The sequence below is a fragment of the Simochromis diagramma genome, unplaced genomic scaffold (genome assembly GCF_900408965.1).
Source record: "Simochromis diagramma unplaced genomic scaffold, fSimDia1.1 OVJJ01000557.1, whole genome shotgun sequence".
In the NCBI taxonomy this organism is placed as follows: Eukaryota; Metazoa; Chordata; class Actinopteri; order Cichliformes; family Cichlidae; genus Simochromis; species Simochromis diagramma.
Genome location: NW_024387156.1, coordinates 635,274 through 693,202, shown reverse-complemented (window position 1 = coordinate 693,202; position 57,929 = coordinate 635,274). Strand labels below are relative to the sequence as shown.

The 57,929-nt window shown below is 40.7% G+C and overlaps 1 protein-coding gene and 1 non-coding gene across 3 annotated transcripts; both read left to right on the top strand.

Annotated features, from left to right (window-relative positions):
- Positions 1–37,180: 37,180 nt before the first annotated feature.
- On the top strand, positions 37,181–55,036 carry pthlha (parathyroid hormone-like hormone a). 2 transcript variants are annotated; one of them, XM_040048295.1, is made up of 4 exons: positions 37,181–37,511; positions 49,533–49,644; positions 53,614–54,150; positions 54,384–55,036. In XM_040048295.1, exons 2-3 carry the CDS (start codon positions 49,538–49,540, stop codon positions 54,125–54,127), a joined length of 621 nt encoding a protein of 206 aa, XP_039904229.1. In that variant the 5' UTR covers positions 37,181–37,511; positions 49,533–49,537; the 3' UTR covers positions 54,128–54,150; positions 54,384–55,036. The 2 variants fall into 2 exon arrangements, with proteins under 2 accessions (XP_039904229.1, XP_039904228.1); XM_040048294.1 differs by lacking the exon at positions 37,181–37,511 and adding an exon at positions 48,879–49,439.
- trnat-ugu lies at positions 47,217–47,289 on the top strand. Its single transcript has one exon. It is a non-coding gene; the product is annotated as a tRNA-Thr (tRNA).
- Positions 55,037–57,929: the final 2,893 nt, after the last annotated feature.

The window sequence follows — 57,929 nt, the reverse complement described above, 5'->3', positions numbered from 1 at the left end:
CTAGGGGCAGAGCTTTTGTTACCTAGTGGCTACACAAACCAGGAAGTACCAATGACTGGATTTGGTGTGTGGTAGTAACAGGTAAATGAACTTTTTTTTTTTTAATTATTTGAATATATATGAGTGCTTGTGTATAAATACACAAACAATACACAAATGCTTTCAATTGTGTAATTTAAGTGATCTGGGTAGCTCTGTTTTGGAAGTTCAGTTAATGCTAGAAATGTGTTTTGGAGTTTGTACGTGCTTTGTCTCTAGGGGCCACCGCATATATTTATACATAAACAACTTTTTTTTACATTAGTAATTCCTTTTGTGCATAATTTTATATTATTGTTAATAATAAATTAATTAAAGCAACAAAACAACCTGAAGAGGCGGTTTGGAGCCGAAAGAGCCGGTTCTCTAAAAAGAGCCGAAAATCCCATCACTACTGCTATGTGGGACTTAGTGCCACTGAATCTTTGATTTTATTTATTTTCTGCTGTGTTTTACTTGCATCGATTTGAAAGAGTAAACACAAAAAATATTTTATTTTATATGCTGGGATATGCAGAAAATAGGTTTAAATGTTAAACAAATCTCTTCCAGTCAGAGAATGTTGCATATAATTAAATTTTTGCTTGATGCAATGTGCATAAAGTTAAAAGATTAAAACTAATAAAACAAGTTTTAAAAAGAGGCTTTTTCATTTGATTACATTTTATGTGACGGATTATGCAGAAAAAGTAGAATTGGACTGAAAGATCTATTGCTTTATTACCTATTCAGTTTGTGTATTGTGTTTTTAAAAAGCAACCTAGTAACTAATTACTTTTGAAAATAAGTAATTAGTAAAGTAAGATTATTACTTTTTTGGAGAAGTAATCAGTAATTAGTTACTGATTTCTTTTTTTTCAAGCAACTTGACCAACACTGCTCATGACTTGAATTTGAGATGGACAGCTGGATTTCCAGAGTTGGGATGTCATTCCTTTAACTTTGCTGCATTTGTATAACTTCAAAAAGTTTAAATTATAGAACCAGTGTTAAATACCTGAAGAGAAAAAGGTAGCATGTGCACAAAACTCCAGGAAGAAGTTGACAAATCTCAATTTAACCATTAAATTCGGGCATGCTGCCATCATAGTACTCCAGATAAATAAAGGTGCATCCTCTTCATCAAGACAAAATAACATCTGCCCTGGCACGTTAACTACTAGCTACTGCATTATGGGCAAGCTAAATACAAGCCCATTACATTTTGCTTCATTATTATCTTTATGTCGTCAATATATTGTGGAATTATATAGACTACACAAGGCATGCAGTATAGGCTGTAAGGTTCAGTGCTCCATACAGAGCATACAGGTTACAAAATAACATGCGTTGTATTTTATTTCCTGATTGGTTAAAAAATTTTTGGCAGCTGTTTGTAGAATGTAATGACCTCAACTGACTTGTTATCAGGTAACTTTTCTGGCTGATTTAGGTCACTCTGCATGGACATCTAACTTCCATGTTTTTGATTTTGACTGCAACTCCATCCACTCGTGTGCGTCATGGGTCTGGTCCAGGATCTCTTCCCAGTTGGTCGTGCTTATAAGACGTCCCAGAGAAGGGGTCCTGGTCAGAGGTTGAACCACCTCAGCTGGCTCATTTTGGTGTCGAGAAGCAGCAGATCTACTCTGAGCTCAAACCTTAACCTCTAAATTTACATCTCCACAGGATTGACTATTTCTCCATTCATTCATACTGATACGAACATTAAAGTGATATATTTCAATAACCATTAAAGAGAGTCTCAGTGTGGATGTAAGTGCATTCACAGTTATTAAAGTGTGCATCAGGGATTTAGCTGCTCAGTACGGTGACGATTTCTTCCCCAGCAGAAGTTTTATTGGTAGTTGGAGAACCTGTCTGCACCATAATCAGAAATACTGCATGTCAAGTGTTGTTTTTAATCACATTTATGTGCTCTCATGTCGAGGGGACTCATATTGGCAGGCTGCGCGTGAGTCATGTTGCTGTTGTGGTGTTGTGGTTACAGGCGCAGGGCGAAGCTGTCGCCTCCATGGGCGTGTTTGGTCGCGCTCAGGAAACTGGCCAGGCTCAGAGTCGTTTAAAGGAGTGTGTAAAACACTAAATGAGCTCTGCTTCGACAAACCGCTGCAAGCTGCTGATGGCTACTGGGAGGAAGAGGAGGAAAAAGGGTGCTGAGCACTCCCGAACTCACTCACCCTTTCATCACTGGTTAGTTACCAGCTTGAGACCAAAACACCCCCAGCACCTCCATAGACTCCATGGACTATCACATAGAGCAGTAACGCACGATCTGATATCGTCGTGTTGGTGTTGTTCCCAGATCATCATACTAAATGTTGTTCCAGGTTCAACATTGCAAGTGACCAATCAGAATGTTGTGACGTCATACTTTTGCGAAAAGAATAACGTCACAACAATGTGATTGGTCACTTGCAATGTTGAACCTGGAACAACATTTTCATGATGATCTGGGAACAACACCAACACGACGATATCAAATCATCCGAGCAGTAACACTGTTTTCCTAGTGGCTTATCGTGGTACTGCAACAAATGCATATCATCAATCCAGTTCTGCTGCAGTCAAGATGAAGCATGAATCCTGCCTTTAGTATTGCTAGCATCTGCATGCCATTCAGATAGCTGGCACTCAGCTAACATTTAGCACCAAAGCATGTTATGATGGTAAAGTGAAGCTTCGTTTCGTACTATTTCCCCCTTAGTGATTGTCTCCACCTGTGCCTTGTTTTAAAATCTGGCCTCTTAGCATCTACATTCACGTCTTACCTTTGTCGGATCATTTTCTTACTATTGTCTGCCTTCCTGTATGTCATGTCCGCTGCCCTCTTCAATTTCGCAGAACCAGCTTTAATAGAGCTTTGGTGTTTGCATTTTTACCTCCCTGTTCGGGTCTTCCGGTCTGCTTACACCATTGTCTGACTTAGTCCTGTGTGAAAGTGCTGGTCTCTGAATCTTTGAGTCAGAAATCAGAGTTTTCAGCAGTTGAACTTGAGGTTTCCAAGCGGCTTTACATGATGGTTGTTGGTTGCTAACGGACACGCTCAGCTGCCAGAGGTGCACTTCCTTCTTTAATGAGGGTTTTAAGGAAATTATTCTTATGGGAACCTAAAATGATATCTGATGATTTTAAAGCTCTCTAAATCTCTTTCAGATTGAAAGTCCCAGCAGGCTTTAATTTATTTTAATCCTAAAAAACGTTCCTAACAAAAACTACCAAAATCAAGCAATGTATTTTATTTTTGGCTTTTCATCATTTATCATTAGATGGGTAAGTGAAGAGGAGACAAGGACACAGAGGGACGACAGCAAAAGGCCCGGCATTTCTATGAACAATCATTTGTTCCCGAGCAATTTCACTTTGACTCCGTCGAATCTTCGTGGAAACGGCTTCAACACACAGTCAGCAGGTGTAGGAAGTTGTCTTTGTCCTGTGTGTTTGCACTGCGTCTGGGAAACACAGCATCTTTGCTGGAATCAGCTGCTCCCACTGATGAATGTAAGGTGATTTCAGCAGGCTGTGGGTGTTTTGTCTCAATATTACTCCTACTTTTGACCTGAGACGACTGATATGTTCTGCTTTAGTGAAGCTGTTAGCTCACAAACTTTGGTTGTTGTTGTGTTTGAGTCCTTACTGCCTGAACATTTATTAGACTTATTTTGTGTATTTGTGCGTGTGTGTGGTAGTCTCTGACCGAGACTGAGGAGACATTCAGAGGGAGGTAAACACTGCTAAGAGTGTATATAATCTAAGCACACACACACTTTTTTTACATCACAGAAAAGTGAATTTTAGTGTGTAACGTTTGATTTTGGTTTTCTTCTATAGCTATCACAGGTAGGATGGCCAGTCCTCCTCTTTCCCCTCCAACAGCTTCTTTAAAATGAACCTGAAAAAATAAGCCTCCAAAAGATCCACCAGAACATGATCTATGGGAGTAAATGTTCCTTCAGCTCGTAATGCTCGTCTCCATCACACACAGTGAAAGTACATAGAACCGTTCTTTACTTCACATCACACGAACCACAGCGAGGGTCTGTAACCCCGAATGAAAGCAGCACTGGACTCTATCAGAACCGGGAGCCAAAGCTAACAGCGGAGGTTTGGCTGGGATCCAGGTTTGTTGGGACTCTTCACCGACTCATTAGCCTGTCAGGTCTGATGACTGAGAGCGCCTTCAGAGCCACTGGTTGACCTGCTCGAGGCCGCAGAGCAAACCGATGGTGGTCCGAGCTGAGAGACCCCCCAAACCACAGCAGCTTCCACCCCCCCCTGACTGGAATCCACAGCACCTGCCGCGGTCAGATAAATATGCAGCAGCATGCAGGCAAAGAGGAGGGAACCTCAGCAGCATTTGGATATAACACGTGGACTTCAGTGGAGACAGTGTGAGTCTGACAGAGAATCTTTTCATATCAGCCACTAACAGGGTCGTTACCTTATAGACCGGCCAAATCCGACCCCCTCATAGACAGCTTCAGAACCACAACCACTCTAATGATGCCATGCAGTTTGTTTCTTTTCTTTTTTTCTTTTTTTTTTGATGGAAAAATGAGAAATCATCCAGTTTGGACCCAGTCCTGTGAGGACTGAAACAAACTGCATGCAAAAAACCCCCACATTTCTCATTTTTCCATCATTTTTGATCCTTCATAATTTCACAATTACCACAGATGCTCACATCAAACTCTCAGGGCTGAAAAACACATTTTAGTTCTGCTAAAAACTGCAACCAAGTCTTTTACACCCACTCCAAGAGTCCCGATCTAGAGACTAAATTTGCCTGTTGTTCTCTAACCAAAAGTGCAGCAGTTTGGTGTTTGTGACACAGAGCAGCATAGTGGCAGTACTCCGGCGTTTGATCTGAGATGAATGTGGTATCAGTGTTTGAAGGATCTCTGATTTGATACCAGGATCATCATCTGCTGGTCGGATTAAACCGACGATGATGCTGAAATGAAACGAGAAGCTTTTACTTTAAAACTCTTTATTACATTTAGAGTCTCAGGGCAACCAGGGATTGTGGAATTTCATAGTAAACAACCATTAGCATCACAAGGTGGGCAGGTCTCCAGGAGTGACTGAAGAAGGTGACAATGGAAGCAAAGGATATCATTGACAAATGACTGGACGTCAAACATGAGCTTGGCCAGAACTAGGCCAGCAAAGATTCCAATCCAGCCCGCTGGACAACTTTGGAAAATGTGAAGGAAGGGCTCAATTTTAGACTTTAACTGTATTTTCATAGAAGGAAAAGTTTTCAGCTTTTCAATGAGTGTTTATATTACACCAAAGTAAGGTTATACTTTCTTTACTGTCTACTATAGAATTTTTTATTTTTTTTCCGTTTTCGTTACAGTGGGTCCACAGATAAAAGTGCCGTTTCGCTGCTCTGGCCCTGTTTCAGCTGTTTGTGGCCCGCAAGGTAAAACGACTTTGACCTTTCTGTTTTGGAGAATTACTTCAGGCAACTGTCAAATAAATGGCTTTATATGCGGACAGGGTTTCAATTACAGTCCAGACAGAACAATGAAGCCTGATGCTTGACTGGTTGGGGGATACAGAACTACTAAACTGGTAGCTGAGCTGAAGCTAGAGAATCTGATCTTATTAAAGAGTTTGTTTGAAGAACTGAGAGACTACCGGCTCATAATAACCCATAATCCTCGGCGGGCCTGCTGGTGTGGACTTTCAGCCTTGAAACTCAGAATGGGTGGATTGCTTGAAGGGTGGAGTCTGCTGCCCGCTGCAAGGTGAGGAAATGGGTTAACAGGATTCAATCACACACTGCAGCCAATCCAATTATGTAGTTAGCTGAAGCTCAGGTGCAGCAGGCCGAGTGGGAAGCGTGGAGAGTTTGGTCTACATGTGTGGAGCTCAAAGAGAGCCAGACTGACCCGGAGTCATGTTCCTTCAACAAACTGCTCACTTCCCGGAGCGCTCTGGTTCACCAAGCCCGTAAAACAAACCGTCCTGCACAGGCGGACGCTCCTGAGAGGGATGACCTCACTCCTACTTTTGCTCCGCAGCTTTCACATGATGCATATGTATGTGTGCAGCTGATTTACCTCACAAGTTACTTTCCGCATTACTCTCCACAGATTACTAATGTGTTCTATGGTCTATGATCTGTTTTTATTAATCATTCAGCCTTTACATGAATTATTAATTTGGTTACAATTGATGTGCTTAAGCACCTCCTCATTTCATCAATCCGTTCCCATCATTGGGTTAATAAATCGTGTGTTCTTCTGCCGCTGGCCTCTCTCTGAATGGTTTCAATGTGGGGGTCACAGAAGCGTCTTTTTACTGTGAGGTCAGTGATTCTATTATAAAGTCAGTTAAAGTCACTCAGGATAATATTTAGTTCCACATTTTCACTGTTGCTGACATAAATCTTGCAATCCAGAGCCAACCGTTGTTCCTGTCACAGAAATGTGCAGCATGAGATAACGGCGAGTTGTTTTTGTCCCACAGTGTGCCTCTCAAAGTCTGGGCCTGCCGCTGGAATGATTTGGTAAATCTTTATCTAAACCTCACAAAGCAGTCAAAAGAAAAGTGCGGAGTTTCATCATCCTGTCAGGAAACCTGCAGCTTTATCTCGAAGTGTTTCACAACCTGTTGCAATCTGAGGAATTTAGGCCGCAAGATGTCAGCCCTTGGTGCACATGAAAGGGTAATTCAACGCTACTACATCAAACATAAAATATTAAACAATGTATCCTTTAATCTTTTAATTGAAACATATTGCAGTATTCCTTAACTCATCTTTAAAAACCTCATCTTTCATTAAAATCACTCTTAATGGTGGATGTCTTCACTTATGGTCTTTTTTCTTGGCATTCTTCCACAGATGCTGAAGATCCAGGATTTTGTTTTGTTTTTAATTCTAGTCGGTTTCTTATTTCAAGTGAACAAATCAGCTTCTCTTTTTTCTCTTCTTTCTTGTTAGTCTTTTTTCACATCAACTTTGATGTCCAACTGTCGTCACTCAGGTGGAAGCACTTTAAAATCGTTCTGCCATTTCTGGCTTCTCCTCGGTCACACTGGTTTTAGTTTCTTCAGTCAAACTTTCTCCTGGTTTCTTGCCTTAGGTGTGCACACTTCTGTCTTATAATGTCTGCTTCACCTGGAGATGAGCATGTTTCCTTGTACAGAAATGGGGGCAGATGTTATGCAAATTGCACACATCTGTTGGTTCAGAGTCTGATTCACTAACGTTTCACACACACGTTAGTACATGAGGGTTGCAGTTTTATAAAGCTCTCTTACTAAATTATCAAAACCAGATCATACAGGATATCAAAGCTATGATTTGACCATGTGAGTGATGGCTGCTGAAACAAATTTGTTTTCATAGCATGTTCTGGACTTTTGGACTCGAAGCCTTTGTTCAGAAGGAAGAAACTGAAACTCGCTGCACAAACTATGCGAGAAAGTCTTACTTATTTTAGCAAAATGATGCCAAACCGCATTTTGCTCATTTTCGGAAGCATGGTTCTCCAGTGGAAGGGTCCAGCTGCTAAAAGGACCTACCTTTGAGCTGCAGACCATATGTGAGGAAAATATTTGAAACTTCACAAAACTAAAAATACGACAAACAAATGAGGCACCAAGCGCTGAGCAGGTGGAATTCTGTTATCAATCAGAAACATTTGGCTTTAATGGTTTAACCCGCTGAAAACCCCACTAGGAGTAACTCTAGAAGTTTTTTTCTTAACTGAGTGCATTCATATTTATATTTCAGGTCTGCTTATAGAGGAAAAACTCTGCCTGTGCAGCAACCTTTGGAAAAACCCAGAAGCTGTTCTAATGGTCAATTGTATTGATACACTCAGAGGTCTCAAAACTTATCATTGAGGGTATAGGGAGGTCTCATATACTGTCTTTAAGGGGAAATATTTAAAGCTACAGTAGCTGGTCTCCTTACGTCCCAAACACTTACAGTGTGCTGTAAAAAAAAATCAAAACCAAAAAAAATATTATTGATATGATATGCTGTCTTTGTATGATTCTCGAGTAAAATCCTTCTCCTCAGCATCCTAGCTTTTTAATGATGGAGCTGTAGATTCCTCAGTGTTTCTGACTTTTTGAAACTCTGATGTCAAACTAAAACCAGCTCACAGACTCTTTTGAGGGCTGGAAGCAGAATAACAAACTGCACAATGATGAATATAATAATAAAGACCTGCTCAGTGTGTGCAGAAACGTCTGAGAGCCGGACAGAAAGCAGGCCGACTGGCTGCACATCAACAGTAACATCATTCAGGGATGAAGTGAAGTGTTGAAAGCAGGAAAAGCTGCGGTTTGTGGCTCTCTTTTAAAGATAAGCAATTTAAACATTAGACAGAGTGGCTGCAGTGTGTGTTAGCCTCATTTTCAGGAATGTGTGCAGTGAAACAGCTGCCAGGACCGAGCGGCGGCCCGGAGACGCTTCCACAGCTCTGGAATGCATTATTGTGCAGTGTGAGATCAAGGCACTTTTAATACGCTGTGACGTCCTACCAAAGTGTTCGTTAACCAGAGAGAAGAATGAAAAAGCTCTGAACAACAGCTTGTTAGAAGCAGATTTTGACCGTTTCTGCTTTTTAATAACCCTTTAAAATCTAAATGTTTTTCATTAAACTGATTAAATCTTGTAAAGTAGTCAATGTTCAATATAAAGTATGAATAACAACACATAAAACCAACGGTCTGTTACAGTGGCTTTGATTCTTCTGTGGTGTAAACTGATGAAGAACAAAGTTGAACCTTGTATTAAAGTTTCATTATTCTACAGGACCATCCTTTAAAAAACGTGCTTACGGTCACATCCCACTGGCTGAAAATAAGTGACTAAAAACTAAACATGAAAGAGTGATATACTGTGATGTCCCATCATTTTTTTAAGCAAACACACCATAAAACAACTTTAAAGTTTCCTCCTAATCAGACTCTGCAGACAGTCTAACCACTAAATCCCCACAGTTTGATGCCCTTTCTGCTTTGGTTATCAAGCTGCATCTGTAGACTGTATGGGAACTAAAATTCTTAATTTTCATGCTGTGCAAAAAATTGGAGCTATGTAAATACAACTGTCTCCATCCACCTGTCAGCCCAATAAACAGGTGAGTTATGAAAAGATTCTCACTCACATACAGCTGTTTCTGTATCTGGCTGTAAACATATTTATTTCTGCTGTAAATTTTTAACCTTGGAGTCTATGGGGACTGTGTTTTAATTCAAGTAGAATTAATTCAATAGTCAAAAAACATATTTGCTTTTCTTGTGCTGCTTGTTACTTTTTAGCTGAACCGATGCCCCTCCCTAAAAGCCCACTTTCCTCTGATTGGCTACTCAGTCTATAAGGGCAATAATACCGCAGATATTCAGCGTATAACATAAGCCTGTTTGATATTATTCTTGATTTGATCCTTGTTCTTGTTCCTCCCGTGCTTTATTTACTTATTTTTCTTTGGGACTCTAAGGGGACAATAACTTCCACTCGTCACTTTAGAAATGTTTCATTTTGTTTTACTGTTAGATTTTTTTCAGCATTTTATCATTATTATCGCCACCTGATGTCTTATTGGTGGTGCTCACAGGGATCATTTTGTGCAGGCGACACATTAACAATCCTTTTCTATGTGAGTGCGCTCAGACTCTGAAGCATAGCCTAGCTTAACAGCAACCACCAGCTGATAACCACCATAGGGATACCCGTGACTCTTACTGGGGTTTTAGGTTTTATTGAACCAGCTAACACAAATAAAGGCTCACCCCTCAGGTAAGCGTGGACTCATCTTCTCACAGACTTCTATACAATCAGAGTCGCCCCCATCTGGATATTGGACACAATGCATTTTTTTGGCCATTAAAAAAAAATGCATTCTGTCCAATATCCAGATGTTAAATAAAAACATCTGACAGTGAACCAGAAAAAGCAGACTTTGAACAACTCTTTAGGTAAAAAAATGTTTGCTAGTCTGTGAGCATAAATAATAAAAAATATATTTCTATGTTTTAAAATAGTTCTTCCAGTTAAAGGTAAATCAAGGTCCTGGATGGTTGTCAGACAGTTGGGAGCATTTTGGCTTTGACTTCCTGCAGACTAAAACTACAACCTGCAAACAATTTTTAAACATGTTAGTGTTCCCCTTACAGACCTTTGGGTTTTCTTCTCTTCTCTTCTCTCTCTTTTTTTTTGGACCCACACCCATCTGAAAGCGCCATGAAAGCCAAACCTAACAGCTCTCCACTCAGCAGATGAGAGTTCAAATCAATCATGGTAAAGTCTGCAGAGAACAGAGACAAGAAGCTGTCAAATGTAACAGTTTGAAATGCGAGGGAATCTCATTGTCTATTATTGGCAGGCGCTGGCACTGTTAACAGGGTGAAACTGGATTTCCAAACATTAAAGGGGGACACATTAAAAAGATGAGCTTTCTGTAACGGCTGTAGTCTATTTTATAAGAAGTTTGAAAAGTTTCTAAGGACTTTTGGGGTATTTGGTTTCAGTGGTTCTCTGAGATGATGGGGTAGAGGTGCTTGATTCATTTCAAGGGTTTAAGAAGGTTTTTTGGGGTTCTGATGACTGTTTTCTTAACAAATCAGCTTCCAAAGCAACGACAAGAGATTGTTGGGACCTTCGGCCTGTCTTTGCTATAGATATCATCCAACATCATCCACACCATTAATTGCCATCCACTATAAATATACTACCTCCAGCTGTACTGCTGAGGCCTGCATTCAGTCCAGATGTTTAGTGAGTGATCTGTCCATGCTGTACAGTTTTTATCATTTTGAATATGAATATTTAAAGTTGTTTATAATACAACTCCCTATTACTTTGCTTGACGGATGATAAGTCGGATTTCTAAACTGTAAAGGAGATGATGATCTGGTGCCCTTGCAGGACTTAGCAAGATGCTTTTCAATTTATCGGCAGCGACTCAGCCTTCAACGAGACGCATCATGGAACCACCATGTCAAACATAACGTCATCCCACTGAGGCGTCTCCACGCGGGTGGAGACCCTCTGCTGTCTCCCCTTGCTGCCCCCCTTTTCACCATCTCAAACCCCTCCACCACCATGACCATCACTACATAACAAACCACCAGCTGGGATCATCACCCAGAGTGACGGGGTGTCTGAAAGGCAGCTCTCATGTAAACAGTCACAAACACAACTTGAAGATGGAGTGAAGTCACTGCTGATACTGATCACATACTCCTCCCTGTGTTCAAAGCACATACACATTCATACAGAGGAGGAGGAGGAGGTCTCTTCTTTCAAAACAGACAGCTGGGCTTCCTCCCAAATCTGACGACCGCATTTAATTTTGTTTTTATGTCACAGAAATACATGAAGGGCGGATTCTCCATTTTTGTCCATGAGTGTTGTAAATATATTTTCACAGTGGGTTTGAGAAGACCTCTTCACTTTCTGCACATTTTCTTGATTTGTAGATTTCCAGACTGTGTTTTCAGGTCTTGGTGGAGTTGCAGAGTTTATTTAGTCTGAATTATATATGTTGAAGTCTTTAAGGAGATATAAAGGTCTCAGATAGGTTGAAGATGTCTTTGGGAAGCTTTAGGTGTCCTTGTTAAAGTCTTTAAAACCTGTATGGCTTTAAAAAAAAGTTGTGCATGTCTTTATGGATATTCTTATATGGCATTTTTATCTGAATCTGTGACCTTTGCTTTTCTATGTGAAACTGATAACATCTACAGTATCTTGCTTCATGCAGAGTTTGTATTTGCAGTCTGTACGGCTGGTTTTGGAAGAATTAGGACTTCATTTTAGCGCATTATACTTAGTGACACTTAGTGACCTCTACACAGGTCACTAAGTCTGAACAAAGTCTGTAAATCAGACATCTTTAGGGAAGTTTAGGAGGCCTTGCTGAGGTTGTAGAGGTCTTGAAGAAGTCTCGGAGATACAATCCCAATCAAAAGTTTAAGACCACTTGAAAAAATGGCAAAAAATCCTATTTCACATGGTTGGATCTTAATACGGTTCCAAGTACAGCTTCAACATGGAACAAGAATAACATTTATTAAAACATTTTTTGAGCATGCAATTTATTGAAAACAACGCTCAAACTGAAACAAGCTGTTTTACAGCAAATCAAAAGTTAAGAACCACGCCTCCAAAAAAACCCTGTAAACCCTCCAAAACAGAAATCAAAGTTCCAAACATGAACTCAGTAATGAGTAGCTCCACTGTTATTGCTGATCACTTCCAAAATTAGTTGCAGCATGCTTGATGCAAGTGATTCCATGAAGTGAATGCGAACACTCCTCCAAGTGGTGAAGATGGCCACACAAGGGGCATCTACTGTCTGGAACCGTTGTCCATTTTTGTAAACTTCCCTTGCCATCCATCCCAAAATGTTCTCATTTGGATTTAGATCAGGCGAAAATGTAGGATGGTCCAAAAGAGTGATGGTAGAGCAGATCAGCTACTGATTGGAAGGTTGGTGGTTCGATTCCTGGCTCCCCAAGTCTGCATGCCAAATATCCTTGGGCAAGATATTAACCCCAAATTGCCCTCCGATGCGTTCATTGGAGTGTGAATATGTATGAGTGTTTATTAGTTGCACTTGAGTTTAGAAGTGCTTGTATAAGTGGGTGTGAATGGGTGAGTGAGGCATGTTGTATACAGCGCTTTGAGTACTCCGGGAGAGTAGAAAAGCGCTATATAAGAATCAGTCCATTTACCATTTCCCTTGTCCTGCGGGCATGTTGTCCTGTTGAAAAACCCAGTCGTTACCACACAGACGAGGGCCCTCAGTGATGAGGGATGCTCTCTGCAACATCTGGACATAGCCAGCACCCATTTAACGCCCCTGCACCTCCTGAAGCTCCATTGTTCCACTGAAGGAAAAGCACCCCAGATCATTATGGCGCTCCCTTTCACTGTGGCACAAAGAAAACATCTCAGGTGGGATCTGGTTGTCATGTCAGTAATGTTGGAAACCATCATGGTTACATTTTTTCTCATCAGAGAATAAAACTTTCTTCCACCTTTCAATGTCCCATGTTTGGTGCTATCTTACAAAGTCCAAATGGTCAGTTCTGTGGCGTTCATTGAGACGAAGCCTTTAAAGACATTTTTTTTATTTTTGAATCCCTTCAGTCTCAGATGCCAGCTGATGGTTATGGAGCTGCAGTTGGAACCAGTAACAGCCTTAATTTGGGTCAAGGATCGTCCAGTGTCTTGACAGCCAATTGGATCCTCCGGCTCAGTGTTGGTGAAATTTTTTTGGGTCGTCCAGTTGACTTTTTTGTTCCATAACGCTCAGGATCATATTTGGCCTTTTAAAAGCATGTGGTCCTAAACTTTTGATCAGCTGTAAAACAGCCTGTTTCAGTTATGCTCAGCATTGTTTTCAATAAATTGCATGCTCAAAAAATGTTTTGTCTCACTCCTATTTCTTCTAGTTGCGTGTTGAAGCTCTACTTGGAACCTTGTTAAGATCCAAACATGCAAAATATAATTTATTGCCAAGTGTTGTCTTAAACTTTTGAGGCAGATTATGGAGATTATCTTTGGATCCCAGGTGAAATGAGTTTATTTATAAACACTCATTATAAAATATGAATATGAAAGATAGAAAATGTAAACTTTCTTCAGAGAGCCAAGGTTTAAGTATCCATACTGAAGGTGTCTTTCAGAGGATTATGAGGAGGCTCTAGAGCTACTAGAAGTCTTGAAAAGTTGTCAGTGGTACTTTAGGGCCATTTAAAGGTTATCTGCATTTTAAGGATTCTTTTATGCAGTCCTTCATAGCAGCTTTTTCATTGTTTACAAAATGTGCTTATTGTGTACCACAAGGCTCCTTCCTGGGCTCTGTTCTGGCCTGTATTTATGTGTTTTTGTCGGCTTCAGCTTCCGTTCTGTTTGTTTCAGTTTTACCAAATCAGCACCCAGCTGTGTGATAATGGTCATTACCTGCCATTTTTCCTGTGGCACTTGTGATGTAGCCCAAGGCTCAATTCTGGTTCTGGTTCCATTTTTATTGAAATGCTTTCTTTGACAGTGTCTTCATTTTTTTAATAGCTGGTGCTGATGGCAAAATCAAGGTATGTGATTCTCTTTGATTTTGATTCACACACCAAGCTTTGCCAGTTGTTCATGAGTATTATTTTGGAACTGTTTTAAAATATAAACGATGCCAGCCAAGTAGAAGGTATTATTTTGTGTTACGAAAGCAGATTTTTGTATGTCACCAAGCAGTTAACCAAGTAACAGGCATTTGTTGCTTTTCTGATCTAGCAAACCCACACTTGTTGCTTGATCGAGGGGAACTTTCCATCCTCCACTTCCATTCTTTCCCTTTGCTGGGTTATTGAAGGACTGGACAAGTCTGGCTGGACATGAGCAAACATAAGAGCAGGAAAAATGGTACAGTGTGAAAGGCTATATTTATATAAAGAACAAGTCAAACTTAGTCAGACGGATCGGAACAAGACAGGATAAAAATGAGACAGGTCATAACAAGTCAGAACACAAAAGGACAGAGGTGCCACTGGACGGGTCAGACTGAGACAGAGGTTTTTCCAGTCTGTCAGAGCTGCTCGCTGCCTCCTCTGCTGTCTCTCAGACCTCCTGAGAAGCTGCTGCTGCCTCCAGCTGGCAGACTTCCCAGCAGTCCCCCCTTCAGCTGATGTCTGGGGGGTCCAGATGCTGCTGAAACACTCGCAGGCAGTTTGACAAACTAATACATGAGGAATTTAAACTGAGGCTTCATGTTAAAGCTCTGACTGCTAAATCATTATGATAAACCTCACACTCGACTTTTAAAAGGGCATCAAGTACAATCTGTCTTTTACAACCAGATCTACAACAAATTAACTTCATATGTGACTCTTCTGCTTTAGCAGTCACATTTTATAAGGTTCACTGGTGCTAGAAATTTGTGGATGTATAGGGTTTTATCTCAGAATCTAACAGATCAGTGATTTTATCTCTGCTGTAATTTGACTTTAAAAATAAAGAGTGTATAAAAAGTTATATGACATTCTGAGACAAACATAATTTTATTGATTTCTGAAATAATAGACAAAAAATTAGTTCTTCTTTTAGTTATTTATTTATTTATTTATTTATTTATATAGTTGTGGAGGTTTGATTATATTGTCACTTGTTAGCAGCTGATTGTGTGAAATAGATTTGCTGCCTAAACTTATGTTTAAATAAAGTTTGTATATGTCACAAAATCCATGTAAAATAGTGAAAATTCTGAACTTGGAGGTGTTGGTTTCCCATTTTAAAAATGATGCTTACCAAAGTTTGTCATCTAACAGGAACATTGTTTCTTTAAATTTTTACTGTTTGGCAAAATTTCTGCAGATTGGATCCAAGCAGGCTGAGAACCTGCAGTTCCTCTAACAGTTATGTTATTAAAGCAAAAAAAAAACAACCAACCAAACAACCCCCCCCCCCCCCCCAAAAAAACAAACAAACAAACAAACAAACAAACAAACACACAAACAAAAAAACAAGAACCTGAACCAGAAACTTACTTGGTCTTTAGATAATGTCTCCCTTCATAACTAGTTTTATGATTCACCACTTTAAATTGTGCATTATTAGGGGCGTGGCCTCTTTGACTGAAAGGGGGATGCTAGCTGTCTGCTAGGCTTCACCTGAGCTGCACCTTTGAACCATGTCTGTGCTGTTGGTGCATTTTTAATGAGATCATCTAAAAGTAAGCCATCAATAATATGGTTGCTGTGAGGTTACTGGACTAACAGGCTGTCCAATAAGTCTCCACTTTAAATCAGAGAACTTTTTCACCTTCTTGTCTAATGATGGTCACTTCTGGCTCCACAAAAACCAACATGGTGGCGGCCAGAAAGCTAAATTGAAACCTTGACCTTGTAGAGCTGCAGGTGGCTGTGTCTGTGTTTGAGATTCAGGTATGGTCCAGGTTTGAGGACTCTTCGCTGTTTATCCACTTTTCAGAGTGTTTGAAGATGTTATAGCTGTTGGTGTCCAATATCTGGACTCCCTCTGGGTTTCTTCTTTTAACCTCTGGGCTCATGCTTTTGTTTCACCCGACATGTCAGCACCACTTCATGCTTCTAACACTGAGAACCTCGGACTCTTTCTGCTGACGTCTGCATTAAAAGGAAGCAGCTGATCGTGTTGGAGGACCTTCTCTATTGCTTTTCTTTTATTGTGACGTCTGCTGCAGAGGTGCTGTTGACTGTGTGCTGATGTGAAGTGTGTCTGAGCGCTGGCTGGTGTTGGATCAGACTGAGTGTTTACAGTGAGACCACAGAGCCGAGCTGGCAGACGCTCAGGCAGGCTGGGTAAGCCCCGGCTCACTCTGAGGCCGCTGACGTGAGCCAGAACTGTATTCCTTTCTACTTTGGTATCATAACAAGTGAAGCTCTCTGGGTTTAGAGCGACACCATAGACTTTATCCACAACACAACGCCCACTGCTGCTTTTAATAGCCTGCCTGTCGCATGTGGACACTGCTGGAAGACAGGCAGTATTAATGCGATGGAGCCTGAGAATAATTCAGATAAATGAGGAGCACGGTTTGAGAAAATAAGTCAAATGCTGCAGAAGAAAAGGAGACTGAGGCCTGCTGCGATGTAAAAGCTTTCAGTCCTCGTGTGATGACACGGTGGTCTCCATCAGCCAGCCCACGCTGTCAGCAGCCAATGAGAGCGTCCGAGCCCACGGTGTGACAACACGATGACATCACTGCTGCCTCACAAATAGAAAAGGCTGATTTATTTAGCGGCGTGTGGAATCCCGCCTTCGTCGCATTACAGCCGGGCATGTTTAAAGCGAGCGGAGGCCAAACGAGTCAGACTCACAGCTCTGTGTTTGTTGGCAGCCGCCGCCGCCATTTGTGGCTGTGCCTGAGGTTTAGGGAGCAGAAACACTGAGAGTCTGGACTGTGTGGGCCTCCAGCTGCAGGGGAAAGGAGGGCCTCCGGAGGGGGGCCACACACCAGCTACCGTGAGGAGGGTCGCTGTGGGTCATGTGACCATAGCTAGCCTGAGACCAGGTCAAACAGCCTGAGGAGCAGAAGTGAAGCTCAGAGCAACACAACGTCCAACCAAGCCTCAAAAACATAAAAAGTATTTACAGCAAAATGAAGTACAATTACAGTTAAATACTTACTCTCAACATTTAACATGAACACATTTTCCTTTATCTCACACCAAGCTCACACGCTAGACACTCTGCGTCTGATCAACACGTTAAAGTTGACCTGTTCTAAGCAGTTCACATTTTTCTACTAGAGGAGCTTTGCATAATTCACAATTCAAACCAATCCTTCTTTATCTGACCTCTGAGCTCTGTCAAGCCCCTCATGTCATCCTTTAGCTCCTCTCCTGAAGCCAGGTCTCTTAATGTGCTCATTGCAGTTTATTTTATTTTAGTGAGCTGCCCGTGAACAGGTTTACATGCTTTGCTGTTCACGGGCAGCTCAGAGGTTTCTGGGATTACTTCACCCTCTTCTTAGGTGTACAGAGGAGAGGGAAAAGCATGCAGAGGTCAAAACTACAGCAACAGTCTTTATTGTTAAGTTGACAGGTTTCAGTTGTACACTTGTTGCCTCGGTGTGACTACACAGAAAACTTTAAGGCTGAGGGACTAAAGGTTGAGCGTTAATATTACATTTTGATGGGAAAAACTGAAAAATGGGTCACTGGTCTTGTTGGAGGTTGTCATCTCCGAGTTCCCTTCTTATTTTTTCTACATGTGCATCATAAGGCGTAGGTATGGATTTTATGAAGAAGGCATCACCTGATCAGTATGAAGAACACAGTGTTTCCTCACCATAATAACATGAATGAAGCAGAGGAGTTATTTAGGAAAACCTGCCATATAATGACCCAGAGGCAACACTGCATTTGACACAGGTGGGTCTTTATTACCGCTAAACTTCAAAAAATGTTTAATTGTTTTGAGGTTAGCATAACTACCTGCTTACTTATCAACTGTGTTTCCTGTGCTGGATGAGCCTCTCTTCTTTTTATAACAGTCATGAGTTCCTAGACACTCCTTGCTGGTCGTTTCCAGCCTCTTTTTTTCATCTCTGTTCATGTGCAGCACGTCTTGATGCTCAGCTTGTAAAAACTCAGCCCTCACACTCAGGTGTCTCTAATATCACAGCAGCAGAGCACCGACTGACCTCAAGCTGTGGAATGATCATCTTGGACCTTCTCTGAGCTAAAGTCTGGTCCATTTCCAACATCTTGCCATGTGACGGTGTTTGTTTCTGCACATCAAGACTTCCTGTGCTAATGTTTTCAGTCACACTTCAAACGCCGTTTAGTTTTCTGTCTTTGTTTATGCCCTTTACGTTTTAGCTAAAAACCTCAGTCAGATCATGGGATGTCATCTTTAACAAACTTAAGATAAGATAAGATAAGACTTTATTGATCCCACAACGGGGAAATTTTTGCGTCACCTCAGCTCAGGTACAGATATCAGAAGGAAATAAGTACAATCAATGAAAAAAAGTAAGATACACTATATACAATGGTAGCATACACAGTATGTGATTATGGATATAGTTGGAAATATTTAAGACATAAACTATATAGCTTGATATAGCTATTGTACCACTACTATTCCTATTTATAGACATGTACACAAAAAGTCCCAAAAAGAGTAGAAGACATACTACTACTCTCACGAAAATTTGTGGGTCCATGTCCCGTTGCACAACAAATAAAACACGACCAAGAGTGTCAGGTAAAAAAAGCTTAAAGCAAACTTTATTGTGACAGCTAGAACAGCCATGCTGATCATTTTGTTAGAGCTGACAGGATTTTTTAATCATTGTGAGATCAAAGTTATAGATGGAGGTCTGGTGAGTTAAGAAATGGTTTTTGGATGAACTAAGTCATGATCACAACTTAGGTTCAAATCAGCCTGACTACAGGCTGTGAAAGTCAGCAGCGTCCTGTTATCAGCTGTAACCTGGTGCTCACCTGCTGAGCCCAGAGGACTACTTGTGGTTAACAGACCATATTTGACACTGTTGGGATTGAAAGCAGGCTGACAGCAGACGTGTTAGTTTGAAAACAAACAGCTGTAATAAACCCGTACAGCTGTTCTGTCATGTGAACCAAAGTGCTCGACTCAGACCTGCAGAGCTTCCTTCGCTGGAAAAATGCTGCTGCAGAAAACAATCCAGCCAGCAATTATGTTCCCCTTAATTTGTGGTCCCAATTATTCGGATGCAAGCAGGATTTCAGGGCTGCTGAGCACAAGTTTAGCTGCTGTGTTTGTTCAGAGTTGATGTTCTGTAAAATGTTCAATTAAAAAAGTCCAGCAGAAACACATTTGTAGGATTTATGAGCAGATTTGGACCCGGGGGCGGCTCGGTGGACTCCCAGATTACCAAGAAATGAAACACTCTCATGATCGTTTTACTGTCAGCAGAGAGGCGTTTATTATTTATTGACCGTTGGGTTTTTTATTTTCCATTTCATTTTGGATCCTACGGACCGAGCCAGTTTGAGGTTTTCAGCTTTTTAATACAGAAATAATTAAAAACATTAAAAAAGAGCTTTTCTGGGCTGGACTGTTAATGAGTGTAAATCAGCCCGACGCCCTCCGGTCTGTTTGGCATGACGGCGTGTGAACTGTAAAACAGGACAGTAAACATGTCACACTCACAGATCTGCATCCAGTCTGAACAACAGGGAACAAAATGGAAAAGTTATGAGTGCGAGGACAGCAGCACGACCTGGTAGTGGGCTGACATGAGTGTGCAGACACAGATTCAAGTATTATTTATGTTAACAAGAGAAAAAATACAACTTAATTTACCTATTTATTGTAATCCGGTCGTTAAGTGATGACGTGACGATTCCTACTTCCGGGCCTAAAGTAGTCTGCGTTTAATATGGCTTTTGTGTTGTTAACATGTTTAATGTTTTGTATTTTCTTCTATTTAATCTCAAAAAGCTCCTAAAACAGTCAGTGATCACTGTTGACCTCCCTCGGCTTTTATTACCGCTAATCATTTATTTAAGCTCAGTTTTTAAAACCTTAGGATGTAACTACAGCCCAGCCCATGCAGCAGTATATGAATGACTAGTGATGGGATTTCCGGCTCTTTTTAGAGAACCGGCTCTTTCGGTTTGGCTCACTAAAAAGAGCCGGCTCTTTCGGCTCCGAACCGGCTCTTCAGGTTGTTTTGTTGCTTTAATTAATTTATTATTAACAATAATATAAAATTATGCACAAAAGGAATTACTAATGTAAAAAAAGTGGTTTTATTTATATATGTTTATATATAAATATATGCAGTGGCCCCTAGAGACAAAACATGTACAAACTCCAAAACACATTTCTAGCATGAACTGAACTTCCAACACAGAACTACCTAGATCACTTAAATTACACAATTGAAAGCATGAAAGCATATGTGTATTGTTTGTGTATTTATACACAAGCATTCATATATAGTCAAATAATTTAAAAAAAAAAATAAAAATGTTCATTTACCTGTTACTACCACACACCAAATCCGGTTGTTGGTACTTGCTGGCTTGTGTAGCCACTAGGTAACAAAAGCTCAACACTGCCCCTAGCATCCTGGAGCACTTCTGGGTTTTTTTTGTGTGTTTTGGAGTTTTTATGTGCTTCTGAGTTTTTACGTGTTTTGGAGTTTGTACGTGCTTCAGAGTTCGTACGTGATTTGAAGTTTGTATGTGCTTTGTCTGTAGGGGCCACCGTAAATATACTTTTATTTATTCACTCCACATAAAATGTAATAAATAAATCATATAATACAAAAACCAACTATTCACATTTCAACTTTTAACTATTTAAATTTTCAGCTTTTTCCTTTTACAAATTTAAAGTGAAACAGCACAAAACACTGCAAACCACAACACAATTAAATATAAATTATAATATGAAAACAAAAAGAACATGCATATTCTCTGTCATATGGACCTGCATGAATAAACTTTCAAGGTTCAAGGTTCAAGGTTCTTTATTTGTCACATGCATAGTTATACAAGTATAACACACAGTGAAATGTAGGCTGACACGCTCCTCGACATGTGCAAAAATTGGGGGGGGGGTGTAGAGGAAGAACATTATATATATAAATATATATATATATACAGACATATAGTATATACACTGGGTGAATGTGCAGTAGTAGCAGCAAGCAGGTGAATTCTGTACATTAATATGAATAGACATCTGACTATTTTACAGGAGACAATATAAACATATTTAAAATTAAAGGAATTTGAAATGTACATTGTGCCTTGGTTTAGTGTCTGGAAGAGTCCTGTCTCAGTCAATTATAGATGATGTGAGAGGGCGGGTGTGTGTGTTTAGGGCACGGATGGCTTGGGGATAGAAGCTCCTCTTGAGTCTCTCTGTCCTTGCCCGGAAGATGCGGAACCTTCTACCAGATTACAGAAGTTGGAACAGTTTGTTGCCAGGATGGGACGGGTCCTTCAGTATCTGCGCTGCTCTAGTCCGGCATCTCCTGGTGTAGGTGTCCTGAAGCGGGGGGAGAGCAATCCTGCAGCAGCGTTCTGCTGTACGGATCACTCTCTGGAGAGCTTTTTGGTCCTTCACACAGCTGTTCCCAAACCACGATGTCATGTTCTGTGTGAGGATGCTCTCCACAGCGCCTGTATAGAAAATCCTGAGGATCTTTGGAGAGACCCTGAACTTCCTCAGTTGTCGTAGGTGATACAGGCGCTGCCTAGCCTTTTTGGTCTGGACCTGAATGTGGGCAGACCATGTCAGGTCTGAGGAGATGTGGACACCAAGATACTTGAAGGACTGCACCCTCTCCACTGGAGCTCCATTGATGATGATGGGCATCATCATCAATGGAGCGACTTTTTTTCTAAAAAAAAGTCGCTAAAAAAAGACGTGAAAACGCGTATCTCTTTTACTCTCAACAAGCAGCGGGTGCTGTAACGCAGTCAGTTCTTCTTTTACTCTTTTACTCTTATGCTGTTTTGTGGATCACAAGGTTTAAAAATACTTATAAACACACACACACACAAAGTAACTCCACCCGAGTGCCTATTTCGGGTCAGTTTTGCTGGTCCAAGCCCGGGTAAAGGAGCAGGGTTGGAATTGTGACATTAAGAAAAAACAATAATTGCTAAAAGAAATTTAATTTGTAGTTCTAAATAAACTCTAAATGCATTTAGGACGTTTTTTACTCACTTTATGTCTCTTCCACGATGTTATTTCTCTCTCCAACAACATAGGTTACAATTAGATTAGCATGACCAATTGTGCAAATTAGGCGATGACGTCATTTAGCGACTTCTAGCGACTTTTAGGACAACCAATAGCGATTTTCCTTACTGAGGAGTTGGCAACACTGCCGGCTCGCGTCGTTCACGTCAAAGACTCGGCTCTAAGAGCCATTTCGTTCGCGAACGACCCATCACTATGAATGACTAACCTCGTATTGTGGATGGATTATCTCAGTTGTTCTCCTGGCTGAAGTTTGGTCCTTTTACAGCGTCCTGCCATACGATTACATTTGTTCCTGACCACCGAGAACACTCACGTTAACTTTTATCGAGTGGAAAAAAAGTTAGCTTGTTTATATTATGCTAACATAGCTGTGTCGCTAGCGGTCACGTAGCACATCATTATATACCAGCTAGCCAAACTTCAGTAACCCTACAAACGTCACTGCTGTTTAGTTTTCTGTCGTCATTTATGTTGGAAGTGATAACAGAGCTGTACGTTTTAATTTGTTTCCAAAACCCCGCAGTCAGGACATGCTATATTGTATTTAGATAGAAGCTAGCGAGCTAACTTCCTGCTAACTTCTAACTCCGTTGAATGTCATAAATTCCGTTTTCATGGATGCCTGAACGTTAAACTCAATTGTTACACCTGGACCTGGTAGAGCAGAACGCTGATCATTTTATTAAAGATGAAAGACTTTAGACAGTTTTTCAACTCTCAGTAATGCCATAGTGATCGTTTGATATAAGGACCAGCAGCGGAGTTTAGGCCCAGACACGGCTAGTGACGTCAGACTTAACGACCGAATAACATGCAGAGCGTTGGTGTTACAGAGGAGGATGCTAGGATACAGTGAGATGGACAGCAGATGAAAGAAGGATAATATCACATTTCCACCAGTGTTCAAAAAATTACAATCTACAACATTTTACTGTGAATGTAAAACCATGTGATCATGGCTTTGAATTTATTTTATCATCTAACTTTTTTCTGCAACTGCCCCACTCACTTCTCATCAGTAAAAAGTTTAAATTAGTTTAAAGATGAGCTTTTCTGCTTATTTACAATTCCTGTCTCCTCTCCATGAAATCCCACTGTTGGAAACCTGCTGAGGGGCAGCACTATAAACTGTATCTAAGAGATGGGCTAAGGTACTCTGTGTCTCCGTGCCAAAGAGTCCGCACCCCTAATTATGCATCTTAATCTAAACAGGTGAGTTACAACCTTGTTACAGTTTTAATGGAGGGGGATATTATCTTAGAGATGTTAAAAGCAGTTTTTGTAAACATGTTTATTTTTGCTGTCAAAGTTTAACATAGGAGTCTATGGGGACTGACTCACTGCTGTCTCTGCTGGATGTTAGAGGAACTACACGTTCACTTTCGAGCCTGGAGGTTGACTTAGGATATCTTTAAAGGTATGGTGTGTAAATGTAGATTGAAGTGAGTTATGGTTTTTTACTCCTTCAAACTGAAGTTTATAAACTTTTATAAACTTTTTATAGCACAAACATGTTTTAGTCAGCTGAGAGAGATCACAAACATTAAATAGTGGCTGTATGTCATACTATACACTAGCGGTCCCCAACCTTTTTTGTGCCATGGACCGGTTTATGCCCGACATTATTTTCACGGACCGGCCTTTAAGGTGTCGCGGATAAATACGACAAAATAAAACTAGTACCGGTACAGAAAAAAAAATTAGATTTATTCATAACACACGTGAAAAGACCCAGGAAAACCGAGTTAACGATAAAAACGATAACAAAATAACACTGAAAACCGATAAAAACCCTGAAAACCATACATTTCACATCTGAGCCTCAACTCTCGCGGCCCGGTACCAAACGACTCACGGACCGGTACCGGTCCGAGGCCCGGGGGTTGGGGACCGCTGCTATACACGGCTGGTGTGTTTCTACTACTGTACGTGTAAAAGATTAATTTTTGTTACACTTATTTCTAAATATATTTCAATAATATCAGCACAAAAAATCAGGAATTCAAAATAGATTTGTCAAATAATTTGTGACATTTTACAGTTTTACGCCTGAGTCGCCTCAAAAAATCTGGCTGCTGTTTATCTGTAGTGTGCGCAGGCTGTTTACATCAGCTAGTGTCCACATGTATTTAGTCTTAAATAAATACATTAAAGAGGGTGTGAAAGGAGTCGATCAGTCGGTGAAGCTCACTTATGACTGATGATACTTAGGTGAGTTATTATATGGTACAATACCAAGTTTCTCTGTTTGAAAGCACTGTTTCTGTTAGCTGGTGTTAGCAAAACTCTGCAGTGGATCTAACATTGTTGAACTTTTAGTGAATCGTGAGAATGTAGTCAAACTGCTCATCAGAGGAAAACAGATTTTTAGGATACTCGGCCTAACATTAGCTGGGTCAGCATTAGCTTATAACCAGCTGTTGTTATTTAGCTGTCCGGACAGTCACATGTCTAATCTGCTGACAATAAGTAACTGTGACAGTATCGAGCACATGTGGTTGATCTCTACCCACATACATAAAAAATTATTAGGTGGAATGGCCCCTTCACCAGTGGCAATATGGTTACTTCCAGAAAACTGCCGCCACTTCCTCTAATTCCACATTTAGGAGAATTTAGGGAAAATGAAGCTCTAATGCTCCAAAACTAAGATAAACAACAGAAGAATGCATATGTGATGACGTGTACATACAAATATATTATGTTGCATATAAAAAACAAGCTCTGTATTTGATAGTGTGTGAGTTTACATATTGACAAAGTTTATATTTAGAGTCTAGTTGTGCCGTATGAACCTGAATAAGAAGCACAGTCCATGTCAGCACATTATGGTGAAGCCCACTCAGGCTGTGAGAAGCGACAAGGCCGACATTGTGCGAATGAGCTCATGCTAGTTGGGCGCCCAGACAAACAGCCCCCTGCTACGACTCATTTACTTGAACACAAGCAACTCCTCAGATTATTTTCTGGGTAATGATCGATGAAAGGTCATTAATAGGCTGTGCGACGTCTGTTTCTGCAGCCCAGGTGAATGCTGAGGTCTGTGATTGACCGTGGCAGCTGCAGACTGTTGTGCATTGTTGAGCTGAGCTCAGCGTGCAGGTGTGTTGCATAATGAGTGACAGGCTCTGGAGATGGATGGAAACTTGGTGTAAATTAAACTCTGCTACGTGTTCTGCATGTGCTTTTCTGTCCCGGTTTAAAGTCCTGACCAAGTTTTTCTTAATGTCAGTCACATACTGACTATATGTGACCAGACAAACGAACAGAAACCAAGTCCAGAACTTAGTATCAGCTAATGTGTGTGCTGGTAGCATGGAGAGGACTTTTAACAGGTCTTTTTAAAGGAGTCGGTCTTTCTGTTGATCTTGAGCCTGAGTTTGTTTCAAACCAGCAACTGATAAATTAATGCTGATTATCAACGATTATTAAAAGGGGCCCCTGAACTACCAAAAACTAGACTGAAATATTTTTCTCTTAATAAAAAAAAAAACTTTGTTAAAACTTTGTTTTCTTGGTTTCCAGAGGGACAAAATAAAAATAAATAAATAAATAAAATCAGTGGTGACATGGAATATGCTTCCAATTATAATTCATTACTTACAAATGTCCTCCAGCCTCCACATGTGGATGTTTTCACCCTTTAAAATTTCATGTACATGAGGTCAAACAGATGAAAACCATCTTCATAAACAGAGTTTCTCTTTCACAAAGTGAGACCTGTAAATTTGGGGGACTCTGTTTTATATTTTCAGGTTTTTTAGGGAACTTAATGAACTTGAAGCAGCTGCTGACTTTGAAAATTCAACCCTCCTGTCCAGCTCTGTCTCTGTAATCAAGAGCATATTTCAGAGACTATTTGCGAAGCTTGTGTGTCCATCACTGCCCACAACAGAGCAGCGGAGTAATAGCAGCGTTCACTCTCTTTATTTTGCCGCTGCTCTAAATGTTTGGAAACGCTAAAAAAAGGAGAAATGACACAGAGAGCAGCTCCCAGAATAGAAAGCTCTTTCTAACTTTGGAGGTGTTTGACGTTTCATGGACTGGAGGAGATCCACAGAGCGGGAGGAGGGGAACCCTGCGTCAGAGCGATACGCCTACAGCGGGAAAAGCCCAAACAGAAACCCAGTGAGTGCTGGAGCTGTGAACACACAAAACCACGGCGGTGGCTGGGCTCAGATCAGTCCGCTTGCGGTGCTCTTCCACCATGACTCTCAGCCTGCTGTCTTATTACAGCATTATCCAATCAGCCCGGGCGGCCCGGGGGCTTTACCCCCAGTTGTTACCCAGAGCCCAAAGCCCTCCACTTCAGAGGAGGTCAGCCTGTACCAGGCTGTAATGTGGATGTCCAAAGTCTTTATGAGGCAGCCTAACACGAATTTCCACTCACTAATGACAAGTTAGAAAAGTCAGTTTCACCACTTTATAAAACCCATTTGTTACAGCTCAGAGAGAACAACACACTACTAATTACCAGAAAAAAAAAACAAAATCTCCAAAATTAGTCATGACCCACAAAAGCTAAAAAAAAAAATTATTAAAAAGTAAAAGAAAACAACTCTAAAAATATCAGGCTTTATGAAATAAGAACAAGAAATATAGAGTTCGGTGGAAGTTGGACCTTTTATATTTTCAGCTCATCCCTCGACCCAGTGAGCTTGCAGCACATCGAGGTGTCTGCCCATACACTTACAGATCACAACTGTCACTACTGGTCCAGGACTACGGTCAGAATTTAATCAACCTGAGACCACGCCCACACGCACGCAGGTATTTTAGTGAACTAGCTGTTTTGGCCTTTTGCCCACGTGAATGGCATTTCAGATCACTGAAAATGGAGCTTTAATAAAACTGCCAGGATGAAAAGCTCTGCTTTTAAATGTGGACGACAAAAACTGAGATTTTGTCTCACAGCATTAAAGGTTTCCACTTTATCTCCTTTTTCTAACATGTTATTGTCTTTGGGCTTTTGATGATCCGACACGTTTACAGTTATATCGTGTAGGAAGAGATCATTTTTCAAAACAGACTAGGAAAAAGTCAGTTTTGAAACATATCAGTGTACGTGTGGATGTAGCCTTACAAAACAGGATAGGTGAATGGGTCTTCACTCGAACTGCATTCACGGTTTACGGGCAGTAAGCTGTAAACTGTGACAGACTGTGAGCCTGATGAGCTACTACACTGGGGACATCCAGCTTTTTCTAATGAAGTCACACTATGCAGCTTGAACATCTTCACTCTGCTGTGTTTGTTCCATGTTTTCCATCGGTCTTGAAACCTGAACAGAAATGAAATAAGCTGTTTAATCCTGCTGCTCCATTAATGAAGCTTGAGCTCCTTTAGTGACGATGCTGCATCCAAATCACAACAAATGGAAACTCATGTGTGCTGCACTCTGTTATTAGCAGCAGTATTTTATAGAGCTATTTATAGCACCGTTAGCTTGTCTGATTTGCTTCGTGTGGCGGAAAGTCAACTTGGAAATTGAAGTTAAGTGAAGCCAGGCAGACGGCTCCACTGCAGCAGAGTTATACATTTTACTGGCTGCCCGGTGCTGCCACGCTCTCCATCCTCTGCCTTCTCAAAAAACACAACCATCTCCTCATGGCCTGGCTCTGACGCAGCTTCCGTCAGCTCCGTGAACATATATCTGTTTTCTGGCCTTCACAATCACCCACTCCTAACTGGAAAAATAGGATCTTGCTGGCGCCATCCTCTGCAGCAGCTCGCCTGCCGTGTGCCCGTGCTGCAGTGGAAGAAATGCGGCTGGAATTACCGATCCGTGGGCTTCAAGTTTAATCTCCGAGGACACCTTTGCACATGGAAACAACTGCAAGGCGGCCACAAGAAAAACAGCTCATCACACAGTAAACATTGCAGAGGAGCTGAGTTGACAAAGAGCATGCATTTCTGAGGGCATTTTTTTGTGGCCACAAATCTGCAACTCTGCCAACAGCAGGGCCAAAATCAGGCTCTTAGCCTGTGGTTACAGCTTGGGCAAGGCTGAAAGAAACATACACAAGATCACTGGGGTTGTGAGAAAACTTAACTCAAACCTAAAATTATGACATTAAGTAACAGTTAACTTTGAAGTTACCTGTTTAGACTATCAAATTAATAAGTATAAAGCCAACTGAAAATATATGTTGTGGTGGTTTTTAATATCATCTAGCATATATGTACATACAGACTGCCTTCACGCAGAATCTAAAATTGCTTTGTCATAAATAAAAATAAAACTTAATCTAGTTATTTGTTTTAATTTGTTTTTTGTATAGTCTTTATGAACTTGGGAAATGCATGTACAGTATAAGAATCGTTAAGGTGCAATAAAACATCATCAGCATATAGTTATATTCTGTACTCTGTAAAGTAAAGTAAAGCTGTCCTGTTCTGCTTTTCCTGAGCTCCTGATGTTTATCTCCTCTTCCGTGGCAAATTTTTATATTAAGTCATTGTTTAAACTATAGAACAAATCTGGAACAGGGCCATTTAAAAAAAAGTTGGGGGAGAGGGGAATGTTCTGAACTTTTTTCCCTCAAAATTCTGAAAAAAAAAAATAGATGACCCAATTTTTTTCTACAGTGTCCAAAATCCATATTAAAAAAAGAAAATACATGTACCAGACAGCTTTAAACATCATTTTTTCAACTCTTGGATCATCATCATGTCACGTGGAATGGATATCCTTGTATGGTCCTCTGAAGCCCTACCTACAGGGCCTTGAAATATTTTCCCTTTTTGTATAGACCAATTCATTCCTGATGAGTAATACTGTCAAGGCCACTGGCATGACTTATTTATACATGAGGTGTCCTTTGCAATCTGTGCCCTCATTTCCAAGGTTTTGGAATTAGTGAGTAATGTTAAAGGTAATGTTAGCATTACCTTTAACATTACCTGTTAAAGGTAATGCTAACCGCTTATCCAGGTGTCGTAAATCAGGTAGTGTTTAACGGCCAAATCTTATAGAGTGGGTTTTAGTACCTAAATCTAACCAAGTAGTTTTAAGTAACTCAGCCTAAGCATGTATATTTGTCTCAAACTTAACCAACAAATGAAAGTGAAAAACTAGTTTAGCTTTTTTTTGTTGCCAGTTGTCTCCTGTGGTTCAAGTCAAGTCCTGGTTGGTGTAAAAACCTCGAAAGTCAACCTATTCACATCCTTCTGCCATCGCCAAACAATGCTCCTCGCTATCTGCAGATAATAAGCAACCACGTACTATTCTGTTTATAATAAACTCAAACTTTTCTAACATACCTAACCTAATGTAGCATTGATATATCTGAAATAATTACAAACATATACGTCTATATTTAAATGTAAAAACTCTGAGATGACTGAACATTGGAGTCTGCACATACCAGCAGACTGAAACTGTTACCTGCCTTCAGTCCTTGGAGACATTTCATTTGTAAATAACATTTTTATTATCTATAGACGCTTTCAGCCTGTTATCTTTTTATATAAAGAAAACAGCTTGGAAGTGTTTGTGGGCTTTTTGTTCTGTGTTGTAATCCTGCTGCTCATTTGCATGTTCAGAGCAACATAAAGACCCCACATGCTGCAGCCGGCAGCTTCAGGTCTTTAAGCGTATCATGAAAGAGGTTTCCTGCCATGTAAATGTTGGTGGTGAAGAAGGCATGTTGTGTATTTGGATACAGCCTTTAACTCTGTTGCGATTATGCAGGATGGAGGTGGTTTCTTGTCTTCTACATTGTGTTTTCATTTTAAAAACTGCCCGCCTTTATTCTGCACAGAGAGGAACTGAATCACATTATACTCTCAAAGTGAAATCATACTGGGGAACACATGAGAACTGACAGGGAGGATCAGGATAGTAATATATACCCACTGACTCAGGGGGGAAAGGATTCTGGGAAGAGAAAGGAGAACCTTAATGCCACACACTCACTCATAACCACTTCTGTGGATCAACATGTTTTTATTGTCAAGGAGATGAAAATGACAGATTGTGTAAAAATTCTTTGTCAAAAACACTTATACGAAAAGAAAAACCGCTGTCAGGTCCGCACAAAGCTGTTTGCAGTCTGCAAAAAAACAAAGCGCCATCATCACCAGCATCATCTCACATGTTCTCTTGGCTGTTGGTTGGTTTGCTTTTGGTGTCTTTTTCTGCCAAATCATGGTGAGATTATAATAAAAATCACAATACAATATGAGAGTTCAGTAATACTGTAAATCCGCTTTTAAGTTATTGCATTTCATGTCTTATTTTAGAGATAAAGTCAGTCCCTCCCATCTGCTTCTCATCCCAGGATCGTGGATATCTGACTTTATATATTATTTACCTAGACACAGTTTAAAAAAACATATTTGTTGTGCTCACCTCACATGGGGTCAGTGCAAACTGCCGGTCTCTAAGCCATCACTTCCTCTGGAACATCAAATAACACCTTGTTTCTGCTATAAAGGCAAATTTATTTTTTATATTATCCATGAACACCAGTGCAACTCAGAGTGCTTTACACAGAACATTAACATGCAGTAGCTTTTAGACTACAGATGAGCTGCTCCTGACCTGCTCCAGTAACTTAAAGCAGTTGAACCTGAAGTAGATGCACATTTCAGACGAGCGCACCTCATTAAAATAACCAGTTTCAATATGAACTACTGGACAATACTCAGATGAAACTTGTTTTTTCTCTCTATTAAAATATGCTATCCAGTTCTACATTAATTATTTAATTCAAGTGAATTTTATTTATACAGTGCCAAATCAAAACAACAGTCACCTTAAGGCAATTTATATTGTAAGGTAGACCCTACAATAATACATACAGAGGAAAAACCCAACAATCATATGACCCCTATGAGCAAGCACTTTGGCAACAGTGGGAAGGAAAAACTTGCTTTTAACAGGAAGAAACCTCCAGCAGAACCAGGCTCAGGGATGGGAAGCCATCTGCTGCGATCGGTTGGGGTGAGAGAAGGAAGATGGGACAAAAGACATGCTGTGGAAGAAAGCCAGACATTAATAACAAGTATGAATTAATGTAGCGAGGTGTATTAACACCAATATTGACAATAACTGATATTTGTGAGTGAAATTATTGACACTACCAAGATAAAGTTGGTGGTGTCTGTTTAAATATGATAGACCATGTTCTGATTTAAGTTTGTCTAAAAATCTCAGATGTACAGCACTGCTATAACTTTATCTCTGAATAATCAGATTTTTTAAAAATCTATTTATCACAATTAGCCCCTTACATCTTTTAATGATAAACTCTGTTTCTGCTTTATCTTCAAAGACTTTTATTCAAAGACACGGGTTAATACAAAGTGTCTGGAAGTTAGTTAACTTTGAAGCCTCAAAGTGAGCTTCATTAGAAGGATACAGGATATGCACTAATATTCAGTCTTATGTGTGATTCGCAGCTTTACAATCAATAAACAGAACTGGTGTGCATGTGGAGACGTTTTATGGCTTCATTTTCATCTGTTCAGAGAGAGGAAACGATCTAAATGAAGCCACATTAAGCAGAACATACACTTGTCATGTTATTTCATAATTGTTGTTTCACTCTTCAGCTTAGTTTTCTGTTTTCTTCACGTTTCTATCCAAACACTTTGGCTTCTCTTTCTACTTGATCATCAAGCAATGTATTTTCATCTTTGCGGATTTTTTACTGTTGTTAATCTGTTGCTCCATGAACATGTCAGTTCTTCCAGAGCCTCTGATGTCGAGTCTTGCCATGTTGCATGGTGGTGTGAGAGGGATCCTGGGTAAGTGTCGGTGTCGTTTCTTTTCCACGGCTGAAGGCCACGAGGAGGAAGATGAATGGGGAAGATGAGCAGTACATTTGACATTTGGTAGGTTCAGACGGAAGTCAGAGAATGCAGCGTTTATTAATAAGCCTGGCGGTGTTATTCCTCGAGTCAGCTGGAAAAATGTGAAATGATTCCCTGTAATGGTTTTGCTTGTGCACTCAACTTACCTCACCTCATTTCATTTCCTCAATTGAACTCATACATTACATTGACCTCATCAGCTACACTCAATTAACTGTTTGTTCAGTCAAATTATCAGGCAGTTAATTTTATTGCCGCTCTCTAACAATATGGATCTTTTTGAAGAACCTGACTGCATATTATGGTAAAATAGCCCTTTACAGAATATTCTTTTTTTGTTAATCACTTAATACTGTTTACAGGTTTGCATGATTTAATGTGAGAAACACTCATTTTTAAATTGCTTCAGGACCTCCTTTCTTCTTTCAAACGCTCTGCTTTTGCTAGTTTCTCAGAACCCTGACATGACAAAAATGAGAGTTATGTCAGCATAGATGCTAACAGGAAGCTTTAGCCACATGTTGTTTCAAACTTCCCTCCGACTCATCATCTAACAGGTTAATATAGCCAAACTAACCGACTGATCCAGATTTTTACTAATGTGTAAGGGTTGTAAAAAGACTGTTAGCATTGAAGTGTGTTATAAAATGAAAGTAAATACTGTTATGCATTATTCTTAGTGGGAGGTGTTTGTATCATGATTTCATATTTCAAACAACTGTTGAAACGAACATGACAAAGGGACAAAATGCTCAATTCGTAATTTTAAAATGAAACAAAACTTCCAGAGGCGGCTTTTTTATACTGACTAAGACGTATGACATAAAAAATAGGTGCAACACGGTCTGAAGGAATCTGTAAAATGTTATTAAATGCTGTATGTTCATGGATGTACACTGTATATGAACATGATGCTAGTTTGAAAGCTTTGTTAAGCTCAGTTTTTCAGGATGTTTGGGTGATGAGTTTCTTGATAAAAGGCATAAAACTAAAATACATAAACGTATTTGTATAGAATTCATGTAACTGAGATACTTGGTGTGATTTTAAAATTAGCCACCTACATCTGTTTGTTGCTGTACATTCAAACTGGGCAAAGTTTGGTCGAATTTACAGACATCTGTGTCACAGTCTGGCGAGGGCAGACTGTATGAATTGAAAAAGGACCCAAAATGCAGACTCCAAGGAACAGGGAACAAAACTTGAATGTTAACAAAAGGTGAGCCGTTTAATAAGGCTGGTAGAAAAGGTACAAACAAAGGGCAAGGCAAACTGAAGCAAAATTAACACAAACCTAAACTGGGGAATCTAAACAAACAATAAGAAAAACCTAGACAAGAAACTTGGAAGCATGACATGGCATCGGAAACATGGCGTGGACAACAGACGACCTGACAATCACACACTGAAAACACAGGACTTAAATACACAGGAGGTGATTAGGGGAAGTGGAGACACATGAGGAAACAGCTGACTAGGATAAACATAATGATGCACAGGCAAGAGTAAAACTAACCACATGAGCACAGAACACAAGACCCCTTTTCAAAATAAAACAGGAAACATGCAGACTTAGAAACGACAACCAGAACTTGACAACGTAAGACACAGACATGAAACTCAGGAAGAGCAGGGGAGATTTAACATGGTTGGAAACACGAAGGGGAAATAATAAGAACTAGAAACACTTAGGCATGATAATACAAACTTGATAACATAAGACACGCAGCATGAAACATGAAGGATGAGGGGAAGCTTAAATACAGGGGAAGAAAACACAAGGAGTCTAATAACCAAATGAACTTAGATAACCTAATGAACAAAATAAACTCAAACTTAAAACGCTGGGTCAAAAGACCCAGGACCATGACAATCTGCTTCCAACTTATGGTTAATGTTAGCAGACTGCCACATAAAACTGTTGTTGCTGTGCTTGTTTATCCTCTGAGAGTTTACTTGTTTGACAGACCTGAACTTGATTAGCTCGCTTTCTATTAACAGTCACCTTGATGGGAGCGACACAATTCCTCCCAAATTTGTGCTCAAAACAGTGTAATGTAGCAGAAGCTGTAAATGTCAACACAGCTTCTATTGTTATCAGGCAGGAAAGGGGCAGAAGAAAGGACCTCTGTGTTTGGTGAAATATGGAAAGTAATTTGCAGTGGCCTTTTGACTTCGCACATTATAGACATGGCAGGTTTGCACAAGATCTAGATCACAGATGACCTGCACAATTTTCATAAATTACTCTAGGTCACCACGTAATGCTGGTCCCAGGTGAATACGACTGTAGTTTATTTAAAAAAAAATATGCACATGTACTCAAAGCAGACAAAAGCGTTTCTCATTCTATCAAAAATGAGATTTTGAGAAAATAGCTTCTCATTATGTCTCCGTCAATCCAGTAATTGATTAATCAGTTAATGATTTCAGCCTTAAACCACGGTTCCCCCAGCACCGTCTGCACTCAGAAAATACTTTATTTGCTCAACCACTCAGGTACAAAAACCTCAAAGGTACCAGTGGCACTCTTATCCAATTTTTTCTGTACAGTATTGATACCTTGACCTCAGGTATCTGCTTATGTATCAGCACAGGGTTAGGGTTAGGGGGTTAGGGTTGTAAATCAAAAAACTGTTACTGGTCACTGTGGTAAATGGTAAATGGCCTGTATTTATATAGCACTTTACTAGTCCCTAAGGACCCCAAAGCGCTTTACATATCCAGTCATCCACCCATTCACACACACATTCACACACTGATGATAGCAAGCTACATTGTAGCCACAGCCACTCTGGGGCGCACTGACAGAGGCGAGGCTGCCGGACACTGGCGCCACCAGGCCCTCTGACCACCACCAGTAGGCAACGGGTGAAGTGTCTTGCCCAAGGACACAACGACCGAGACTGTACAAGCCAACTGTGAGGAAGAGACTGGGAAGCTTTGCTTTCTAACTGTGTAAAAAATTATATGACCGATAAATACAGCCAATAGAAGAACTAAATTCTTATTCTATAGTAAAATAATAAATGACACACATCTCAAAATCTAATAATTCATCCAAGTGTGGTCGTCTATTTGCATTTGCATGCTTACAGCTCAGTGTGAGAGGCTTACCTCCTGTTACGCCTTCATTAGTAGCATTGTAAGAATTTTTCGCTCGCCTTGACCATAGTGTACTGTTCAGTTTATAACTGTTGTTGTGTCTGAGATACTCATTCCAGTGGTTATTAGTCAAAATTGGACTTCTATCTGTTAGATACTGATCCCACAAGGTTTGTGTTATAGCAGCATGATAAAGAGTAAAAATACTACAGTCTAAAAAGTGCCACAGAAAGGGCCTTAAAAATCAATAAAAGTAAATATTAGTTAAAAACAGAAAAGACTTACATACGCATCAAATCAAGTCCCTAATTCTTGATTTTGTCATTTTTACTTACAGTAACCTTACCTATTTAAAACTGCTTAGCTTAGACCTCTTCTGCTTTCTCAGAAGGGGTCGCCACAGCAGGTAGCCCCACATGTCTGATTTCCCATCGTCAGCGATGTTTAATATAAAATCTGGAGTAAACGGTGCATATTTATTACTAGGGAACATTTGTGTATTTCTTTTTTGCTGAGAGAAGTTCAGGAAACAATCTAGCAGTTCACATTATTTTATTATCAAGCAGTTAAAGATTCAGCTTGCATAGCCGTGGACTTCAGGCTGTGGACGTCAGGCAGTCTGCACACAGAGAAGTGAAGTACAACTGATAATCAATCCATCCATCCATTCGCTTCCGCTTATCCTTTCCAGGGTTGCAGGGGGGCGCTGATAATTTAACATATATATTAGACATATGGAAACAGGAAATATTTGTGATTGGCTATTGATGGTTTAGATTCAACGCTCCCTGATTTGTTCTCCTCGGGGTCCTTCTGCATGGTAACAGTCTTTGACAGAGATCAGGGATCTTGTCCTGTGTGAGAAAACTCCTCCCTACCTTACAGTTGTTACCAAGGATGTTTTATTTCCACACTGATGTCAGCTTTAACTGACACAACAAAGTCTCTATTTCTTGTTGGCTAGAGCACCCTGTTATCATACACCCAAGGCCAAGCAACCTGTCCTGTCTGAAACTGTATTGCGTAAGCGCATAGTAATTTACCTTCAGCACATCACTACTGTCTATCGCTCTTAGTTAACCCTTCACACGTGCTTGTATCCTTCTAATGAGGAGTGTATCAACTCTACAATGAGCATACATTACAATTAATGTTAAAAAGAAACTTTATTTTTAAAACAAAATTATTTCTAACACTTCCATATTCCTTGTAAAGGCTTACATGGTTGCGCTATGAAGACTTTCCCGGCAGAGACACAAATTGACTTTTGCTGCATTTCTGTGGGGAACAGAAGGTAGCCGTGTACAGTAAATACTGTTTGGCGTCTCCGGCAGCCAGTCCTGGCACACTGGAAATGGCAGGCAGGCAACGTCTGGCTTCGACTTGCGATGGAGTGTTTGACCTGACGTTCACAACCTCAAACCACGGCCCTCTGCTAAACATAGAGAACCTCAGACCAGATGGCATGGCTGGAAACCCGAGCGCTTTGCTTTCGTGTTGGAGATTAGGAGGGATGCTACGCAAGCAGTGGAAGGCGTGACGGACAAAACCACTACTACCATGTTTTGGAGCTCTTTCTCTTTTCTCTTTTTTCCCTCCCGCCTCCGGACAGGCAAACAAAAGTCTGCAGCAGGGGGTCGTTATTTAATAGAGTAGAATTAAAACCGAGACAAAAACAGACACAACACCCACCTCGGCTGGTTTGTCTCAATTCTGTTTTCATGACTGGCTTTTAAATTATCATATTAATCTGCCTAAGTAAAGGTTAAGAAGGTGAAAGAATAATATTTTATTTTATTGGCACGCCTCAGTGACGTGCAGAAAAGTAAAAAACACTGAAATTTTTAACAAAGCAAGAGTAAAACAACCACAACTGGTAGAAGAAACCAAATTCACTGGCCGGGAACCAAACACAACAAGGAGCACTCACATGTGTCATTAGATCTGACTCTGAATTGAAGTGAAGTTGTGGTGTCTTGTGTTTCCTCTTTTAAAATGAAGGGATGTGGGAGGAGTGCAGAGCAGATCGAGTGAGTAAGTTCATCCATCTAATTATATATGCAGCCTTATGGCTTCTGCTGCTACCATGAGGCGGTGATGATGGCAGTGACCGGCATATGATGTCAACAGGAGGGCTTAACCTTATTTATAAGGCTTTGCAAACCTTCAGGAGCAGAAACACTCCGGCAGACGCCGACAAACCTTCCTCTCTCTTCAGAGGAACACCTCTAATGACAAGAGGAGTGAGGAAATTTTGATTTTCTTTACAACTCCTCATTGGATTCATAATCAGAAGAATCAGAAGAAGACAGGAACTCTAAAACTGGTGAGTACAAAATGCAAAACAATTAATTGTTGTCATATGTGCACAGGAGGACGGAGACGACTTTGAACAGAGTAAAGTAACCAAGATGTTGGGTTTGTGCTTCTGTCTGCAGAGTAGTCCTTCATAGAAAGAAAATTCTGTCTTATCCACCACATTTCTGAACAGCAAATTGAGAACAGGGTTAGAGTTGAAGTTACGTTAATGTCCAAATCTTTGTATAGAACTATAGAATAGGTTTTAATAGAAAATAATATAATGCAAAAATGTATTTATGACACTTATTTAGAAATGTATTATAAGCTAACATCTTCATATTTATTCACAGATCCATCCATTTTTAAACATGTGACTAAAACTAAATGTAATCCTGCTCCTACCTGTAAATCTAGACAAATGACCAGGTGGATGTTACATTTATTTGAAAGAGATGGCTCTGATGGCAAATTATCCTGGTCCAAAGAGAACAAAGCGTAATAAAAAACAATTAAAATCTGACCCAGAACCAATAACACTGATTATTGCCCCTGAGCCGGTCTGATAGGGTCAAGATTGGGTCTTTAAGAACTGAGAGAACCTGTTTGGACAAAGTTTTGAGTGTGTTGGCATGCTGAGGTGCCGTTTAAAGGACAAAAGACTGTACCGTACTTGCACAGAAATTTGAAACACTTAAATATTAGCATGGTTATTGTGTTTATTGGTGACTTTATTACATCCATGTAGCTTTTTTTAATTTATTTTTCTAAGTACAAAAATGTGACACTGAGCATAGTAGGGACAATGGAGCATGTGTGCTTCATAACAGCTACCAGTCTGAATAGACTAGACAGCTAGTAACTACCAACTATATATGAAGTATAAATGTGGTCTGTGTGAGGAAGAGGTAGTGGTCATTTTGTGTATGAACATCTGTCAGAAATCATAGCTCATAATAAAGCAATATCTGATTTTACAAAACATGGCAGAAAGATAATGCAGGGTTTTTGTGTTCATTGAGAAGAAATGCTGTCACCATCATAAACTAGAAAATAGCTGTTAAATACAACGAGGATTTAAAATGATCCACCACTAAAGGAAAGACTGAAGGGATTTTTTTTCTACTGTGCTCCGTCACAGTCCCACAGAGACTCGTGTCCTTTCTCATCCTGTGAATCAGAAAAAAAGAACATTTTTTTTAGCTTTTCTCCGAAGAATGACTCCTATCCGATTCTCATGTTATGCTTTTCCTGTCAGATTATTTATGTTTTACTGCACAACACTCCACTGTATGTGAATTCCAGGGAAAACCTGGTTTGCAACTAAAGGTGACTGGCACATGAGTCAAAGATATATTATTCCACTTCTGAGAAACTTGGAGTTTATTTTCTTACTTATTAACATTTTCAGACTTCCCACCAACCAGTAACCATAGCACACAGGAGAAACTTTTATATTATGACTGCATATTTCTGTTTCTATAAGATCTCTTTTACCAATGATGAAAAGTTTGAATTGCCTATGTGCATGTTTTGTGTTTTGGTGTTTTTCAGCGTGGTATTTCAAATGAAAAGTGAAGAGTCTTCTTTTAAATTATTTGGTTTAACATTATTTTCATACTTAGGTCAAGGACAGAAGAAAAGTAAAAAAAATAACCTCATCATTTAATTTCTGAAGCGGAGTTTTGAAATCTGAGCGTTGTGCCATCCACCTTGATTACAAAAATGTGGATGTGATGAGATGGGTTGGTCTGTTTGTAAAACAGACCATTCATTGGCTAACAATTTGTCATTAGCCAATGAGCATCCTCCATTTTGAAAATCGGTATGACCAAGATCTATAAAATAGATTTTATATTTTGTTCAGTATGATCCAAACTGAGTGACAGTCCTTAAGCTTAGTAAGGTTCTAAGTCAGAGCTCTTTTCCTTATATACTGTACTTTGACAGGACCAGAAGTCTTTTTGCAGTGTTATGACCAACATAAACGTGGAGACTGACTCAAAAGTTTAGAAAAAAAAAACAGGTTATATTTTACTACTGTTAAAATAGTTGGTACCGCAAAGACCATAAAGAGAAAAACTAGTGTGCCTCTCCAAAGTCAGCCTGAGCTATGTCTTTATCCATGCCTCACCAGGTGTGGTTAACAAGCTTTATAGTTTAAGACAGATAGACAATAATATAACAGAGAAAACCCCAACAATCATCTGCCCCAACCAATTGGGGAGCATACTAGCAACCAATTACAAATGGAGCCACTACTACAAAACTACTACAAAAGCCATTTCTACACAATAATCTCAACAAGAGTGGCTCAGCACCACAAAGTGTTATTTCCATTACCTGGCCAACAGCACTCACAAGTGATCCAACAAAAGTAGCTAGATTATCCACAGCACTAAAGGTAATAGCACAAAGCAATCACCTCATTATTTAGCATCCATCAACACTGGTGTACTAGATCTATAGACATGGCTACAACTACATACTATATGCTAATTCAACATAAGGCCCACCTGCTTCAGCCATAGGACCATAAATAATGCGTGGTCTCAACCTGATCTCTATTTCCTGCAGAGTTCAGTGCCACTGGTTTACTTTGAGCAACTCCCAAATACACCATCAACAAAAAACTTTACCTACCTACTCCTCAGTGAAGTACCAGGCTCAAGGAAACTTTAAACAAAAACTTGAGAGCAGGCAGCAGACCAGAGATGTAGTCTACCAAACTCTGAAGTATACCCCAGGAAAACCCCCAAACATGATAAACTTAAACAATAAAGGAAAACAACAAACAAGTGCTTTGATGCCTGAAACATATCGACTAATGAGAGTTTGCTCAATCACAGTGAACACTGTAACCATCACTCACCCACTAAAAAAAAACAATTTTTTAAATCTTTTCAAAAATATCCAAAATAGAGTCCAAAATATCCTGGATGAGCCCCCATCTTATGTTATGATATAAACATGCCGCAATATAAACATAAGTACTGACATCAAAGTTTCAAGAAGCATAGGTTTTATTTTACATTTGCTAAAATAGTTTGTATTGCAAAGAGCATGAAGACAAAAACTGGTGTGTCTCTCCAAAGTCTGTATCAGACACCTCAATGGTCAATTCAGCCCAGGCAACACCTGCAGACTCTTGCACAGCCACTGCAAAAAGAATAGGGGTTTCAGAGGGGTGTAACAGCAACCACAGCGTTCACCATCTGGTAGAATAGAAAGCAGGTTAAAGGCATTTCTGCACAGGCTTTACGTTTCTGACCTAGAAGCTGTGTCCATTCTTTATGCTCTTTGTGGTTTTTAGTGAGGTTATTATCTCATGTCTCTGTGGTGCTCATGATCGATCACCACACTGCATCACTAATGAGTTTGTTTTAATGAATTCTTGAGGTTTTTTGGGTTGTTGTTTTTTTGTTTTCTCACCAAAATTTTACAGTTAGCCTGTTTTCTGTTTTGTGGGGTTAGCTCGTTCGCTGCTGGATCCTAATGTCTGAGAATTGCCGATAGTGATTCATCCTTCCTGTAATCCAAACTAAATACAAGCAGGTGGTCCTGTTATCATAGACATATTCACAGACAGCACAGTTTGGTACTAAAGACTGCTTTAGAGAGTCAAATACCTTCAGTGTCTCCCTTTAAATGCTAATCTAATCACAAGCCTAAACCCATAAAGACTGTTTAGCAAGTCAAAACTGCTCAAAACCACTTTCTGTCCTCTCCATATTCTAATCCAGTTTGCTGGCAGTGCAGCACTAACCATAATCAGATCTAATTGAGTTTAGGGACTTGATTGCCTTGGTGGGATCCAAGAGTGACACACCAGCAGATTATGCACACCCATGTGGGGACATCTGCAAAATTCACCCTAAGAGCCTGAGAGGCAGACAGCAGGCGCCTTCCCCTGGTCTCTCCATGATGCTGGTGTTCGGAGCTCTATGCTGCTGTAACATTCATCCTGCTGAGAGTTAATGCCAGAGAACTGCAGGAATGACTTCTGCTGAGCGTTGCTCTTCCTCTTCAGTTACTTGTGCTGACGTATGATATCGTTTTTTTTAAGTTGCTGGCTCCTGGTGGGAGTTTAGATGACACATCAGTGAAAACAGGCAGTTGGCTTCGATTAATAAAGCCAACTGAGGAACACTGCTCTCTTTGCCTACAACATTACCACTGCAGACTTTGTTCAAGCCTTTCTATCATTCACAGAACCACACAGACTACACCCATGCCATGTATTTTTATAAAACAGCACAACTCTGTAAAAACTATAAGAACTTATCAGTCCCGACACATATGAAACTATCCTGCATAAACTTTACATTAGTGCAGAGAAGTCATTATAAAAATATACACTATGCAAGAATGTAAACAAAACTTCACTTAATGTCTTTAGAATATTTCAGGATCCAGCTGTTACATAACGAGAAAGAAAGTGGCAGTCTAGGGGATTATTAAAACCAACTGTGGAGGCTACTCGTGCCCAGTTAAAGAGCTAACGAACAGCAGCAACCCCACGGACATCCAGCATGCAGGAAAAATAACTGAAAAAGAAGCAATTGCATTTTTTCACAAGGTTTATTCAAAAAAATTTAAAATGTAGATGATATAGAATAAATATTCTACCATCATTTCAATCTGATTAAAATCACTCTGTAGGGGTACTTTATGTAAAAAAAAAAAAAACATGAGGAAAATTTCAACCTTCAACACAAGGGGGCAGATTTACCCAGTGTGGTTACACAACTACCTGTATATTCTTCTTTGTAAGTTAAAAATGATTTTATTGCTCCTAATTTTCTAGATTGTTTTTCTACAAGCGCATATCATCCAAATATAATAGCAACATAGTAACGCTAATGATAACATTAGCTTGAGACAATCTGTTGAATGGAAATAGTCAAACATATCTATGTAGTTTAAAGTAGTAAAAGAGTGTGTTGCTAATTTGAGTCTGTTGCACTTGTTCTTGTGATTTAAGTGTTGCTATCAGTTTGTGGAGAGTGGCTAGCTCTAACAGTGCTAGTTGCAGCAGCCTTCTTTCTTTTTTACGTCACCAGGTTATTTATTAGCTTACTACGAAACAGTCTTCATACCAAGTCATTACTGTGCATGTGTTGTTTGTAATAATAAAATAGTAAATGTAAAAAATATCATAGATAATGAATAGTAAAATAGTAAAATTTTATGGAGCTTTTCTTCTTATGTCTGACATCACTGGCGGGCGGTGTTGACAGGTGTCTCTGGGTTCCAGTCCTGGTTACTGGTGGGTGGTGTAACATTACAGCTGGTGTTGTGCATTAATAACATATGAATAAGTTTGATTGAGTTATTTTTGTGCCGCTGTGTAATGTCGTGCAGCTGACTGGAATGAGTGTGCGTTTGTGATTATTCCACCTTGAAGTGAGGCATGAACACTCCTGTGAACAAGAGTTGGCCTCACACTCTGAACAGACGTGATGGCACTTGCGCGATGGTAGCTGTAAGACTCGCCCTAAATCACAAAGGAGTTTTCGCTGTGAGGAATGGAGGCCGCGGGGAAGGGTGATGGATGAAGATGAGTGAGCGATGATGAAGAGACCAGGAGTAGTCGCTACCTCTCCCTCGCTCAGGGGTGGCCTTCCCCTCGCTCTCATTTTGACCTCTGGCTTACCTCCTCCTCCTCGCGGCCCTGTCCTCGCTCAGCGGTGACATGTTTGACCTGAGGAATTCAGGAATGTACAGTTTGTATTTGGATGGACAGAAACTCTCAGCCTCCCACCCTCTTGTTTTACTCTCATTCACTTTATACAACCCACGCCCACCACAGGAACACATGCTCCACCACCGTGGTCCAACCACAAACAGTAATTCCTTGACTATGAGAGCTGCTGCAGACAGATTCCCAGAGTTTTCTACTCCCCACCCCGACCTCATGACCAGCTCGATTGGAAATTCACTGCGTGCTTATCAGAGTTTGGGTGGAAGGAAGTTGTTTTAAAGAGTCAGGAGAGCCACTGGGCTGCACCAAGGCCTGGTGTGAGATAAAGAAGGATTACTTTGAGCTGTGAACCATACTCTAGCAGAGTCCAAATGTTTCCTCAGTGTTGTGGCAGGTTTTCTTTTGAGCATCTCCTTAGACACCCCTCACCTGACCATGTTGTGACGACTTATAGGAGATGCAGGGGCTCTCAGGAGGGAGTCAGGGCCGTGGATGGGGGTGCACGCCAACAGTACATGGCTTTGTGTGTAGAATTGTTTTCAAAAGCAGAGAGGCAGGGGAGGCGGGGCGCCGTCGCACAGATTAAAAGCGGACATTTGTTTTGTGTATGTGGTGCTCTGCCAAAACCCAGCAATTTTCTGTGAATGTAAAACAGCTTTCCTGGCTCAGACCCCACAGGCTGCTTGCTGCCAGGAAAATACTTTTTCTTTCTTGTACCTGTTTACATGCAGGTAAAGTGGCTTTCACAGGCCAAAAGCACATGAGAGCTTTCTTTCCAGCCTCTGGAGGAGGAGGAGGGACATGGACATGTTCCCGCCACAGACCTATGGCATTCCTCTGTTTGTCCTCTGGTGTAAAGACGATCTGCTGGACTTCGTGTTCCTGAATCAGCTCCAACCAGAGGAGCTCATAAACTGGAAGGAACTCGACTAATTTGCAGACAAACTGTGGGGAAAACGACTCCCCTGATTCCCTCTGGCATTAATCATTCACCATCAAATGTTGACTTGTTTTATACTGCGAGCAGTGACTGGGGAGGGAACAATGGATTCTGTTTATGATCACTAATGAATGAAAAGCGCAGCAGAAAGCTCTGTTGCATCACCGCGTCCAGGGCTCATGTTGGCAGCCTGCAGGTTTAACAAATAATGTGTTCATTGTGTGCTTCTCATGTTCATACAGTGACCTTTACAGTGAAGCTGCTATTTCTGGGTAAAAATCAAGGACGCATCAATAGACCACAGTCGCCAAGCCAAAATGTTTGAGATAATTGGGTAAATTGAAAACACAGCCTGACTCAACTGCACCAGTTGCCTTAGACTCAGAGTCCGTGCTGCAGGGAAGCCCTGATAAATATCTATATGTGCATGAAGGAGGAGCGCAGCTCTTCTGAAACTCCAGGAGGCTGTCAGTAATGTTAGCTAAACATTTTCAGAGCGCATGGTGGGCTAATCTTCACCTTTCATGCTGCTCTTTACGCTTAGAGGAGCTAAAGAAGGCTCAGGTTAGCTGGTACACTGATTAAAGCTGTCCCAACATAAACCCAGGTCCAGCTCTTTAAATACAGACAGCCAGCCAAGACAGAGTCTGCATGTAACTCAAGGAGGGTCCAGCTAGGATGTTTTAGCTTTATTTATTCATATCTGTTTGGCTGGACAAGAGAAGAAACATCTAAGAGAGAAGGAGGAAGAAGGAGTGCAGGACAAACATCAGGAGTTACAGAAACCAGCATCCATTTACTTTTCTGGCACATGCTCAGTGAGGTGTTTGTTGTGCAGAGAGCCTGAACACTGTCAAGTATTAGGCCATCTGTAAACAGGTCAGCATGGACGCTTCTGTCTCCAAAAAACAATCTAGTGGAGGCTAAAATGCTAACATTGAGATGTGAAAATGAAGCTTAGAAACCCTTGTGTTTTATCACAGTGGCTTCATGCAGTTTGGATGTCGACTTTAGAGAACTCACTATTATACCTCTCACACATGGATTGATCAGCTGATGGTCCAAATGCATCTCTGAGATCTTATCTGGATGTTTTCCTCTTTCTTATTGACATGACTTTCAGATATTGGTCATCTGCTGTAGAAAGTCTTTTAGGCCTCACATTCTTTTTTTTGTCCTTCACTTGTCCAGTTTCCTCCCTTTTTTAACTGACACTTCACACCATGCTGAGATATGCTAGGTTTTTAGCTAACAGCTCTTTGGGAATCCCCTTGTTTATGAAAAAAAAAACAATTTTATGTCAAACTGTGTTATCGTTGGCATTTTTCACAGATTCAGCTAAAGAAATGGGAAGAAACACTGTGTTTTTCTGATGCTAGTAACAACGAGCCTCAAGATATAATTTTAAATCTGTTCTTTGCTTAGTTGTCTGTGCTATGTAGACACAACACTGGTTTATCCCTTTAGTTAGGAGTCTTTTTATGCTTTAATTAGCCATAGGTCAGAGTTAATGGGCTTAACAACAACAACAAAAAAAATAATTCCTCTGAAAATGGTCAGTACAAGGACTGGACTTGAAATGAGTCGAAAAGCAGCCAGAGTCCAAAGAAGAACTGTGAAAGCCTGGGGAAGTAATGCTAAAGAAAATTAAAAAAAAAAAAAATGAAATACACAAAGTCTGGCTCAAAGAAATAAAAAGAAATGAGGGGTGGCTTAAGACTTTTGCACAGTAGTGTAGATCATGTGGTTTTGATGCTGTTGGTGGATTCATGCTACAATGAAGGATAATTTATAAACTGTAATTATATCTAAGTGGAACTCCTGTTTGGGAATCGGTGCTAACATTCCTGAAGAGAAAGCCAAGAAATGTTTGTGTGCACTCAGACGTCAGTTGGCTGAAACGTCAGTAACATCAATCTCCTGTCTATTGTTTCTAATCATGCTTCGAACCTAGCGTTTCCATGGCACTGGGTTAAAAAAACTTGTACAATTGCACATAAATCTCAGCTTCAAACATGCGAAAAGTCGATGCCACATGCTTGAGTAAACATTTTTTCCCACCAGTGATTTCCCCGCCGCAGAGATAAGACCCGCTGAATGTGCGCTGGGCTGCGTTTTTCTGTGAGATCTGGTCTTAATTGTGGGAAGCGACAGCTGGAACACATTGCTGATATTTCAACGAGTGTCAGTCAGAGCGGGGTAGGGCGATGGCGCTGCTGCCCGCCGTGTTTGTCTGACTTACTCTTGTTTGCTCTCACATATGTGGGGGTTAACTTAGGAAACTTGGGGGCTCCACTTGAAGCCAGAAGGTTGATGTATAGATTTGTATTCTGATCATCTAATGTTTACATACTGAGTAAAACAGGTCTGTTAGTTTTCTCAGCGATCAGAACATTTATGTGTTTCACTGCAAAACTGCACTGTTAATGTATTTCATAGATTAAATGATTTTTTTTTTAAAAAGCAGCAGTTAAAAGTATAAATTCAGCTTACATCAGGTGTGTTATGCACATTTCTCAGACAAAATTAAATAAAACATGTAAATCCGGTGCTTTTGCAAGACATCGTTACTCAAAGCTGTTTTAAACAAATATGCCGTTCAATCCACAAACTATAAAAAATTTCTTCTGCTTTCAGGATGACGTGCCGCGTGTTTTAGCTGTAACTCCTCTGCCAAACCTTCAATAGAATTCAAAATTCATTACTTCATTTTGGCTCATCAGATTTGAAAAATAAAAACCTACCATGTCTAAAAAAACAAAGAAATTGCTAATATGTCACAAATATTAACAGTTTTAATGGCTTGTCTTAAAGGTTGTTGTTAGAGCTTGAGTGGCAGTGTAGCCAATTCTCAGACTAGCTTAATGAGGTCATAATGTCTAAAAATCATAAAAAAAAAGAAAAACTCTAATTCAACTAACTTAAGTTGTTAATAATAATAATCTCATATGTGGGACATGTATTTTGAAACATCAGTTTAAACTTCACTCTTGTGTTGCTTTAGCTCTTGTGCATGTCCGAAAATCTTAGAAGGCCTCTCACCTGAGTGCTGGCCAGGTGTGGTGGGTGGAGCTTCACCTTGCATACCAGGCTGCATAGCTCAGGGGTTAGAGCACTGGTCTTGTAAACCAGGGGTCGTGAGTTCAAATCTCACTGTAGCCTAGCATTATGGAAAGTGTACACACTGTTTCCTGGGTAGAAATCCTCTGTGGCTCCTTTATTGTTAACCTTGGTGACGCTTCGAAATGGAGTCTAGAAACTGCTAGGTGGCTATGTCCATCTTTCACATACAGTCTATCCATGGAGTTACTATGAGTATTTTTTTTTAACATCATGATGGAAACCAGCTGCTTCAGTAGGCTTTAAAATACAGAAGTGTATTGTTTCCAGAGTGTAAGTCTCATATTTGCATGTTAGGTTTCTCCCGACTTATAAATCTGATCTGTTGTAATTAAACTGAATCATTTCTGTCAGCAGCTCCTTCCCCACACGTTGATCTCTACACCTGATTACAGGAATCTGATCTAATCTGATCTAATCACGTTAAATACGACTCAGCTGGAAACATTCCTCATGTGTGAGGATCAAACAGCCTCAGACCACCAAGACTGTCATCGCTCTTTTGTAAGCTCTCCTCCTGCACGGCGTATGGAGCTAATGCAGAGCTACACTAGATACAGATGAATCTGAACTTTTCCAGGATTTTTATCTTTATTTCACGTAACTTTAAGATTGTTAAACTTCCCTTTTCTACTCTTAAGAACAAGTCAGCCCATGAAATATTAGAATTAAAAGTTAATGAACTTTACAGTGAAATGTTATCAAAATGTATATAATTTAATTACATCCCATTTGCAAATTAAGATAGATGAAAGTACAGTTTTGCATACTTGTTAACGGAGACTCTATAGCGTCTCACTCACGACAATATGAAACAATAATGGACCGCTCGACTTTCTTCATAGTTTCAAAATGTCCTGATCTGCAGTGTGTTCATACACGTGATTTGTTTTCTGTGCACGTCCTCGCTGCACTGACAGGTAAGGGCTGAACCTGCCAGACCTCATCACCCTCCTTCGATTTTGTCCTCAGAGGCATCGTACCTGAGACAAACCACCTAACTCCTCGAGTCTAAAGGCCAGTGATGGCTCACGGTCGCTGCTGACACCCGCTGTCAGAGTGGATCACTCATAAACCATCACCAAGTTTAGGCGCAGCGACGCTGCCATCGCCTGATATCACAGACTTCACCTTTGGTTTTACTGAACTGAATATTGAGATTTAAAAACGAATTACAGTCGAGCTGTGATCAGCACTGAAGAAAAGAAATAAAAAAAAAATACATGTTCTGCTTTCAGTTTTTCTGACTGGCTGCCCCTCACATGTGGAGGGTTTGAAGAACATGTGGTGGGCTCATGTGCCTCTCATGGCCTAACAAAGATATTCCTGCTATGATGTCATACAGAAAACCGGGTGATATTAAGAGCTTTGTGAGGGATTGACATGATTTTTTTTATTATTTAATTAAAAAAATTAATCATTTAGTGATTAAATGATGCAGAGTAGGGTGTGGGCTGATTTTCCACTAAAATCCAAAAGGTGTGATGCTTATTTTCTCAGAGTGCAACACATTAGCTTATATTAGACACAGAATATATACACTAGTGTCTGAAGTTATAAAAAGTTGCTTTAAAAATGTGTTTAAATGTCATTCATGTTTTTTACATCACAACAATATCCTTGTTGTGATGATTTAGACCTTGATAACTGTGCAGTGACAGTGTGAAAGGCTGACATGCAGCTGCAGGAATGACTGACTTTAGTAAGTATGTGCTGCCGTCTGTGGCATCAGACTCTGTGCTGTTGGCACTAACTGACCTCCGTAGATCCAGCTGTGGTTCTTGCTTTTGTTGCTGCTTGAGCGCCACCTTCCTGCCATGTTTCCTCCTCTGCTCCCCTCCCTGAAGGAGGCGTGAGGAGGCCCTCCTCTCTGTTAACAAGTCCTCCCCTTTCCCGTCTCTGACCTGCAGCAGCTCTCAGGCAGCATGCAACAAATGCTCCCATCAGAGCGACCTGCAGCACTGCAGTCGGGCTCACCTTTAACCGCTGGAGCTGCAGCTGGATGACCTCCCTGCTCACTCTATGAGGAGGCTTTAAACTGGGAACAAACCAAAGAGGAGCTGCTGGATGAGTTTTGGCTTGTCGGGATTGCTTTTCCCCCCTAAAGGTGTCATCACCTGGATTTTCTCCTGAGACAGTTTGAGAAAGGACTCGTTTTCTGTTTTTTTCTGTTTCTGTGCTGCTGTGGGAACGTAAGTTTCCTGTGAACTTTTCTTCTCGTGTTTGGGTTAAACTACTGTTTGGTGAAATGAGAGAGATGACTTTCTTGTTTCTTCTCTTTGCAGAAATAATGTTCTTCTCCAGGACGGTCCTGCAGCAGTGGTGCTTTGCTGTCTTCTTGCTCTGCTCTCCGGTGCCGCACTTTGGACGGCCGATTGATGCCCTGAGCAGCAGAATGTAAGTCTGGATTTCATTTTTGAGTCTTTTCATGTGTGTCCAGCAGCTCGCCTCATCACGGTGGGTGAGCTGCAGGCTGGAAAATGTGCTCGTTTGTGTTTAGTTAGCCTTCGCCCACCTGTATGTTTACCCAGAGCAGAGACCATCTCGGTGCGATAAACCCCTCCGACCTCCCTCGCTGTCCTCTCAGAGCGTTTGGAAGTGAGTTGGATGAATAATGCTGATGTTCGGCTCGGCTTGGGACCAAACCAAACCTGCTCAGCTGTTTGATGCCAAGCAGAATAAATGCTCCTTCACGCTGCTCGGTCAGAATTTTAAACACACTTCAGGAGCTTTTTTTCCACTTTGGAAAGATCATATCGCTGAGATGGTTTTTGGATGTAAGCGTTGGGAGGATGCTCTGAGCCGACGCTGAAGGAGGAGGAGGAGAGCGGAGTGATTCAGAGCTCCGGGTTTTCCTTAACGGGCTCCAGACGTTTCCCTTGCCGTGTGTGATATGTACCTAATGGGATTTTTGGGGGGACGGGGTTCACGCTACCTGGGTGGAAAGAAAAACAAGAGCGCAGTGAAGGGATCAAAAATCAGCCAGCGGTGCGAGCTATTGACCTCTGACCCTGTTTTCCGTAGACTCAATTGTAGTTCAGTATGTTTTCTTTAATATTAAAAAAATAAGTCCAGACGCTTTTCTTTGCAAGCTCCTTTGACTACGATGACCTGGATGACTGAGAACCTTCACAGACAAAAAAATATAAATTTTCATGGTTTTTCATGTTTAATTTGTGCTTCTCAGGCTGTCAAACGTGAACTTTTGGTATTCATGAAGCAGTTTTATGAAAGATATGTCTCATTTTTTCTGTTAAGGAGTTACACGTTAACAAATGAATGATTGCACATTAATTTGTTTAAAGGTATTTCAAATCTTTAAAACTTAATACTATTTTGTTTTTACATCACCGGGTCAACATAATGACCTCTCGACTACACTGACTTTATGTCCAAAGCATTTGTTGATTTTAGAGATATTAACAAAGTCAAACCGGAGCTTTTCTTTCTTGTAATACTGTTTTGAATCAGGAGATGGCGCCGTGATTAAATTTAAACTTTAACTGTTAAATTGGTCACCAAGTAAAAGCAAAAACTATTGGTGAAGCCAGAGCGCGACTAAAAAGGGAGCACATGTCTCAGCTAGCGCTGCCCCCTAGTGGTGAAAGTTTTAGTTAAAATCTGCAGCGAGTGATTAAAAAAAGTCCCTTTAAATCTGGAGCCAATAACAATCATAATAATAAAAATAATGATAATAATAATAATAATAACAATGACTTTCAGGATTTTGTGGTATTCTTCATTTTTTTTCTGGGTGTCTTGTGGTGTGGTTGTTTTTGGGCTAATGCAGGAATAATTCTAGTGTTTTATTTGCCGGACAAAAAAAAGTTGCAAATTTCTTTTAAAAGGGGCCATTCATCAGAATCAGAGCCGCCCGGTACTGTCAGCCATCAGGGCCGTGAATCATCTCTAACCACTCGCCGCTGCCTTTAGGAAACACTCGTCTTTCACTCGTCTCCCACAGAGAGAAACAATTAAGAGCCGGCAGGCTGAGGACGGGGGGCGCTGGAACGCTGCCACTGCAGGATGTCCCGGCCTGTTTTCCCGCTCCTCCTCCTCTCTGTGGAGCGTTTGATGTGACTGTTATTAAAGGTAAAACAGAACCAGATCGGCTTTCAAAGGCGGCGATTTACAGGAAATATCTGTATGCATATAAACACAAGCTGCTGTTGAGGCCGCCTGTGTGTTCTGCTCTGGATATTTTTATTATTCAGCAGGAAAAGCTGAATGAGAAGCGGCAGCTCAGTCATCAGGCTTCACTTACTCAGTTTGCTGTATGAAGCAGGGGGTGGAGGAGGGCATCACGGGAACCTCCGGTATCTCCTGCTGAAGCTGTTTGTGTGCTCACACACCTGAAGTGTCTGGGCGGCGTTGGCGCTCAGCAGTGTGCAGCCTTCGACCTGTGTCCGCTGCTCTGTTAGTCTCAGAGACTCGCAGTAAAGCAACATTGCGGCGAAGCCTGAATCCCTCACAGCTTTGTAGATCTTTGATTTGTAAAACTTAACAAGTTTCAGCATTTTTGAGATTATACCTCTGTGCTGTAACAGGGGATCCATCCTCGAACTGAGACCGCAGGTAACCTAACCTGCGTCACCGTGTAACTCTAACTCTACGTTGCTGTAACAGATTTTTTGCCAGAGTTTTTGAATCAGTGAGAGAATACAAGTGAGTGCATCAGTATGAAGAGTAATTATCATAGCCTCAGTATAAGGACTCACATATGTCAGCATAGCCCTGCATGGAGCTCACAGGAGATGCTGCAGTGGATGTGAGGTCAAAAACCTGAGGGGCAAAACAAGAGAAAGCAAGAGTCATAGATAAAAGTGCTGTATGAATATATGTGTGTGTGTGTGTGTGTGTGTGTGTGTGTGTGTGTGTGTGTGTGTGTGTGTGTGTGTGTGTCTTCGAGTGGTATGATGATCAGCTGAGGAAACAGGTCCATCTACCCTTACGCACCATGGAAAGCATAAATCCTGACGATGGTGTCAGTCAACTTCTAAACCTAAATCAGCTGTTACCCCGTGTTGCGTCACAGCAGCCCGCCATCACTGTGATTTGTCTTGAAAAAAGTGGATGAACTTTAGGAGAGAAACTTAACTAATGTTGTGGAGGTGAAATTGTGTAGGCTCTGCTTGGATTCAGCATGTTGGTGGTTTGATTAAACCAGCATGAAACTGCTTGTTAAAAAAATAAGATGGATCAAATTTTAAGCTTAAGATGCTTTAAGATGAAAGTTGAGTTAAATGGGTAAGTTTTAAATATGTGCTCCCTGGTACAGGTGTTATGAAGGAGGAAATTATCCACAGATACACCGTGTCAGGCTGTAAACTCACTGCTGGAGCCTCTGCTGGACGTCAGAGGAACTCCAGCTTCATTTTTTAGGCCTTCGTTCTTCAAACTGTGGAGTTTTAACTGTGGCGCTGCTGCAGTTGACACTAAACGATCGTAACTCTCATGGTGTTATTGCTGACTTGAGGACTGAACTCCTCTGATGGGTTTTCAGCTAAAATCAGAGTCGATAGATTTATTATGACTCACTTTTTCAGTGTGGAGGAATGTGCAGCTTCTTTTCAGAATCACAGCAGCTTTTTTTTCTTTTTCCTCCACCACATTTAATTGGCACAAAGTGTTTGTGGCAGCAGTTTTTGTAATCCCTCAAGGGTCTGAGTGCCACGAATGTGCCGGTTAACATCCAAGCTGATGAAGAGTGAAAGCGTTGGCTGCGCTCATGTTCATCTAAAAGGAGAGAAAACCCTCCTGGACCTCCTCGCAGGGCGGGGATCTTCTGTATCACTTTTAGAAGGCTTGGAAAGCAACGGCACGGCTGTGGTTTGATGAATCAGGTCATTTCTCTGCATGGATGCAACAGCGCTGTCCAAAAACAACTGGAGAGGAAAGACAGCAGCGAAACCTGTGTTCAAGAAATGCCGTCGAATTTATAAAGGAGAAGAAGGATACAGTTTCTCCAGCTGCTCCATTTCAAACTGTTTGCCTGTGCTGCCCTCTGCTGGTCAGTCAGGTCAACACTAAAATGCCAAAAGTATGTGGACAACAGGGAGCAACCCAGAATAATGCACATGTGTTTAGCTTCGTCAATAAGCCTGTAAAAACAAATATTAGACCAAATTTTTCAACAATAAAAATATTATTTTATTTTGCACGGTTCAGTTTGAAGTGCTTCCTGTGGTGTAGATGGTAACACTTTTGATTCCAGCCAGAGTCACAGGGTGTTTTTATTTAAGGAGAAAGCTGCAGAGATGAGCTCTGAAACATTTAAAAGGGCGTTGTTGTTTTTGTTTAATTGAAAATCTTTTAGAACGATGAAAAGCTTCATGTAAACAAATCTTCTTTCTTTCTTCTGTTCAGGAAACGCTCGGTGAGTCACGCTCAGCTGATGCACGACAAAGGCCGGATGATGATGGAACATGAGCGTGTTTTACTCCTGAAGGCGCTTTTGGACGAAGTCCACACGGCAGAGATCCGTGACCTCCCCATGCGGACCACAGGGGGAGGCGGGAGCAGCAGCGACGCCGGAGTCGGGATGCCGGGGGGCGGCCTGGGAATCAACCTCAGCACCACCGGCAGCACCCTGCACTCCAAACCCCCCGGAGGAACCAAGAACCTCCCCATCAGCTTCCGGCTGGAGGAGGAGGAGGGCACCAACCTGCCACAGGAGACCAACAAGTCCCAGACATACAAAGACGGCGTGAATAAAGTGTCGGGCAAAAAGAAGAAGAAATCGAGGGCTGGGAAGAGGAGGGAAGGGGAAAAGAGGAAGAGGAGGGCACGCTCTTTGGGGTGGAGGCTGGAGGATGAACTGGGTAGCGGACTCCACCTGGAGTGGAGGTCTCTGCTCGGCCTCCAGAGGGCGCTGCATTAAAACGCCGTCAGTCTCTGACGAAGGTGAGTCCAAACAGCTGACCTGGTTTTCAGAACATGATCACATGATTAGAGAGTTTTCAGAACATGCATGTGCCGCGTTACAGCCGCAGATACTGCAGAGTGCAGCAGTGCACTGACTCTGTGCTGTGTCAGTGTTGTGGAGCTGAGATGATGATGTCTGAAAAATAGGGCGGACAGTTAGAGCTCTGTAATTCACCCTGATTCACCTGTTTTTCTCCGTCTCTGTGTTGCAGAAACCTTCGGACGGTTGGAGTGGACTCCTAAATGCTCACATTACAGACTCTGTAACTGTGATTGTTTGGAAAGAAATTGGAAAATATTTATTATGTGTAAATATTCTAAATATAGCAGAGTAGATAGCAGAATATGATAAGAAAATAAACCTTATTGACGCTCCGCAGGGCGACAGATTTTACTCTTTGTGAATCCTTGCTTTTCCCTTTTTTAAATTCCAATTATGTTCAGTTTTTTGCATTAATTTATTTTGTCTGAATGGTGTATTTATTTTGTAAATGTATCGAGGTGCTGCTGACCTTCTATATTTTTGTACCATAATGCACTTTAGATATATAAATATAAATATATATACCATTAATTTTGCTCATTGACTTGTGTTTGTGGGTGATTGAAATGAAGAAAAACGACGGTTGTCTCTCTGTGTTACCTTTCAGTCGGTCTGTCCAAGGGTCCAGTTTATTTTTGTTTCTCTGCTGCTGTTTGTTCGATTGTTTTCAGTTTGTTGTCTTCGAACCGCTCTGCTTCTCACGGCCAAACATCACATGTGTACATAAACCAAACACGGCTTCATATTGTTGTTTTTGGCACTTGCACTGAGATAAACAGCCTGTACTGAATGGATTAAACATTTGACAGTATCTTTCTCTCAGCCTCTCGTGTCTTTGTTTCATTATTGCTAACACTTATCATTTTTCTCGACACCCACACTGAACAGCTCTATCTAATAAGTGGTTCATTGTGGCCGTGGAGGAAAAATCATTCCTACCTGTGGTGGATTAAACTTTAAAACTCGTCCTTATGGCTCATGGACTGTTTTTTACCTGTAATATCTTGTCTATACTGTAAATAGTATTGTTCAACTTGGAATACTTCATTTTAATTATACACCTCAGTTTAGTTCAGTTTTTCTGTACCTAACAAGTGGTTGATGAGCATATATGACCAATAGTTCACATCGCTCCCCAATGTGCCTTACAAACCTTTTCTTAATGAGTAGCCATAGACAATGACAATATAGCTATGTAATACAGTTAGCATCATTCCCTGATCCCTGCTTGCCGAGGCAGACCCACTGAGGTTTTGGGATTAGGGTCTTATGTCAGACTACTGCTTGTGCCATGTGGACAGTTGTTGAACAGCTAACAGATCATCTGCAGAAGAATGGCTTATTTGAAGAGTTTCAGTCAGGTTTCAGAGCTCATTACAGCACAGAAACAGCTTTATTGACGGTTGCAAATGATCTTCTTATGGTCGCTGACAGTGGACTCATCTCTGTGCTTGTCCTGCTAAACCTCAGTGCCGCGTTCAGTACTGTTGACCATTGTCAGAGTTTTACCCCTGATATTGCTGAATAAACAGAAACTCAGTCAGGAACGAGGTCACACAGAGCTTAAGTTTTCACTCGCGAGAGGGAAGCAGTTGTCTCCAGCCCACTTCAACTTCCTTCCTTCTGCAGGTTTTTTTTTTATTGTTTACACACATGAATATTCATAAAGCATGTTGCTGTGTTAACTAAGAGAAATTACTATATATGGTTACAAATTGTGTTGTGCAAGAGTGGTTATGTGATGTGAGTGCAGCCCTTACATGTTGTCGGTATCTTGTCCCGCCAGGTGGCTTCCTTCATTGAGTAGAGTCTGTTCTTCTCAAGGCTGCTTGTTCCCTTTATGGAGGTTGTGCACATACTCATATGCGTGGGTTACATAGAGAGCAAACAAAAGCATTCTAGCTTTTTAAATGGCACCCTACAACACATACATTAAACCTAAAAACCATAATATCCTAATAGAGCGATTATAGCATGCTGTAGGTATTACAGGTGCTACGCTGCAGTGGGTTGTATCATATCTTTCTAACAGACTCCAATTTGTTCATGTAAATAGAGAGTCCTCTTCACACACTAAGGTTAATTATGGAGTTCCACAGGGTTACATGTTAGGACCAATTTAAACATGAACGATTGGTGATATAGACTCAGTATATCATGTATACAGTTATCCACAGAATAGGCTCCACAGGTGAAAAACTGCATAATCTAGGATTCAGGGAATCTCACACATGGACACACTGCACACAGAAAACTACAGCTGTTAGCATGCTATTCTGGCACTGTACTCCTGTCAGCACTTTCGGAGTGCCATTTATCACACATACTGGCCCGATCCCTTTATTCCCTAACATTTGCATCCTGGGTTACTTATCAACACTACAATTACAACCCTCCTCGCTAATGTTATCTCCACATCTTTTGAATGTTTTAGAGAGGGACTCCAGGTTGGAGTGAGCCAAAAAAAAAAGTTATCATAGGGACCAATAACTCACTATGACCCAACTGATCAGGTAAGTATGGTCCTATTTGTATATTGCTGCATACTGTAGAAAAAAGGTAAAGCAGAACAAACGTCCCAGCCGTAAACCACCTTCACATTTGTTCTGGGCGACCTCTCCAAGCAGGCTGACCCCCTACAGGTATAACATTTGAGTCATCTCTGAATCATACCTTTCTGTGACATCAGTGAAGCTCCCACTTCAACAACATAGTTACAGTTTAAACTGTTTTAGATTTGTGAATAAATGTGCAAATAAATTTTAATCTTAATAATGGGTTCCGAAGCAGTACCTAATGTCTGGTGATTATCCACCTTAACAACAAATGTGGAGAAGATGGCTGAGTTGAGAGAGCACAGAAAAGTGACTCGAACATAAACATAAAGAAACACATACACTGTAAATAGACAGTGAAGCTGCTAACCACTGTGTGTGGGGGGTCCTGCTTTACACATTTACAACAAAATTATTTGTTCATCATTTAATTCAGCATAAAGGAATTTACGACTGGATCTAGTTTTCTATGTCTGGGTGAGCATTTAATCGGTGGACAACTTGGATGAGACAAAAAGTGGCTGTTATGACTAGTGTGGTAAAGAGGCAAAAATAAGCTTCCACTGTCCAGACAAAGAAAATGACCAATGGGGAAACTACCAGTGGATATTTAATCAAAAAAAAGAAAAAACTGTTATCAGTGACTGGCAAATGAAGCCTTTGCATATCAGACAGCATGTACCTTGTTACTCTTGTGACGGCCAGTGGCCTGGCCTTGTGTTTTGCTTTTTCTGTTACCTGTTTCTTGCAGGTAGGTGGAGCTGACCCAATTATTGATGCAGCACACCTGAGAGGCCAGTCCCAGTGTGTATAAAGACACCTTGACTGAACCAGCGGGGGCTGGTGTTGGCTCTGGTGTGCGCTGTCTGGCACCCATCATGTTCATTTGGAAGTTTCAGTTATGGCTGTTATGTCCTTTAAATTGTCTTTAAGTTGCTTTACCTTATTTTCATTAAATATGTCTTACAGCCTTTAAAAGCCTGTGTGTGGTCTCCCTCTTGATTGTCATTTCCTATGAGCCGGGTTGTGACACTCTGTATACTTACACGCTGTTAGCTCATGTTTTTTTTTAATTGACACAGGAAATGATTAGCAGGGTTTAATGATGACAGAAAAAACATGTTCTAAAGTACAATTATTAAAAGGACTTAATTAGCTTC

Coding starts and splice junctions, on each gene's coding strand:
- pthlha (XM_040048295.1), top strand. CDS start 49,538: ATGTTCTTCTCCAGGACGGTCCTGCAGCAGTGGTGCTTTGCTGTCTTC. Junction 49,645..53,613: donor GATGCCCTGAGCAGCAGAAT/GTAAGTCTGGAT, acceptor TCTTCTGTTCAG/GAAACGCTCGGTGAGTCACG.